The sequence below is a fragment of the Microtus oregoni genome, unplaced genomic scaffold (genome assembly GCF_018167655.1).
Source record: "Microtus oregoni isolate MIOR12 unplaced genomic scaffold, Mior012 000004F_ref0000308, whole genome shotgun sequence".
NCBI classification, from domain to species: Eukaryota; Metazoa; Chordata; class Mammalia; order Rodentia; family Cricetidae; genus Microtus; species Microtus oregoni.
Genome location: NW_024543063.1, coordinates 52,427,960 through 52,500,048, shown reverse-complemented (window position 1 = coordinate 52,500,048; position 72,089 = coordinate 52,427,960).

Below are 72,089 nucleotides of genomic sequence, written 5' to 3'. Positions count from 1 at the left end.
TGCAAAGCTTCATAATTGTTCTTAATTTCATTAAATTTTAGAATGTCTACTTTGTATTTGATCTTTTTTTTTGCTTTTGGTTGTACTTTTTTTGCTGTTTTTCTTTGTTTGCTTGATTTTGATAAAGGAGAAAACACAAACACAAAGAGATGATACTGAGAAATTTCCTGAGCTTGCTAACTTTTTGGCTGCTTATCAGCATCCTTGCCTCCCTGTATTTCTGAAACAAATTCTCTCTCTTCTTCAAGTAATTACAGTTTCTATTTGCATGAGCTTGACTCCATAGCTTGTTCAGTCTCTCACCGTTCTTCCCCATAACTTCCATCTTATGGCTAACATTTTGGACTTTTATATTGAGTATAAATTTCTAGGATGTAACATATATGTCTTAAGGCCCCAAGAGATGCTAAACAGAATATCTTCATCATACTTTGCTATGCCATTCACTAATCAGTCATACCTATAGCGATCACATGGAAAAATGTCACTTTTTCAACCAGCAATCCTCATTAACTTCCACACAAACATCATCTTCCCCTTCATTGTCTCCTTACTCTTGCTATTAGAAACAGAAATCTGATGTGACTCACAATGAGTTTATGCTCTTGCTTACATTTGAATGAGATAACTTCAGTTCTCTTTGCCTTGATTCTGATAAACAACATACAATGTAAATGAATCAATATGTGTAAAACTGATCAATATTTATTAAGTGTTCTTTAATTCTCACCATTCCCATATTCATCACTATCAATCTTTAACATCATCATTTTCTCATTTTTTGTTATTATTAATATATTTGAATACTGTGTACCACCAATTCAGGACCAAGGCAATAAAAATCATATTTTGTAGAGATAGCAAAAATGATGTGTAAGACTTCATCCCAGTAATACTTCCCAAGAATGTTTTATCAATAGAAGGATCTGCGAAGACTGATATTTACTATGTCCAGGGTTGACCAAATGAATCAGAACCCTGGCATGGAACTAAATCCCTTCAATAAAGTTCCAACGTAATTCTTCTCTACATCCAATGGGGAGAATCACTCTCTTACACATAGACAATGGAAGTCTATGTCTTCTAGACTTAAATTAAGAATGTTGTTACTGTTGTTTAAAAGAGAATGATTGGGTTTCAGGACAATACCTTTGCTCTGCAGAACAATTCCCAAGGCTAGAAAGTTAACATTCTGAGATAAAATGTGAGATGAAAGAGTAACTGGAATAGAGTCTGGTTAATGGAGTACTTCCATTCACAGGACTGGAGAAAACATATGAATGTTCCCGTTTTGAAGGACTGACCTATGACACAAAGTGATGCTCAGAGGTGGAAGTGTTGAGGGAAAAATAGATAATAAGCATTATAATGGAATCCATGATTCTGTTAGAGTCAACTGATAAATTATTATTCAATTAATTGAATGAGTTATTAGGAAGTGGTAAAAACTGATTAGATAGGAACTGCGTTACTAGTGGCATATGTCCTTGTTCAAATCCTTCTATTCCTATTCCACTTGACTCTTCATCACGACTTAGTGAGCTTCCATGATGTAGGCAGCTCTACTATATTGCACCAAAATCATGTTCTGTCATATGTGAGGTCCAAAACAGTAGATTCCGTTGATCATGCCCGAATACCTTTAAATCCTATCCAAAACAAATCTTTTCTCCCTTATGTTGCTTATCTTGAATTTTTTGGGGGAGTACAATGACGAAAATACTAACATAATTTTAGAAATTTAATTTAGCTCCTCCCTTAAGCCTTTATTATCATTGTAACTTTGGCAAAGCTACTCAATGCAAGTAAGAGTTCCTTTTCCTTCTTTTAAAGTGAGAAAAATATAGCCATAGGCCCTAAATGTAATAGAGTATAAAATAAGAGTTAACATTTTTAGTTAAGGTGGATCATTTAGTGTATATTCATTATTATAGATAATTATTATTGTTTTAGTTATAGTAATGGTCAGTTTTACCAGTCACTCGAAACTCCTGAGACAACTCTCCAAAGCTGACATAGACTGAGAGATGCAAAATATCATGGCCAAAGTTTCAATGCTTGTCAATGTCAAATACAGCATCTGAGTCCAGGTGGGAATAACTCGAAACTGTACTTTATTTAATGTGATGCAAAGACAGGGTCAAGAGAAGGACAAGCAAGCTGTAAGAAGAGAACAGAGGAGAAGAGTGGAGGATCCTCCTTCTCCTAGGAGCTTTATACTTTTCTTATCATCCCCCTTGCACCCAAGTGCTCTCCTGCTTTTTTTTCCTCAATTATGCCTCTGGTATTGGCAGTGCCATTCAATCTCTCTGTCAATGTCTGTCTATTCTGTAAGAGAGAAAGATAAGCACATTTTCAGAAAGAGCACAAAAGGAGCTTATAGATGTTAGTTGAATAATTATTAGAACTTGCAGACTTTATTTAAAGATTTGGATGTGAGCCCTACACATGGGAATGGAGATAGAAGAGTGGCTTCAAACTCCATCTCCTGCCTTGCTGTTATTTGCATAAGCAACAGGACACTGTGTCGGTTTGGATGAATTAGATTTTTCATAGAGAAGGTTAAGACAAGAGCAAGGGATTAGAGTATACTCTAATGAAGTGCGGAATCTACTGACGCTGCATCAATGTGGCTGAATAATTGGCTGCTTGTGGGGGTTCAGATGATTTGTTCAATTATATATGCTTTGGAAAAAACGACGGAGTGTTATCACTGGTGATTGCTATACAGCATTGAGTGAAAAATCGTTCATTAAGGATGCATATTTTGGTAGCTTCTGGTTCTCTGAAGTTTTCTGATTTGCAGCTCTAATCACTCCTGCTTATTCTCACCCATGAGTAAATTATAGGAGAAGAGCCAGACGTATTCGACTCATCAGGAAAAATGTACATTTTGCTCCCAAATAAAAAGAAAATAAAATATCACTCTCAAGTGATAAAAATCAAAAGCTTTAAAGTAAAAACTATTTGTGCTTGAAACATGTTCTTCACTCCAAATGAAAAAGGGAAATATGGACAAAATTAAATAATAAAATAAAATGACCCTCTTGTCTGCACAGAACCAAGAATAATTAAAATTCAGAGATAACTTGTGTTTCATGCTTTCACAATCTCATGTTAAATTTGTGGGATGACTCCATTAATGTTTTGATGCCATTTTATCGCTAGAATATTAATTCTGAGATTAGGCAGCATAGAATAGGGTTGCCAGAAATGTGTGAGTTCATATACACAATAATGTATCATATGTATCATAATATATCATGTACTTTAGCAAGACCTACTCCTGTGGGGATCAAAAAATAAACAAGGAACAAAAGAATGCTGAGAACTCTGTGTAGATTCTTCAATTTTGCGCTTCCTTTGAAAGTTTGTGACTTGGTATCATTTAAACTTTAGATACATTTGGTATAAAGATTATAGAATGGACATCTTCATTGAGGCTGCACAGCACAATGATCTTTTCTACAAATAAAATTTCACAGGTTAAGTTAAAGGACACTATGTTTTTAAAAGAACTTGAGGAAATAGATTAAGCATTAATTATTTATATTATTATCATTTCGTAGTAGAAATTCTTTCATTTTTCCAGCAGTAAAAATGAGTTAGTACAACCATTGCATCATCAAGTCTTGTCTGCTCACTATTCTAGTGTTATGCCAAGCATGCAACTGCATGCTCCAACATTATTGGTGAGAAAAAGCATTCACCTCTCTCTTTCAACTATTCATCCAAGAAATATTTACCTTGTAGATGTCAACTTTTACCTATGTTAAACAATTGCAAACCAAGTGGCAAAATTCCCTCTTTTGAAATATGAATTTTAATTATGTGACAACATGCTGAAGCACTCTTCTCCAATAATCCAGTGTTGTTCTGTTCCTTCCTAGAATATATTAAGCAAATTCCATCCCAATAGGTTACTTGTTTTATATTATAAGGCTAACCTTGGATTTTGAGCCTAGCCTTCAAATTTCCAGACTTCTTTCTTATTTTGTGGTTATCATTTACCATGTGTCTTCAGTACCCTGTGAACACCAATATCTTTATGAATAAAATGAAGATGACCCTGTGTTTTAGGGACTATCTCAGGTTGCTCTTAAGTGGATCCAGTGAATAGTGTTTTTATTTTTTTGAAATGCTTTCTGACTCGTATGAATGGCACTTATTTGACATGCTTCCATTTTTCCAGGTTCTTTGCTCTTTGCAAATGAGAAGTATTCTTTACTTTGCCCCCATTTACGTGTCCCTTCTGTCTACATTTCTCAACCCAGGGTCACCCCAACTCAGGGATTTGGTTAAACAATAGTACATCTATATTATGTTATATTTATGTTATATTTTAAGGGCTGTGTATCAAAATATAAATTTTTATATAATGGTTCTTTATCTTCAAAGGTTTTCTATTGAAGGGCTGATCATTGGTTTTTCTGCACCAGAGCACAGATTACACTCCAGTGCATTCCCAGCTGCAATTGTGAAGGAAGAAGGGTAACGAAGCATGCCTGGAGGAGCCCGGGCTATGGTGTGAAACCATCATTGTATTTATGTTTTTGTGAGATTCAGACAACCAATATTATCCAGTTATCACAGTCAAATACTAAATCAATCTGTTTTTGCTATTATTCATACATTACAAGGTTAGCATATAGCTAAGTATACAAAATCTCTCAAATCTCTTCCTTGGTTAGTCATCTAAGGTGTCTGCCTAGCAGAATATAATAAATTGTGTCCATTTTATATTTGATAAGCTATCATCAGTTTTTATGAATTACATCATTAAACTATATTAGCAGTTTCAAACTGTCATTCCTTAAAATAATTCAGGGGAAACTTTTCATGGGTTGAAATTTGATCTAATCTAGGACCAATGGATGTAGCAAAATGTAAGTTCTTCTTGTGATGAAAGAGGCAAGGTTTCTCACCAGGTTCAGTTCCCTGGGCTTTGCATCTATCTTCACTGTCGGCTAGAATGACAGGTAGGGAAAATTCATTTGATTTTCAGTAACTCTTCTTGCTCACTCGTCTCCCAACTTAGAGACAAATGCCTGACTGATTGGCACCTTAGTCTCTTTCAAGATATCCGTGAGAAAATGACACCGCTCAATTTCCTGGGATAGGCTGTACCCAGTCAAAATAAGAAGCACAATCTTTTATTTAATACACATAGACCCCATGACAGCATGGTACTTTTCTGCTTATCATCCAAAAACACTCAGCTAGTTTGAAACAGCTTCTCTACTCCTTGTAGCTTCAATCATACAGGAGATAGGCAAAGGACTTACTAAGCAGAGATGCTGCCACAGTATGTTCCTGTGCTGATAAGTGTCAGAATGTGGAACCCAAGGTGTTCTCAGAGCTAGATCATTTATGGCAGAGCAACATATCAATCTGTAGACAAAAGTAGCCTGTGAGGTGAGTGCTAACCATTGGGACTGGGTATTTCTGCAGTAATAAGGCAGTTGGCAAAGCCGTCTTCTCAGCAGGGAAACTAGAAAAGTGGCCACTAATTGCTGTGCTCTAGGAAGCAGTTTTTCCTGTCTTTAATAAATAAATAGTGGATGTTGACACTGCTTCCCACAGATGTGCATCCAAAATGCCCTGGCTTCAAGTATTCCTTGCTGTCCCTCAATGTTCTCTCCAAGCCCTTATCTATATCTAATTGGGGGTTGGCTCATTTTGAAGTTGTTACCACTTTCTGCATGACAGCAGGCGAAAGTGAAATCTATTTTTCTTTCTACTCAAAATTGTCTTGTAGTACAAAAATTTTTTTTATCAGATTTGTTTATATTATTGGTTTTTATTTTCTGTTCGAGGATTATATGCATAAAATTGCTCTGAATTTGTTCTAAGGTAAAACCAAACTATCAGGGGGAATAATAACAGCCTATTTCCCTTTCTTATACATCTATTAAAATAAGTGTTTATTCAAACCAATGAAAATTCTTGGATTATCGTTCTTCTCAAAGACTCTTGTCTTTGAGTTTTTATTGCTGTAAAGTGACCAGAGCAACTCTTATAAAGGAAAACAATTCATTAGAGCTGGCTTACAATTCCAGATGTGTAGTCGGTCCATTGTTGTCATGAAGGAAAGCAAGGCAGCATGCAAGCAGACATGGTACTAGAGAAGGAGCTGGGAGTTCTGCCTCTTGATCCACAGGCAGCAGAAGGAGTCTGTCAAAGCGGGCATGTTTTGAGCATATTTGTTGGGAGGCCCTGCTAGTTTGAGGTTGCAGTCCACCATGACCTGGCAACTCTCTCTGAGCTTGGCACCATGCAGGGGAGGGCACAGGCGCATTATTCATACTCTCTGTCTGACCTTCTTTTGGAGAATGTCTCTAGGCCTGGCTGCGTCACTTATCTCAAGTATGGCCCTTAACACAGTTCCCTGCAAATGCTACCCCTCCTCCATTGCCTGCTTCCCATATGCTAATCAGACATTGTGCTGGGAGCCTTACACTAGGACCCTGCTGTTACATATGATAACTAGACATTGTACTAGGAGCTTTATGATAAGAGTGTCCTATGAGGCCGCGTGTTCGTTTTTCAGTCGCCCAACTCCCGAAATAATAGCACAGAAACTATATTATTTGCAATACTGTTTGGCCAATAGCTTAAGCGTATTTCTAGCTAACTTGGACATCTTAAATTAACCCATTTCTATTATTTTATATTTTGCCATGAGGATTGTGGCCTACCAGCAAGGTTCTGGCTTGTCTGTTCCCAGCGGCGGCTACGTGACGTCTCTCTGACTCTGCCTTCTTTCTTCCAGCATTCAGTATAGTTTTTCCTGCCTTGCTCTATTCTACCCTACAGCAAGCTAAGTCAGATTCTTTATTCATTAACCAATAAAAGTGACACATATACAAAAGAACTTCCCACACCAATAGGAGTGTGCTGCCCAACACAAATTAGGTGATGTCCCAGCTGCTGTCCTTGCCCTCTTGTCTTATATCTCTCCCTCACTCCGGAATGAGGCTGAGCTTTAACACTGCACCTGTCTCAGGAAATGCTATTTCAGCTGTGTTCACAGGCCAGACAAATCCCTGCTTGTTGCCCCTGCTCTTTCTGTTCTTGTGATCTGGTGGTCAATGGGCCATGTGGAAGGTGAGGAACTGCACATTTATGAGACTTCAAAGCCTGACCCCACAGTGAAAAACTTCCTCTTACAAGGCCACACCTACTCTAACAAGGCCACACCTACTAAACTACCACTCCCTATGGGCCAAGCATTCAAACACGTGAGTCTATGGTGGCCATTCTTATTCAAATTACTATACTTCTATTGTTAATATTGCATGAGATGCAAAAAAATAACAAAACAAGCAATAAAACACAATTTTCTCAGTTTTTCCAAAGGCTCCTTTAAATTTTTATTTAATTTTATTTCTGTGTATAGGCATATGCCTGTTTATTTATACATGTGCCCCATACCTGAAATTTCCACAGACACCAGAAAAGGCTGTTTGCTACCTTAGAACCAGAATTACAGCAGTTGTCAGGCACCAGATGTGGGTGCTAAGAACCAAACCACAGTCCCCAGCAAGAGCAGCAAGATTCTTGGATTTTTGTTGCTCTTCTTTTGTCTTTGAGGGAATAACTTATTTTCCATTTTTATTAATCATGGGTTTTTTCCTCACACAACATAATATAAAAATAGTTCCCCTTCTCTTCTCCACCCAGTTCTTCACTGCTTCTACACTTATTAAGATTCACTCCCTTTCTGTCTCTCATTATAGAAGAACAGGTTTCTTAGCGTTAACAACAAAATAAAAAGGAATAGAATATAGTAAAAAAAAATCAGCAAAAATCCATCATAATGAAGTCGCACAAGCCAAACCAGAGGCAAAATAAAAAAGACCCGAGATAAAACACAACTTTTCCATGTTCAATGATTTGTATGGGTATTCACTCCAGCAAGTGTTCTAAACTATTGGGACATCTTTCAGACCCCATAGGTTACTGGTTTCTTTGTTTTAAAGATTGCAATGTGGTGTTGCATATGTAAGAATAGTTCACTAAAGAATATTTTTCTGGGCGCTGTCTGCAATTAAACAACGTGCACAGTGAATTCACAAATTATGAATATACTTATTTTTTTGTAAGCTACACTATGGAGATTTGGGTTTTTCAATCAAAATGTCATCTTTAATGTAATTAAATGAACTTACCATGCAACATAAATGAAAACAGTTGGGTCACAAATAACAGAGAGAAAACTTAGAAGAAATAAATTTAAATCACCTGTTGTAGTAGATATTGTGCATAACTCAAAATTGTAATAATTAAGAGGAATTAGGGTGGTTAGGAATACAGATCATAGCCAACTGAACAAAATAAATCACAAATTCATGATCTAAAACAAAAATTAGCAATTATATTATATGTGCAAATATTGTAAATTAATGACTAAAGTTAACTATTTTAATGTTGTTTTGGAATAATGTAATCAGATGAGGGAAGCAAAATTAGGCATTTACCTTATGTAGAATTAAAAAATATTCTAAATATATGAGTATTAAAACTAACACTATTCAAGCATGTCTGTAATAAAATGGTTTTCCTGTAGTACACAGATTGGATCTTCAGATTATGCAGGCAAAACCTATAACAGTAATGATTATTATTTTTTTATTTTTTCAAATGAATTTTGGGGAAATAAAAGACAAGAGAAAGACAAGGCAAAGATTGTCATGAGCTTCTTTGCTAAATATGTTAGCTATCAAATATTTTTTAAAAGTTGATAACATTATTAAGATTAATTAGGGAAGATTACCCTTCCTCTTTAAGTAAAGAATAAGCAGAAAACCCAGAGAATAAAAACTAAGAAAGGCAAAATCACAGAAGAAATGCTGATTTGTATATATGTATCTATGTATTTATGTGTGTGGAGTATGTATACAAGTGTATGCCTGTTTGTCACTGTAAATTCAGGTGCACAGATGTCACAGATTATATGTAGAGAGAGGCCAGCCATGGATGTTCATTCTCACAGCCTACCTAATCTGAGAAAGCTATTGGTTGTTCCCTTCTACAGTGCCAGTCTTCCATCTCTCTGAGATGCTGGGGTTATACACTAGAATTACTGATGAAAGTTACTGAAATCAGTTTTATGTGGATCCTAGGGATTCAAACTCATGTCTTTGTGCTTGAATGATGCTGAATCATCTTCCCAACCTTTCAATAGATGCTTTAGTCAGTTAAGGAAATGTAAGAAATTTCACCATTTTTCATATGTCCGTCTGCATGGAAAAATACTTTAAAAAATGTGACAATAATTATCATTTTTGATAAGATACTACTCTCCTTAGCAAGAGGATGATCCAGACAAATAAAACTAAAGTAATTCCTAGTGATAGGAAAGTTCTTATAATAGTTCTAACAGTCAATATTGAATAATATAATATTCTATATGGTGCATTTCTTGTAAAAATTGCTCAGCCAAGGAACTATGACTAAATTGGGGTATGTGCATACAGTCTAGTCAAAGATAACACTAACTATAATAACAGCAACAGAAAACAAGAATAGAAGTTGGTACACTATCAGAATCAGAAAGAGTCAAGAATAAGGGGACCTGGGTTTTGGGGGATAGATATGACTTGAGCCTTTACAATTTGATCAGCTCTCTCATGTGATATGATAAATATGGAAAATATTAGGGTGAGATTAATCCACAAGTCGTTATAAAATTTAATGTAAGATGAGGGTAGGAAGCTTCAGAATGTCATATAGCAATGAGTTACTAGATATGAACTATCACATCATTCAACGAAAGACAAAACAATTTTTAGTGATAGCCAAATAAATTTTATGTGTATATATATGATCTTAAGGCATGCATAATCATTAACTGTGTTTGAGATTACTTTGATAGTAAAGGGTATTACAATTAGAGACTATTTTCTTCAATGGGGAAGTGAATTGTCTTTCCAATATGTTTAATTTTTTTTTACAGTTGAGCCAAAATAAACAGCATAGACCAAGATTCATTGTGTTTTTTGAAATGGGTCATGTATTGAAATATTTCCAAGCTAATTTTAGTTTAAAGCAATATTAGGATTCCTACTTGTGAAATGTAATCATTTCTATTTAAAGGAGTACTGGAACTATAGATTATCACTATCTGTCATGGCTTTAATGTCTATTAATTACTAAAAATTCTCCTTGAGTTACAATTATGATGATACAATGTAATTATGCATGATTTTATTGCCTTCTGCTTTATCAGAAATATAATTAACACAGTAAGTTCGTCACATGTGATTACCTAGAGTCTAAAGGCAGCTTCGTGAATACCTTAGCTGACTAATGTCTTCTTTCACTGCTTTCTGATTTCTGGTTAAGTGATGATAAGTAGAGGTCAGGGGATGCTCTAGTCTTCATACTTTTTCTTCATAATTACTCTAAGGAATCACTCAATGACAACCCATCTACATAATCTTCAAATATTGATGAATATAGGAATCTTGACCTATGATCATTATTCGCCTTTTATTTGGTTTATTTTAACCTTGTGGGAAGAGAATTAAAACCTGTATGTTGAGTTCCATCTCCAATAACTCATGTATTGGACATTATCCAACCAGGGGATTAATTTAAAACTAAGTGTAATAGGTCAAATTTATTCCAACCCTGCATACTGACTGCAAAAAAATTCCCAACATATGTCACTGATTATAGCAAAGCAGACAGGACAGTTGCAAACTAGATTCTGCAGAGTTCCACGGGAGTGATCTGACTGGAGTGTTTTGTGCACATTTTAGCAGGTTGGAAGGAAGACAAAAAATCCCCATTAATTATTCAGAAAGGTCATCTTAGACAAGTTTTTTCAGGTTGATATAAAAGATTGCCTTCATTCAACTGTCAGTTTGATATGAATTGAAATTTCTGTAATACGCAGGGAGCTGTATAATATGCTGTAATTTATGCTGTTTTAATCTGTAGATACAGCTATTGATAAGCATGAAAATTATGACAACAGGACCGCAACAGCAAAAATGTTGATGGGATGTCACAGTGATAAGGTGTTCACCTTTGTTTGGTTGCCTGACGTTTTGGTTTGGCTTAAGTTTGGTTTAGTTTGTCTGCTTATTGTTTTGCAAGATTTATTATAAATGAATATTTTCAGATGTCTGAGTCAGGTGGGTCCTCATCTTTTGTGATAGGAAAATGCTAGGTTTATTAGAGAGACATAGAGATCAGAATGAAAGAACATTTATGGAGAAATACAGAGATACAAAATAGGTAAAATTTATTTTTGCTTGTGAATTCTCTAAGTACTTTCCTTGCTTATTTTCTTTTCTTTGACTCGTAGGTGGATATAAAAAACAGTATTGACTAAAAAAGCATCAACAGATTTTACATTATCTATCATTAAGTGATAAAAGTAAGTAGAAAACTACTCTTAATAAATTACAGGCACTATTATTTCATGTTTTTCTCTTTAATCAACTTTTTAGAAATGTGGAAATCCTGGCTGCTGGGATTGTGAATACAAGCTTGGAAATTATACTTTGGTAGAAAAGAAGATTATATGTGGGAGGTAACGTTTAATTTTAAATAGCACAGTGTATGGAAATTTATACATGGACTAACTTAATTAATGCGGTCTTTCCTTGTCTGCTTTTACAAATATCTTCGTGTTTTTCTATAAAAGGCAAATATGTTGGCATCCAAATTTAAGTTGGCATCCATGTTTATTATTCAACTAGAGGCATGTAAATTTTGTCCTCTTGATGACAGCTGTCAAATTCTTCAAATTTGATTTTCATAACCATATAGAAGAGTCACTAAGAACGTGATAGACATTCTGACAAAACTCACACCAATGGGCCTGGAAGGATGGTTCAGTGGAGAAAGGTCTTGCTTGCAAGCATGAAGACATGAGTTAGATTCCTGATACTCACATCAAAACCAGGCATGATGATGCACATCTGTAAACCTCTCTTCTGTGACACAGAGACAGGCAGATGCCTAATGAATGGAGCAGTGGCTGCTTGTTGGTTACCAGCCACTTAGCTCTGAAATAATCACACAGTATCTATATTATTTAAATCACTGTTTGGCCCCTTAGCTCTTACTTCTTATTGGCTAACTCATATATCAATTTAACCCATTTCTGTTAATCTGTGTATCGCCACATGGCTGTGGTTCTCTGCCAAGATTCCAACTGGAATCTGTCTTGAGCGGTTTCGTGGCTTTTAAACTTTTATTCATGAAATGAAAAATAATGTTCATGAATTCATGCTTTAGAGAGACATACAAGAACAAAATATATATCTAATACCTTAGTTTTTCAGGAAATTCCCAAGAGACCATCTCCTGTCTTGTCTGCCTTGGAGTATCATTGAGGCTCTAGGGAATTCTGAGAAGAAAGATAGTGTGGTTTTCCCCTTCCCAGAGAGACTGGATTGCTTTAGAAATACACTGGAGTGGAGCACAAAGAAAATCTATTACAGAATAATAAATATGAAAGACAGGAGTCAATAATGCTTCCGTCTACAAAATAAGATGGAGAAACCAGGAGATAACGTCCTCTGAGAAAATATGTGGAACTACTCACACAGGGAATTTCCGGAGGGGGAATTTCTTTCTCTTTACAAAGTTAACGATTTTTGAAATATGGTACATTTAAGAGAGTATAACAAGATGTACAAAGAAAGAGAAAATTAAACTCAATCATGAGACACAAATGAATCTGACTAAATGAGTCTTCCTGGACTTTCCTATCTGCGAATTACTTCACAAAAGTTTAAAATGACAGCTTTACAATGACGTTCATTTAGCTGAAAGAGAAAACACCTGACTAAGAACCATGGTTGGGGACAATGAGAATACCAGTCATCAACACAGACAGAAACTTTACAGAAATGATTACCTGAAATTCTTGAGGGAAAGAGTAAAATAACTGAATTGAAAAGTTCACCAGTGACTCAGTGACAATCTTAAGCAAGTAGAAAAGAACTATAAAACTTAAAGCCAGAGCATTTGAAACCATAAAGGCAGTGGCCTTAGAAATGAATCATTGCATAAAATGATTGCCATGGAAGTATTAGGACCTACTTTTAAATCAGCAAAGCTGCGGTTGTTGACCTGTGCCTGCTATACTAGTTATTATACAGCAAGGTGAGAGAATGGAAGAAGAGAATCTCTCGAAGCCTGTGGACTAGCTGGTCTGGATGTGCAATACCTAACAATAAAGAGACTCTTTATCAACGGAGGGAGCTGAAAAGTAATACCTTGTGTTGTCTCCTGACCACCATGCACATACAACAGTAAATAAATAACTGCACTCATGTGAACATGGTTCACATACATGCGCACACGTATACAAACATGTACATTCTCAAATTTATTATGGCAGAAGCGAACAAATATAATAGTAATGTTTCTCAGTCTTTTCCTTAACATCAAGAGAAAATAATGTTAAAATGTCAGTCATAGAATTATGTCGTAAGTGGATAAATATATGAATCATTATATATGTGTGTTTATAAAGAAAAAGAGAATGGGGGAAATACATAAAGTTAATTTAGAATATTAATATCACCAAGACTTTAAATGTGAAAAATAAAATAAGCATCATCTCAAAAGCTCAGTGGTCTGTGTATTCATAAAATTCAAAGACAGAATAAAATTGATCAAAATCAAAGTCAAAATGAGAATCTTAAAAGTGAGAGGAAAAATTTTTAAATACACATAATAGTTTCTATAAAAGTATTATTGTAGTTCTTGGAAAAATCTTTCCTAGCAAAATTATAATATGAAAGCATAATAAAGTGACAACCAAGAAAGTTAAAAATTAAAATATTATCTTCAACCATGAATGAATTTTTTTTTTTTTTTACGAGACAGGGTTTCTCTGTGGCTTTGGAGCCTGTCCTGGAACTAGCTTAGAGCAGGCTGGTCTCGAACTCACAGAGATCCGCCTGCCTCTGCCTCACAAGTCCATGAATGACTTTTTAAAAAACTTACAGATATATAAAAATTAGTACATTTTTCACTACTACATTTATGTTACAAAATTTATAGAGAATTCTTTAGATTGGAATGCAAATATTTGAGGCAACAAATACAAAACTTATGAAAATCCAATGTTCATTAGTTGTTGGGAGTTGTGAGACCCCAGATCCTGAATTTCTTGTAATCCCCTGATCTGAGTGCCTACAGCTGCTCTGAGCACGAGACCTTCAGGAGTTCCTGATGGCCGGAGAATGGTTTCTGGTGCGTTTGGCTGGGGCGTGGCTATCTCTATATAATCTGCCCCTGAACACAATAATGGGGGCATTCTTGGGGAATTCAAGGATGACCTTTGTCGCTGTCTCTCTGTCTGTGTGTGTCTGTGTGTTTTAACCTCCCTTGCCCGAAGCTCACGAACTGGGTGCCAGCACACAGAGCACAGACACGGGGGTGCGGTGCGCAGCAATTAGTAAAGTCGAACAGTATCGATGCAGGTTGATTGACTTTTTTTTATCACCTTAGAACACAGATCATTTTTAATTCTAAAGAATTTAAAGTACAAAGGCAATACAATTGTGATAAATGTATAGTAATGAATACAGAATATTAAAATATAATTTGTTACATTGATGAAACTAAGTCAGGGCAGGGATAGCACAAGGTAGAATTGTATGTAATTGGACTTGTCAGTAAGTTAACTTATATTACTCTAACTTCAAGGCATTTTATGAATGACTAAGTATCACATCAAAAATACCACTGGAATATACCCAAAAGAATAACCAAATCACACACAGCAAAGCCCTAAGACTCCTGAGTTAGCAACAAGGCAGGAAAAGGAAAAAAAAATAGCAGCAAAGCACACAGACAAGGAATGGAGTGATGATGCCTTCTAGCTGCAGCTACTTTAACTGTGACTGTACCACACAAGTCATTAAAACGACAGATTTGCTCTCCAGATTAATGAAAAATTTAATCTAAATATTGACTATAGCTAAGAAATTAACGCTATATGGGAGGTCATTCATAAATTATAAAGAAAAGACAGAAACCTCAAAGATACACCCTGCAACAGGAAACAGATGTATGCTCCTATTTCAACAACTGGACTGTGGCAAAAAAAAAAAAAAGTATCACAAGAGCCTCTGTAGAAACAAACAACATTTTTCCTTCTCTATGTACATAATACTATAATACTAAAATACAAATATATTTTATTTTTTTATTTGACAATTTAATTCAAGCAAATAATGTCTTGATTTTCATCACACAACCCTCTAGGCATGACCAAAATGTCACTCTCCATCCTATATGTCTTCTGCTTTGTTATTTTATTTTTTTAACTACTAAGCTGATTACTGCTGCTTGCCAGCATGTTCACAGATTTTGTTGGCTTGAGCATGTACACATATTCTTCAAGTATCCATAGATGCAGTGACTTCATAACAATAATGAGTACAATTGCCACGGCATGTCCACAAGAAAGCATTACACTTCCCAAACTCTTACTTCCAAAGTTCTTTTCTTCCTCTTCTGTGATGTTCCTTGAACCTTCTGGTGGGTAGCAACTTAGATTTCTATTCAGAGGTGAGCACTCGGTACTGTTTTGCTCAGTTATGAGTCTCTGCATTAACCGCTATCCACAGCTGAGAAAAGATCCCTCAGCCATGGTTGAAAACAGCACAAATATTAAAACAGAGAAATCTATTTAGAAGGCAGTTTGAGACCATGTCCATTTAGCAAGAGAACTGTAGTAACCACCCATTTGCCACATCCAGAATTTATAACTTCCCTAAACATGATCTTGTAACTAGTTTTACAATATCGGTATGAATTATCTCCAGTGGAGAAAGACTCATATCCAATCATAAAGTAGTTGTTACCCCTCAAGTCCTTCAGGGCACTATTGAGACAGTGGGCACACCTTGCCAGGCAGATTGGTATTTCAATAATTCAACCAATGACTTTTCTCCTCCAGCAGCCTGAGGTGTGTGTTCTAACACTATAAAAGCTAGTCATCATGGAGGAAATTTACAAGTTGTTTTCAACATGATTTATTTAGCTCCTCCAACAAATAAGTTTTCTGTCTTCAGCAATATAGTCTTAGTGTCCAGTTCTGCTAAACAAAAAACATGGTTATAGCTTCAGTAGTTTGGACATGGTCCTCTGTGAAAATAGTCTATGTCTAGTTGTGAGATTTTAGTAGTAATGATCATCCTCTGGGTGAAGTGCCATCCTTTCATGTAGGGTACCATTTTTCAGACTACTTTTTTTTTTAAATTTATATATTTTTTACTTTTTTTATTTTTTTTTAGTTGTTGCAAAAAAAATTTCCCATTTCCCTCCCCCTCCTCACACAAATCACCCCCTCCCCCCACTTCCCTCCCCCACCCCCTCCCCTTCTTCCGTTCCCCCCCCACTCCATTCCCCCTCCCTCTCGAGAATGAAGAGCACTCCAGATTCCCTGCCCTGCTGGAAGTCCAAGGTCCTCCCACTTCTATCCAAGACCAGGAAGGTGAGCATCCAAACAGGCTAGGCTCCCACAAAGCCAGTTCATGTATTAGGATCAAAACCTAGTGTCATTGTCCTTGGCTTCTCATCAGCCTTCATTGTCTGCCACGTTCAGAAAGTCCGGTTTCATCCCATGCTTATTCAGTCCAAGTCCCGCTGGCCTTGGTGAGCTCCCAATAGATCAGTTCCACTGTCACAGCGGGGGGTGCACCCCTCATGGTCCTGACTTCCTTGCTCATGTTCTCCCTCCTTCTGCTCCTCATTGGGACTTTGGAAGCTCAGTCTGGTGCTCCAGTGTGGGTATCTGTCTCTATTTCCACCCATCGCCAGATGAAGGTTCTGTGGTGATATGGAAGATATTCATCAGTATGGCTATAGGATAGGGTCATTTCAGGTTCCCTATCCCCAGCTGCCCAAGGAACTAACTGGGGACATTGCCCGGGGCACCTGGGAGCCACTCTAGGTTCAAAACTCTGGAAACAACCTAGATGTCCTTCAATGGAAGAATGAATGAAGAAAGTGTGGAATACATACACATTAGAGTACTACTCTGCGGTAAAAAACAATGACTTCTCAAATTTTGCATGCAAATGGATGGAACTAGAAAACACTATCCTGAGTGAGGTAACCCAGACCCAAAAAGATGAACATGGGATGTACTCACCCATAATTGGTTTCTAGCCATAAATAAAGGTCACTAAGTCTGTAATTTGTGATCCTAAAGAAGCTAAATAAGAAGGTGATCCCAAAGAGAAACATATAGTTATCCTCCTGGCTATGGGAAGTAGACAAGATTGCCGGGGATAAAATTGGGATCTTGGGGGTGGGGTGGGATTGGGTGGGGTAAGGGAAGATGGGGAGAGAAAAGTGAGAAGGGGAGGATGGGGGAACTTGGGGAAACGGGATGATTGGGATAAAGGAAGGTTGGATAGGGGAGCACGGAAGCACATATCTTAGTTAAGGAGCCACCTTAGGGTTGGCAAGAGACTTGAACCTAGAGTTTTCAGACTACTTCTAAACAATTGCTTGCAAATATCGAGTTTTTGCAACAATTACTTTCTTAGCTCGGTTTAACCAACTCCAAGCCCCTCTTCGTCACTGTCCCAATAACTCCAGTCCTGAATAGTCCAGTATTTAATTGAATGTTGACAGATATCAAGGAATAGATAGCAACATAAAAATAACATGAGATTCATTTTTCCCATTCGTTTGTGAACAGAATAGGCAAAAGATCAATGGGAAATCAAGGACCGCTGGAAGGGACTTCAGAAACCACACATTAAATTAATGGTACATGTGTGCCAACCTTGATGGCACACTCCTATAATTTTAGAACTCAAGAAGCCAAGGCAGGAAAATCCTGGCACACCATAGAAAATTATGAACTAGAAAGCAGGGTATTATTTCAAAGCAAATGCCTAAATCTATTAGTAAAAACATGCATAAACTGAAAATTTTTGATAACACAGCAGGGTCTATAAAGCAGTGCAATTACATGAAAAAAAAAGTGCAAAGGATTACTGAAAATTAAGGAACAGACAACTGTAAGGACATACTTTAAAATCTCGTACTCTCTCAAATTGGAGAATATAAAAGAAATGGATAATTTTCTAAACAGATACCACTTATCAAATTTAAAACAAAATCAGACACACATTTTAAATAGACATGTAAACCCTAGTTAATAGAAGCAAAAAGCCAATGAAGTGTTTCCTATTGATATTCTCCTATACTCAGAGATTGTTGCTTAGTTCAGTTGTCATCAAAGAGGCTTCACCTAGCAACTGATAAAAACAGATGTGAACATCCACAGCCAAACATTAAGCAGAGCTTAGGGAATCCTGTGGAAGATGAAGAGGAAGGAATATGGGAGCTAGAGTGGTCAAGGATACAACAAGAGAACCCACAGAACCAACTCACCTGGCTCATAACAAAGACTGAACCACCAACCAGAGTGCCTACATAGCACTGACCTAGGCCGTTTGCACAAATGTTACAGTTGAGTAGCTTTGTCTTCTTGTGGAAGAGATAACAGTGGAAGTAGGTTCCGTGCTCCCCTGTCCAACCTTCCTTTATTAGTTAAGGGAGCCACTGTAGGGTTGGCAAGAGACTTGAACCTAGAGTGGCTCCCAGGAGCCCAAGGCAATGTCCCCAGTTAGTTCCTTGGGCAGCTGAGGATAGGGACCCTGAAATGACCCTATCCTAGAGCAATACTGACGAATATTTTGCATACCACCATAGAACCTTCATCTGGTGATGGATGGAGATAGAGACAGAGACCCACACTGGAGCACTGGACTGAGCTCCCAAGGTCCCAATGAGGAGCAGAAGGAGGGAGAACATGAGCAAAGAAGTCGGGACCACGAGGGGTGTACCCACCCACTGAGACAGTGGAGCTGATCTATTGGGAGCTCACCAAGGCCAGCTGGACTGTGACTGAAAAAGATTGGGATAAAACTGGACTCTCTGAACATGGCGAACAATGAGGGCTGATGAGACGCAAAGGACAATGGCACGGGGTTTTGATCCTGCTTAATGTGCTGGCTTGGTGGGAGCCTAGCCAGTTTGGATGTTCACCTTCCTAGATATGGACGGAGGGGGGGGGGGGACCTAGGACTTACCACAGGGCAGAAAACCCTGACTGCTCTTTGGACTGGAGAGGGAGGGGGAAAGGAGTGGGGGGAGGGGGAGAAGGGTGGGAGGAGGGGGAGGGAAATGGGAGGCTGGGAGGAGGTGGAAACTTTTTTTTTCTCCTTTTCTCAATAAAAAAAAAAAAGAAAAAAAAAAGAATCTGCAACCAAAAAAAAAAAAAAAAACAGTGGAAGTAGGTACTTTCTCTGAATCTGTTTCACCTGCTTTTGGGACCCTTTCCTCTTTTTGGGTTGTCTAGTCCACCCTTATTAAGAGAGGAGGTACCTAGTCTCATTGCAACTTGATGGCTGGATGATATACATGTGAGTTACTGAAGAGAAAGGAGGAGTGGATAGGATGGGGAGGTTGGGGGAGGAACTCTGAGCTGGCTGTAAGAAATTAATTAATTAAAAATTAGTAATAAAACAAAGAAAAAAACAGACATTTCTTTCATGTAGATTCTGGAGATGTGCTTAAAGTACAGAGGAGGCAATCATAAAAAAAACAGAATAATGGCAGGAAATACGAGGTTTAAATATAAAGTCAGTCAGGGAGTATTTTGCATTGTGAATAAATATTTGAAAGAAGTACCTCAAGAAGCATTTATACAGTAAAGAGCATTAACGATTATTTTAACTTGTATTTTTAAGAAAATTTGTTTAAACACTAAAGATTAGAATGTTTCAGGATTGGAATATTGAAATAAAAATAATTGTTGGAATACTTGGTGATACTGATAAACACATTTGCTGAGGGGAGAGTTTTAATGAAATAAGGGGATATCACAGGATAAAGAAAATTAAAGTAGAAAGCTAAGCAGGGCTATACAAACATCTATTTTTTAAGGATACTTGGTGTTTTTTTTTTTCACTCACTTCCTGCAATCATTTCTACAATGAATGAAATTTTATCATCAGAAAAGCCAGAGGAATGCAACCTCAGAGGGAAAGTATTTTTTGAAGTGACTCACTTACTTTTCCAGTTTTTCTACATTTAATTTCAATGTAGAGAACACTTTGCTTGTATATTTTGGTATGGTTTTCTTTGAGCCAAAGCATGCCAGAAAAATATGCATAGAAATTCTGGAAATATTTTTATTGTGTTTTTGTGCAAATAAAATAGTTTTGTGGTAGCAGCAGTAGAAGAATTTAAAGTCTCCAAATGGTTTTGATTCTCAGAACACAAAGCTGCTTATAAAGCATTAGCAAATATCAAATATGTACATTGATTAATATGAAATATGTACATTGATTAGTATCAAATATTAACAAATATAAAATATGTACATTGATTAATACCAAATATTAGCAGTTATCAAACATGTAAACTGAATAATATCAAAGTACACATAGGGCTCATTCACTTGTTTCTTTTCTCATTTATTCCTGTATTAAAAACATATAGTAAACAAAGCATCGTAAGAATTCTGGGAGACGTTGGTATAAAGTAGTAAAGATGCCTCTGGTTCATCCACTCGTGAAGCAGAACCTTTCAAGGATGACAAATACACACTGAATGAGTAATTTAAAATTCTACATCAAAGTATTCAAACCAATACTAGACTTGCAATTTCCTCAGACATCTGTTATTGAGTAATTGAAATCTTGTGTCAGGGTATACACATGCTGCCCGTGTTCACTAAGTGTCATAATAATTTTTATTAATCTAGTGATCCTTTAATTTGTAAAACATATATAAACCAACTGTAAAAAGAATTCTCATCAATGGAGGGAAGGAGACATGAGAAAATATTATTTAGAGTTCTGATTAATTCAAGGTTAAAATTCTTTGTGTCAATATCGGGCAAGATATGACTATAGGAATTCAGTAACAAAGAAAGCATATTAACCGGAACAACCAAAGAATGATTCCCTTTCCCCTACTCCCCTGCTCTAAGTCATTAGCACTCTAAAAGGATCTCTGCTTGCTCCTCAATTTGTCAAAAATATGGTTAAAATCTTAAACGTAAATAAATAACAAGAAGTAGATTGTCTTATGTTGATAAAAAAATATAAATTATTGCAGTTGAATGATCAATATGGGAGTTTAAGAACGACTTCACAAACATTTGTTTTTTAATCTCTCTTTATTTTTTTACTACAAACTTTTTGCTTCTGTTTACCCACAAACACATTGTCTATATATTTCTCTGGGCTTTAGAATAAACCTGGGAGACAGATAAAAACACAATTCATGCCTTAATGTCCCTACTGGAGTCCAAACACTAATCATGTGTCACACTGAAGACTTTGTGTGACTCATTTCTAAGTTCCTATAATGATGCAGGACCCTGTTGACAAGACATTTAGCATTCATTCAGTTCAAGGGGACCCTATTACTAGCAGAATTGAAACTGTGCATCACAAGGATCTGGAAACAAGCATGTTCTAATGAAAGTAAAAGTATCCTTAATTGAAAAATCAGGGTAACAATATAATAAGCTGTAAATGTTAAAACTATGGTTCTCACCTTAAATGGGATTAGAAGGGTTTAATTCTGGAGTTAAATATGAGTGAGCATTGTCTGGAAACATATATTTAGGCTCTTACAAATTTCATATTTTAATGACGCAGCAATTTCATGAAGGTTTTATAGTAACAGAACAAAGAAAGTCATGGCTGAAAACACTTTTTGGAATACATTGGTGGGTACATAAGGTAAGAAAATTATAGATGAGAACCTGACAAGATTCTTAGTTTTGGGGTTATTGGAAGCCCAAGGTCTTCTTTTGCATTCCAAAAAGATTTGTCTAATAGTTAGAAAGATATTATGTCAGATCTGTAGCTATACATTAAATGGCTATTCAAAAGTGTGGCTAAGCATAGCCCTAGACAATTTGTAATCAGGTTGAAGACCTATAAAATCCTACCTGTCCTCAATCACTAAAATCTGTGTCTGTTATCAGACATTATAGAATGTGCAATGTAAGATATGGCTTCTGTGGTAAATTGAAAGAAAACAATACCATAGAGTAATAAGGAGTTGCACTATTTTGAGGTATGCTTATTAGAGTATGTGTGGCCTTGTTGGAGCAAAAGTGTCTCAGATCTCTTCCTGTTTCCTGTGTGTAGTCTGAGACTGCTCATTCATTTCCTGACCACCCAGACCCAAAATAATCACATAGAATCTAAATTACAACACTGCTTGGCCAATAGCTTGGGTGATGTGGGAGTGTCATATATCAATCTGTTGATTTCATTGGTTAAGTAATAAACAAACTGCTTGGGCTCATAGCTTAGAACATAGGTGGGTGGAGTAAACAGAACAGAATGCTGGGAGGAAGAGGAAGTGAGCTCAGACTAGACAGCTCTGCTCTCTGCAGCAGAGACACCATGTTCCCCTCTCCCGGGTAGACATGATAGCTCTGCTCTCTGAGACACACGCGATGAAGCTCCGACCCAGGATGGACTAGGCTAGAATCTTCCCGGTAAGACCGGTGCTCACAGATTATTAGAGATGGGTTGATCGGGATATCAGAATTAGCCAGTAAGGGCTAGAGCTAAAGGGCCAAGCAGTGTTTAAAAGAATACAGTTTCTGTGTAATTTTTTCGGGTAAAGCTAGCCGTGCAGGCGGCCAGGTGCCAGGACGCAGCCCCGCCGCTCATACTACTACACTTGTGTTTCTTATTAACTAACTCATATCTTAAATTAACCCACTCCTATTATTTTATATTTTACAATGACACAAGTGGTTTACCAGTAAGGTTCTGGGTATCTTTTGCCTTCGATAGCTATATTGCGTCTCTCTGACTCTGCCTTATTTTCTCCTCTATTTCTGCTTGGAATTCCCACCTCTCTCTAATCTGCCCTGTCATAGGCCTAAGCAGCTTCTTTATTCATTAACCAGTAAAATCAACACATATACAGAAGTACTTCCATACCATCTATAAATCAAAATATAGTACTCTCAGTTCCTTCCCCAGTACCATGTTAGTCCTCATATTGGGATGCTAACCACCATGATAATGTACTAAACTTCTGAAACTGTAAGCCAGCCTCTGTTAAATGTTTTTCTTTATAAGAGTTATTGTGAGCCGGGCGATGGTGGCGCATGCCTTTAATCCCAGCACTCGGGAGGCAGAGGCAGGTGGATCTCTGTGAGTTCGAGACCAGCCTGGTCTACAGAGCTAGTTCCAGGACAGGCTCCAAAGCCACAGGGAAACCCTGTCTCGAAAAAAACCAAAGGGAAAAAAAAAAGAGTTATTGTGATCATGGTTTCTGTTCATAGCAATAAAATCCTAAGACGGAAGTTGATGCCAGGAATTGGCGTATTGTTGAGATAAGTCTGATCATTCTTTTTATAGAAAGAATGTAGACTTTGGGACTTTGTATTAGAAATACAGTTGAATGCTTTAAGTGTCACTTAATGGACCGTCACAGTAGGATCATGGAAGACAGGGACACTGAGAACAATTTGAACTGTAGGGGACTGAATCAACTTCTTTCCAGGAATTTTCACTCACATTAATCAAAATAGGCAACATTTATTCAACTCAGGCAAGGAAAAGAAGGGTGCATAGTATAAGCAGGAAAGAACATTTCCCCATTTTTATCACTGAGACATTTAGTTTCAGGTCTGCCTTGATAGTTTGCAGAATCCAGAATTTCATATGTATTGATCAGATTTTCTCTTTCCCTTTTTCTTTCTCAACATCTCATCCCTGGAATCCCTCTCAGATACTACAGTCTACCTAAGATCCTTTTCCTACCACTGTGATAAAATATGCTGATGAAGCAGTGGATGGTGGCAAGTGTTCATTCTGGTTCATAGTTCAGGGATATAGTCCATCATGACAAAGACATGAAAGTGGCGGGAGCTGGAAGCAGCTGGTCATACGACATCTCCAATTAGAAACATAGAGTAATAAACCCATTCAGCTCCTATCCCCACTAATACTCTACAATCTCAGCTGGAGAATTATGCCACCCACGGTGGGATCTTTCCATTCTCATTAATGAAATCAAGATAATCTCACAGTGGTCTATTACCCTGATGATCCTACACTTTAGCAAGTTTGTAGTTGAGACTGGTCTTCAAACTATGTATGTGTTGCAAAAATAATAAAAACCTAGAGACAGATATAGGGATTAAAGCTGAAGGTCAGAAAAGCAGAATAGTAAGCCACTAGAGAGACCTTTTGCCTTTTCTAATCTACTCAGATCGAAGGGGTAATCCTCAGATGGTCTAGACTGCACTGTGTCTCCACCAAATCTCAGACCCCACACACCACTGAGATTCTGTTTTCTTCCCTTCATATTCCTCTCTCTGCCCAGCCATATCACTACTGTCTCTATCTCCCTACTGTTGGGATAAATGGTACATAACTCCCAAACTCAGGGATTAAAGGTATGCACTACCACTGCCCAGCTTCTAGTGGCTTAGCTTTGCACTATGATCTTCGGGCTAGCATTATTCACTAAAGTACAAATTATTAATCAATCATAGTAATCTAATAGAATACTTTGTAAAAAATTATATTCCCAGTGAAGCTTGAATGGGTCACAGGTGAAACAATGTCAACTTACAACCATAAAGTAGATCCCTGCTTTCAGTAGGAAGGAAAGTACTATTCTTTCCTTAAGTTCAAAGGTATCACATCACTGGAAGAGTCCACACTCAATTTAGGGTCATCTTTATCTTGACTGTCATGCGCTATCATGTTTTAAACTCTACAACTACAAGAGGAAGGTGGATGATTGAGATCTCCTCTTGAAGTCTTTTCAATAGGAATCAAGTTTCTTCCTAATTTGACTCAACAGTCACACAACAGGAGTCATGATACTCCTAGCTGTTCAAGTCATTGTTGGTGGGAATTGGTCAACCTTCCTTCAGGATAGGGGTGCATTTTCTTACTACTGTTATAAAATACATAAATTTATATTGAAATAACTAAGAAACCCACACATAAAAGACTGTCTTATACATGGGATAAAAGCAGAAGACAATTTAAAAAAAATAGGCTGGGAGACATCTGACAAAGCTGTAATTTGTGGAGATTTGACAAAGCTGTTGAAAATATTGGACACTTAGCATGTCTGAAAATTCTTCTCACTTAGACAATTCAGACGGCTTCATTCCTGACTCTGGCCACCACGAACATAAGCCTGCTATTTCTTTTTAGCATCTAATTGATTGTCTGCACTATATTTTCTGAGGACCCCAATGTCAACATTTAGGCAAGTGAAATGCTGCTGCCATTACAAAGAAGGTAATGAATGGACATTTTTTATAATAATCACATTAGACAAAAAAAAAGGCATTCCGGGGAGTTTTTAATGGGTCGGGAGACTCAGGGAAACAGAAGGCTATAAGCCAAAGAACTTCAACCACTGGAGAAGGAAACTAATGGCCCATTAAAGCCAGCCCTGCAGTGCTGCATCGTTGTCACTGGAATTAGAATATATGCTTTGTTTTTAAAATAGAAAGCTGCTTTGATGACATTTTAACACACAGCCTGCCTTTTCATCATTGACTATCAGTGCTTTAAAAGGGATCCAGAAATTAAGCTAAAATAGAAGCAAATTAAACCTTTGGTTTCACAAAAAACCCAGACATATTACAACAAATTATTTTTTCAGAGTTATGAAGTTATTCTATAATCCAATTATTTTATAAAGGAAATTGGGTGATAGATATTTAGAATGAGTTATAAAGAAAAAAAGGCCAATGTAATCCCCCCCAAAAATGTGATTCCTGGAATAATTCTTTATTGATTAACCTCAGATCCTTAACATCTGTTCAATTGCTTCTGTATTACCTTTTTTTCCCCCATTATGAAGAGTTTAATATTTAAATCTATCCACAGTACTTGTGTGTGGTACCATGTATGTGGAAAATTATATAAAACTGATATTATTTTCAATGGCAATTTTGTTTGGATTCAAGTCTGTCTTTGGCTTGCATATATAAACTGATAAACAATAGTCTCCCTCTATCTTTCTAACTGAGATCCTTCATATTAAATATTTGTTGGTAATTATCTTCATGGTAGTACAAACATCTTTCATGAAAATCTCATGAGAGATCTCGCTATCAAATAGCAAATATTAATATTAATAACTATTGATAGCAAGTTCCAAGTGCTCAATATTTAGTGAGGGAAACCAAAATACTTCTTTCAGAAACATGAACGACTGCTGGAGCTGAGCGTAATGAACATGCAGGAAAATCATCACCCCTTTCTGGTGACAGAAGAATGAAGACTGAGGAGATGACTTGGTAAGTCTTGCCATGAAAGCATTAAAGTCTACGTTGGAAACGTAGCACACACATAAAGGCTGCATACTATGTGGCATGTGTGAAACCCCAGTGCTGAGGCAGAAGAGATCAGAGGATTCCTGGGACTTGTTGCCCAGCCATTCTTGCCTGATTGGTGGACTTTAGACTTGGCGAGAGACCCTATTCAAAAAGTAAGGTGGAATGTACATTCCATATTAACTAACGTGCATGGTTTTCTCTTATCATCCTGAGCTTTGGTATAGAAATCCGTATAGAGTGTAAATTGATGAACCTTGAGAGTAAGTATAATTTCTTACAATAGTAATAATAAATGCATTAAAAAATAGTTATACTGCCTAGGCTCCCACAAAGCCAGTACGTGCAGTAGGATCAAAAACCCACTGCAATTGTTCTTGAATTCTCAGTTTGAATGCTCACCTTACGAGACCTGGATAGAGGTGGGCAGTCCTTGGGCTTCCCACAGGTCAGGGAACCCTGATTGCTCTTCGAGCAGATGAGGGGGGGGGGGACTTGATCGGGGGAGGGGGAGGGAAATGGGAAGCGGTTGTGGGGACGAGGCAGAAATCCTTAATAAATAAATAAATTAAAAAAATAGTTATAAATCTAAGTTGTAAATCATTAGTTTTATGTAGCAGGTTTGTATGTCTTTATAGTGTTTGTATTTTACTCTATAAAGAAAATGTTACATAGTCCATGGCCAGTTAAATGAAAGTATTATCCAACAGTGGTATTTAAAATAAAATACTAAATAATAAATATCATTAGGAATTGGGACCAGATACTATGGTGATTCAATCTATTTTAATTTCTTTTAAATTTGTCATTTGATAATTCATACATGTACTTAATATGTTCTGCTCTCACCCACTCACCCTATCTGAACCTTCCCAATATCCTTTAAGCCCTCCTCATATGTTCTTTTCTAGGTTGTGCCCCTTTGGTTAGCTTTGTGAACTTCTGAGATGTTAACCAAAACCGTCTGGTATCAGGGAGAGAAAGAGCCCTATTAGCCTTCCCATGACTGCTGACAGGCCCAGTCATAGTCTAGCTCACTGCAGGCAGATGTAGGTACTGAGAATGAATGACTGTAATGGATCTGAAATGCCAAGAAGACAGAATTTCAGAACCCTTCTTCTTGTCTTCCAGTTCTTACATTCTGTGCACACTCCTACTTCTTTGCACACTCCCACTTCCATGAGATTCCATGAGGTTTTTATATATATATATTACAAAACCACTCAAACATCACTTATTCTAAGCACATTGAATAGCCAATCAAAATTTGTTTGGAATGGAATGCCCCCGGTAGAATGGGTCCCATTTCTAACTATAGAATTAATATTTCCCCATAACTGCCACACTACTACCGTATCAGTGGACAGACACTGTTTTATAGGTTGGAATGTGCACTGTAGAAGTCATAACTGTGTAACACTATTGTTGCTTTTTCTTACTCTCTAGCCTGAATAGTGTCCTGAAACACTATGAACACTATCAAAAAACTTTTTGAGTTGAAAGGACTTCATGCAGTTTTTTATATTTTAAAGTATCAAAGTGTGAAGATTCAGTTTATTACGTGTAAAGTGTATCTTAGACTTTGTGTGTGTGTGTGTGTGTGTTTCTATGTCTGATGCATGTATGCTTCAACCATTAATCTCAGAAAAAGCAAAATTTATACCTAATGAAAACTCACATCTTTGCGAAAGTTCCATGTATGAGTGACAAGCCAAATCTGCTGACTTTTGCAACAACTCACTCTTAAGTAAAGTGTACCCATGAGCTATGTACACAAAACAGTGCTAGCTTCCAGGTTCAGTGCATATGTGTGGCGCAGACATTATCAACATTTTTTTTTCTGTACTGAAACTCAGCATATGAAACCACTTGGACCCAAATACATCCGTAGGGGGAGAAAAAGATTATAACGAGAGATCGTCATTCTGATTGCTGGAACAGTCAAATGCTTTTTCTGTTGTGCACATTAAATTGTAACATAGCTATGTTATAATAGGCTCCAGACTTACACATTTCCTGAAATATTTCACTGAACTGATTTTTTTAATAATATTTTCTTCTTTCTGTTTTTATTTTTTAGAATAATATACATGAGTACACTATGAACATTCACTTCTACCCCATATTTTCCCCACTGTAACATTTCCCAGGTCTCTCTATTTACTTTCAACTTCATGATCTCTGCTTTCTTTATTTTATTATAAGTGTGTGTGTGTGTGTGTGTGTGTGCGTGTGTGTACTGAGTGTCCCTGCTGAGTCCATTTAGTATCTCACAAGGGCTCACCGCAAAGTGCACAAAGTTACAGTCAGTTAATTGTCACTTAAAAAGAATTAGTCTTTTCTAGGTCTGAATCCCATCCTCATAAGTTGTTCAGTCACAAATATAAACTATATATATATATATATATATATATATTAGCAGTACACTAAGTGACAAAGGAAATTCTGTTTGTCTTGTAAATCTCAGACAAATGATATTACTGAACAGATTTTCATAGGGTAACATTGATAGTTTACATTGAAAATTACAAAACAAATTTTAAAAGAAAAATTCTGCAGCGTTAGTTAACACCAGAAACTAGAGGCAGAGAGCTTCAGGTAGACACAAGTGGTTATAAACTCCAAATGAGGCTGCTTTTCTCAGGTAAAACTTGATCTTTCTAAAATATGTTTGCTCACTACATTTGAATTTTATTTCATTTCCAATCAGAAGAAAGTGTCTTTTGCATGTTTTCCCCCAAAATTTATGTCCTAATAGTTTTTCAAAGATAATAATGCAAGGTTTAAATGAACAAGTTTGTGATCATTAGGTCATTTGATAAGTTTGTTATAGAAAAGAAATATGTTCATACAGCTTTCAGTATATTCTATTTCAGTCTATTTTACTATTGATCCATTCAAAGATAACATTATAATAATATAAATAATATAAAATATTTTATTTTATTAATAAAATATAGAGATATAAATTGTTTTGTATTACTAATAAGATGATAATGTAAAATATTTTCATAGTGAAAAATAATAGAATGTTTTAGGTGCAAAATTGGTAACTAAACCCATTTCATTTCTTTTTATTTTAAGAAACTTGAGTAGTGCAGCTAAATATGGTCTCTCAAACACATTACCTTAAAGCTTGTGATTTGACACAATTATTGGTCCTTTAATGCACAAGGGCGGGTAGCGTTTTCTTGATTACCACTGTCCTAAGTGGTTAAGCTATAAAAAGCAGCAGCATTATGACTTCTTTGTTTTGTTAATAAATTTTTTGTAACACATCCCTGATCTTAATGATGGTGTCCCTGAAGGATATAGGAAAAGGATAATAAGGCAGAGATAGAAGGAGACTGTGCTAGCAAGTCTCAGCTAATATTCCCAAGACTGGTTCTGTGGTCACCAGGTTAAGAGGTAGTGATTACTAAGAGACTTACAGTTGCCCTCAGCTGTCTAAGGAGTAGAATTTCCTTGTTAAAGAACTGCAAAACGACATCCAGATTTGATAAAATTGGAAGAGAATTGAACTTGGAGGCCAAAGATGACTCTGATGCTTTTAAGTCTGTCATTTACACATCCTGAAGATTACGAGAATACATAGGTCTGAAGAGTGACACTCAGTTGTACAGGTTAATCTGAGCTCAAGGCAATTGAGTAGAAAATCAGATACACATAAGGCCCTCCACCTCTCTCCTCTCTGCCTAAAAGCAGGGCATAAATTTCCCCTGGATATTAAACCTGCTCCTACCCACCAAGATCAGTCTGCCTGCCTAAAACTTTAATAAATTACTTTATCTTCCATAATTTTATCCTCATTTTTATCTACTCACAATATACCATTCTTGAGAGATGATGTTTTCTGCTTTCTCCACAGCATATTTGCCTTTTCTTAGTATCCAGATTTATAGCCTTCCTGTATATAAAGAGCTTTGCACATGTAAATAAAATATTACAATGTAATAAAATTTATGAACCTTCTGTCATTTGCTGGTTTAATTCTTAGGCCCTCTTCACTAAATCTAAGGGGACAAATTGTTTGCATGTTTATTATTCCCACTCTCAACATTGATGAAACTTTCTTCCAGGACTCTGACAAGTCTGAGAAAGACATGCTAAGTCTTAGCACTATTTTCAGACATCCACATCTATAGCTAATGACTTTGTGTAGCCCTAGAAATTCTTTCAACAAAATTGATATAAATTTTAGAAAGATAATAATAATGGTTTTTTTTTGCTACTGTTGTTAAGACAACAGGCACCTCTGCACAAACAGACAGCAACACCACATAGCTGAAGTCAACACCCATACAACTTATTGAACATATAGAGGAAGAGAGGGTGCCTACATAGAACATATCTTATTTGGCCACCAAGGAGGTACTTCCTTCTGTTGCAGATTGGGACAAATTAGAAGCCTGTTTCTTTCTAATAAAGGACAGAAAATGAGTGGACCTGAATAGGAGATGAGGTGGAGAGGACCTGGGAGAAGTACAGAGTAGGAAACTGCTTTCAAATTACATTGTGTGGAAAAAGAATCTATGGTTCATAAAAGGAGAAAAATAAAAATAAATTTTAAATATCTATATTATATATACATAGTCAATCAATTTATATATTCTTAGCTTTATTTGATTCATATATACATTTCAGTGTTGATTCTGTATTTGTCTTATTTTTCTAAAATTTTAATCATTTCTTAATTATAACTTGTTCCTCCATCGTTATTGATTTTTTTTTTTACCATGCAGCAACCATTTTGCTCTCAACTTCTTTGGGTTCAATATCTTTAAAGGCTACATTTAAGTACAGTAATATTTGCCTTTCTGTGCCTTGCACAAGAAGTGTGATTTTAGCTTATAGAAAATACATAGTGCTAATTAAAATATATTATATAGTTCTTATGCATATCAAATATGTTTATATTCATTCCACAAATAATAGAATTTAAGCAGTTTTTTTTTTATCAATCCCTGGGAATAAACAAGTGGGAATCTATAGAGGTCAGAGGAAGACAAGATTCCCTGATAGCTGAAGTTAAAGGCCTTTGTGAATAGTCCGTTGTGGGTGATAGAAACTGAACCAAGGTCCCCCACAATACCAATATATGTTCATAATTACTAAGCCATTTCTATAGACTCATTTCCATACTACAACCAATAGTGTATTTTTTGACATTGCTAGATCACAGTTTTACATTTTTTATGAACATTCACCATGTTCATTATAATGAGTATACTAATTACAGATGTCTGAGACTCAGCACTGAGTTTTTCAGGTTGCAGAAACATAATAAATGCCTGCTTCACATTAAAATGTACTGTGGAATCTTATCTCTTGTATAAAATTTGGTATTAAAAATGTACATTGATTTATTTTGTGAGTAATGTTTACATAGCTTATTTTCTTTACTTCTTTAATATATGACTGTCTGTACTTTTTATATTACTTTTATCACCTCTTTGAAGACTTTGTTTTATTCTTTGAACCTATTTATTTTTATAACTGTCTATACTCTTCTTCTTTCTCCCAAGCCTATATACATTTATCCAACACTATGACCCATTCAGACATCTCTATTATGTTAATCTGTCTTTATTTCATATCATTATTCATTTTTCTGATGAGGAGCACTTTTTTAAAAACTGAGTGTGCATGGATAGGACTAATTCCCCAGTCCTGCCTGTTTGTTCCATCCCATCCAACAAGATAGAGCAAATGTAATGTGTCCTTGATCCATGCACACTGACCCAGCTCCAAAGACCTTTCTTGATTGATAATAATTCAAACTAATAACATCAATATACTTCTCTTGATGTTGTAGCCCACTGTTAGTTTTGAAAGAAGACATGGATACTTAATCTCCATGTTCCCAAGCAGAGACCTTTGAACTTTTTAGGAATAAATCTGAAAAACAACATATCAAATGTAGCATTTTTCTTTAAAGAGACCTATCCAGGTTTACTGAAAACTTTTGTGAAGACTACTATAGCATTTCTTTAATTTTTATGATAAATGCTAAGGAGTAAAATCTGCTCCAGATTATGATAATAACAACTCAAATTCCGGTTGTGATTTTAGTCATGATTTTGAGTAGATAGGCATGTTTAACTGCTTAGTGCAGTAAGCAATATAGAGAGAGGAAATATCTCAGCAAGATAAGCAATATTTATAAATGAAGACCAATTAATGAATGACCAGCTTTCATCTTTGCTGGCAAAGTGGCAGCCATAAATAACATGTCAGATATGACATCTAAATTTCTTATTCGTGGGTTTCCCACCCTCTCTATGGGTGCTGTTATATGACAAAATCTTATACTTCACTGAAGGAAACCTGTAGTGGTAATGCCCTTTACATCGATCTCATGGATAGTGATCTTATGGATAAGTGTTTTTCTTCTGTCAGAAGTCCATTTCTACATTTGGCTATAACTATCCCTGTAGATTGGAAAGTGCCTTGGCTGCTAATCTCCAGTGCTGAGTCTCACATTGCACAGAACAGTTCTGAAAGCTGGAGGAGAAATCTTGACAGTGAACATTTAATGGTGATGTGTGCCTAATGAGGAAGTAAGAACCCTCCTGCAAATTGGTTTCTAGTGTCTTCAATCAATCCAGGGAGATCACAACACTCATATTTTAAGATACGGGAAGTAAAGTATTCCTTGAGCAGATGGACATTTACTGTAGAGAGAAATAAATCATTGATGGGTTGATGATTCTGTGAAGGTTGTGGTCACCAAATGATTTGAGATTCTCCTGCCAAACATTTATGTGTGTGTCTATGCATATATACATATGTAATATATATGTGTACATATATTGTCCTTTCATATATAGTACCTGTCATTTCATTTATTTTATTTCTCTATTTTTGCCTTTTTCATCTTTTATTTAATTTATGTAGTCAGCAGTGTTAAGATCAAATAAACAAACTCCATTAATTACTAATTGTGAGACTTGACAGAATTAAGCTTCCTGAAATTGAATTTTCTGCCCTTTCTACAGTCTTTCTTTCTTTCTTTTTCTTTCTTTCTTTCTTTCTTTCTTTCTTTCTGTTTTTTCTCTTGTTTGTTATTTCCTTTCTTCAGTATTGAGGGTAGAACCAAAATTGTTAGCAGGCTGTGCATGAACTCTACCCACTAGTCACACCTCAGACTTAATTTCCCTTTATCTAATGACAGGAGTTTTAATTTAGTAACCTTACTATTTGCCACTTTCTAAAATCTCCTCAGGAAAAGAGCTAACGGGTTTAAGTACTGCACTTGGAGCAATTATGTCTCTAAGGATTGTAGTTATTGTTCTTTTCTTTCTTAATGAGATAATAGATATGCATGAATTAAAAAGGATTACTGATACCATGAGGTATGGAGTATTTGTTGGCCTTTAAGTTCTTTCATTTTACAAACTCATAATCTCGCTGCTGTCTTTAACATAGTAGAATAATGCCTGTCTCACAAGCCATTCTGTAAAATTAAACCATTCAACATCAAAGGAAATATAAGCCCTGACAACCAAGCAGTAAACTCCCTTGAAAAACATTTTCACTACTTTCCAAAACCCACACTTAGCTGCTGTTCAGAAATAACTGTTTCTGACATCTTGTTTGAGACTCTGGAAGTGTTCATATACATAAGAGGACCTGGGTCACAAGCCTGGTTAGACAGACTCAGAAAGACACGCTAGAGATCTGTGAGAATATGAAAGAGACGTGGCGCATTCAATACTTTTGAAAACAACCTACAAGATAAAGGTTACCATTCGGGGTATATACATAAGGGTACTATGAAGACTGACAATTCTGTGGAAGAGAACAAATAAAATCTGGATCAAGCCAGTGTAAGTGAGGAGCAAAACATCTCCAAAGATAGGTTAAACTCAAAGTGAACTCTGGGGCTGGTGTCCTTGCTTCTTTCCCTGTTAGTCTGAGGGATGGATAGTTGTTTACACACACACACACACACACACACACACACACACACACACGCAACAATGATTTTGAGACTCTCCATGAATTCATTATGGTGACCATGCTGGTTGCAGATTTTGGATCCTTTGGTTCCACCCTCAGAAGTATGGGGTTTACAGTCATATGGGACTATGTTTGCTTCTCATCCTACCTCATAAATTAGATATTTGATGAAGACTACCACTGAAAGGAAATCATAAATTTGGGCCATTTTAAACAAAATGCAGCTTATTAAATCTTTTATGAGAGTTAACATCTTCATTTTATAATACCCGAAGCTATAAAAATAATTTAAAATTTAGAAAGTATATTTGAAAGGTATACTACCGAAGGGAAGATGTTTGCTTTGACTTAAGGAAAAAGGTTTGAGCTGGGCAGTGGTGGTGCAGGCCCTTAACCTAGCACTTGAGAGACAAAGGCAAGCTGATCTCTGTGAGTTCGAGGCCAGCCTGGTCTACAAGAGCTAGTTCCAGGACAGGCTCCAAACTACAGAGAAATCCTATCTCAAAAAACTAAACAAAAAAGAAAAAGAAAAAAGGCAAAAGAAAAGAGGTTTGTAAAAAAAAAATACAAAGAATAGATGATGTTCATTTTCTTTGATCAGGAGCTTAACTTTAATTGGAAATGTGGGAGTTGGGGAGAAGAGGGAGAAAAGAGGGCAGAAGACGAAGAGGAAGGGAGATGGCATACTTAAGGGATCAGGATGGTCGAGATGGAGGATGGACAGAGAGGGAGAGGAAAGAAAGATACATCTTGATTGATGAGGCTAGCAAGAAACCTGGAAGTAGGGAGATTCCCAGAAATCCACAAGGATAGACCCCAGCTAAGACCCTGTGGCCTTCCCTGTAATCAGGTTGATGACTACCTTAAATATCATCATAGAACCTTTATGCAGCAACTGATGGAAGCAGATGCAGAGATCCACAGCAAAACTAGTGACTGAGTTCTCACAGTTCAGTCGAAGAGAAGGAGGAGCAATAATATGAGCAAAGAGTTCAAGACCAGGATGGGAATACTAACTGAAACAGCTTTACCTGAGCTAATGGGAGCACACTGACTCAGGGCTGACAGTGTGGGAACCAGCATAGAACCAGACTAGGCCCTCTGAATGTGGGTGACAGTTGTATGGCTGGGGCAGACTGTTGGACCACTGGCAATGCAACCAGAGTTCATCCCGACCGCTTGACTGGGCTTTTTGGAACCTATTCTCTATTCTCTTTGGAGGGATATGTTGCTCAGTCCAGATATAGTGGGAGGTCCTTGGTGCTGCCTCAAAGCAATGTGCACACTTTGCTGACTCACCATGGGAAGACATCCTCTCTGAGTAATGGATGGGGGGTGGTAAGTGGGCAATGTGGAGGGAGGGAAGGGAGTGGGAACTGGGATTGGTATGTAAACTGAGAAAATATTGTATTTATATATATATATATAAATTTTAAAAAGAATATATACACACAAACACATGCACACACAGAGACTGTTTATAAAATAGACATTTATACATTTGACCTCACATATAGCCTTATGCAAAAAAAAAATATTTCAGAGATGTATCCCTGCATTTGAGGTTTTGGGTTTTTTGCTTGTTTGTTTCTTCTCTCTCCTGGAATAATTTCATCTGACTTATGTGAACTTTTTTATTATATGTCTTTATTGTTTATCTAACATGGTTTAGTTGCAAAAAGGAAGAGCACTGGGAATGAAATCAATATTACTCATTAACATATCCAAGTGTCACTAATAAATACTAAATATAATCATTTTTGGATATTTGGGCACAACCATCTATGTTTATATCCAAAAATAACTGCACAAAGTTGCTTCTGTGTTAGCATAACTGCCTCTCTGTCTTTTAAGTTATATTTTGCTAAACTCACTTTGTAACACATAAAAGTCCTATCAACATATTATCTATAGAACATAAGCTCCCAACGAGCTTTGTAATACAAGTTCCCACTATAAATGAATCTTTAAAAACTCTTGGGTATTGTGACCTGCTACTTTATGGAAAACTGAATTCCAAGGGATTCGTGCCTCAACATAGCCCATCAAAGTTCCCTCATACCCTTCACTTTTCTCTGAGAATAGTGTACATGTGAAGCTCCTTCATTAATGTGTGGTTAGCCACCAGCCACTTAAGTTGGCACTTATTGAACGGGAGAAACAGTCCTCTTTATTAAAACACCTGAACTTAATGCCATGAGACCAAAATTGTTTCTAACTGACACCAAGATAGTTAATTTAGACACCAAAAATGTCCTCATCCTTAAGATGACACAAGGCAAGGACCTAAATAAACAAAGAAGCACTGTACTAACAATTTGTCAGACAGAAGAACAGGGGATTTGAACCTCTAGCTTAGTAGAAAGAAATCAATGAGTATAATGTTGGTTGTTCACTTTTCTTTTTTTTTAAAAGAAATTATTTATTTAAGGTCCAAATCAGGAGCAGAAGGAGAGAGAGAGCATGAACAAGGAACTCAGGACCACTAGGGGTGCACCCACACACTGAGACAATGGGGATGTTCTATCGGGAACTCACCAAGGTTGTTCACTTTTCTGAGTGAAATAAATTAATACTAATGCAGTTGTCTTTAACGATTGATATACTGTGACCCCTACAAATTCAGAAGTTTTAAACCTTGCTCAGCTTATCTCAAGTTTATAAAATCATATTCTGATATTATTATTGTTTTAGTCATTGTTCTATTTTTTGTGAAGAGACACCATGACCATGACAACTCTTATAAAAAGAAATCATCTAATTGAGGACTTGCATACAGTTTCAGAACTTAGTCCATTATCATTATGGCAGGGAGGCTGGCAGGAAGTATAATATACATGTTGCTGATAAAATACTTGAAAGTTCTGAATCCTGGTCCAAGTCCAAGATCCACAGTCCAAGAGAAAGAACGAGAAACACTGGACCAGGTGTGCAGTTTTGAAAACCTCAAAGCACACCCCAAATGACACAGTTCCTACAAGAATGACACACCTATTAATCCTTCTAATCCTATCAAAGAGTTACACTCTCTCGTGACTAAGCATTCAAATGTATGAGGCTATAGTGGCCATTTGCATTCAAACCTCCACATTTAGTGTTAGTTATTGCCCTTAAGACACTGTGATATAAAGCAGAAACACCTTAGTTGGTACTTGCAGTCCTTAGTACTGTATTCATTGGACTTGAGAGAGGCCCATCCAGTATGATGCTATTTTCAGGGAGAAATATATATGTAGTGTCTTGCTTCTATACTCTTACTTCATATAAATAATTTCTATTGGATATCTTATGCCTTGATTATTTTATTAATTTATTTTACATGTTCTGTGTTACCCCGAACTCTAATCAAAGCAACAAGGTTTTCTATGCAACTAATGGTTTTCCATGTAATCATTGCTATTACAATCATAGGTGCCTAATATCAAGGGCACTGGTGATTATTTTGAAAGCCTCTAATGGATTTGAAACATGTGTGTATGCATGGTTTATTTCTTGTTTATTGTGTGTGTGTGTGTGTGTGTGTGTGCATTTGTGTCTGTGTGTGTGTGTTAAGGTGTTTATTGCTGTGATAAAAGAGTATGAGCTAAAATAATGCAAAAATGAAAAGGCTCATTTCTTCTTATACTTCCAAACCACAGTTTGGATGTTCAGTTTATCACTGAAGAAAGTCAGGAAAGAAATTCTAGCAGGCAAGAAACAGAAAGAAGGAGCTAATAGAGATCCATGGAGGAATGCTGCTTACCAGCTTCATCCTTCTGGCTTTCTCAGTCTGCTTTCTTATAGCACCAAGGACCACCATCACAGGTGTGTTGCCACATCACCACATGCAATGGTCCCTTCCAGACTAATTACTAATAAGAAAATACATTACAGACTTGCCTACAAGCCAATTTCAAGGAGGCATTTTCTCAACTTAGAGTTCTTCTATCCAAATGATTCCACCTTTGGCAAGTTGACATAAATATCTCTACCCCCCTTTTCCTTTTCCCCTCCTCTCTGTGGATGTGTGTTGTACGTGTGTTGTGTAGTGTGTGTGTGTGTGTGTGTGTGTGTGTGTGTAATTAGAGAACTTGAGGTTTTAATTTTATGTCAATAAAAATGAAGCATTCAGGAATTAATCTGAAAAAGGAACAGGTAAAAGATTCATATTCATATATATTTGTAGTGCTTCTCGTGAACCCCACAACCTGGAATCATTCCTGGGAGAAGGAGATGCTCTCTGAGAAATTGAAGAAGTCTTGATTATCTTATTGAAAATCTTTTGTACTTACTAAACCCAATAATTCCCAAACCTTAGGTGTATCACCAATGCTTTCAACAATATATAACTATGGTACCAATAACAAAGATGATATGGTCACCAGTTCCCAGCCATTAAGATTATCTAAGAATCTTATTTTTTTTCTAGTTGAACTATCAATCAAGGAAGAGTTCGCTGGCTTGATAATCTCCATGTATTGATCATTTAATTTTTAAGATTATGATTTATTAACCATTATAATGTCACTGTCCCCAATTTAAATGCAGAGAACAATTAGCCATCTAGGTTTATTGTTCCTTTAAGTGATGCACAGTAAGATATGCATATCTGTGTATATATATATATATATATATATATATATATATATATATATATATATATATGCCTGATGTCTTTCACTCCCCCAACCGCAATAAGCCCTACAATAGTTCCTCTATCTTTTCCATTCCATGGGGTTTCCTGGTCTCCAAGGGTAGGGACATTATATAGACCTCCAATTTAGCTTCTCTCCAAATAATATCTGGATATGGGTCTCTGTACCCTCTCAAATCTTCTGCCAAAGGGAGCCATGCTGATGACAACTTGAATAAATGCTAAAAGTACCTATCTATGAGTATAGCAGAATATGATAGGCAATCATTTCATTCAAGCATTCATTTATTTTTTATTTGTTGTCCCTTGTACTTGGTTCTACCCTAGGACTCTAGGTTATCCATTATCTAGTTCTAGACCATCCATTCAGTGTTGGACATGGGCTCCCTGTTATGGCCTAGGCCTTAAATTATACCAGACATTGGTTATCTCCTCCCACAAGTTCTATACTACCATTGCCCCAGCACATCTTTCATGAGGACAGACTGGAAGCTGGAGTTTTCATGGTTGGATTGGTGTCTGGTTTGTCTTTTGGTAGCTTTCAGAATACCTTCCTATACCAAAGAGTCTAGAACATAGAGGTGAAGGCTCCAGGCAAATACGAGTTTGACTTCTCTACATTCAAGTTCCATGAGCTGTTCAGATGTTGTCCTCAGCAATGGATTCTTGATGACACTTTTTGGAGAGAGACCCTCAGTCTTAACCTGGGTTATTTGAGGATCTCCATGGGACCCTCTCATCCAGCAATTTGACCAAATGCAACCACAGTATACCTCTGGAAGCCTTATCTGGCTACAAAGGATAGCCAGTTCAGACTCCATTTCCTTTCTTATGAGGAATTCTTTCTAACCTCACCCTCATAGATTCCAGAAAGTTAATACTACACTAAGTTTCTTTTCTATTGTTGTGATAAAACACTACGACCAAAGCAACTTATAAAAGAAAGGGTTTAATTTGGCTTACAGTTTCAGGGGTTAAGAGTCCAAGATAATGGAATATGAAATAGTTAAAAGTTCATGTCTTGATTTTCAACCAGGAGGAAGAGAGGTAAGTACTGGGAATTATAATATACTTTTGAAACCTAAAAGCCCATTCCCAATGATATACCTCCTCCAACAAGGTCACATCTTCTAGATCTTTCCCAATCAGTTCCTCCAACAGGGGCCCAGTATGTGAATAAATAAGTCTATGTGGACCATTCTCATTTAAACCACCACAAATATGACTTTAAATGTGGGCAGGTCTGAGTACTTCTCCTCATAAAATTGACATAGAAATTATCATCTATCTATTATTTATCAATCCATCTCTATTTATCTATCATCTATCTATCAATCTATCTATCTATCTATCTATCTATCTATCTATCTATCTATCTCCTCTATCTTCTACCACCAAGCAGCTTTGTGGTTTTGTTAGCTCCCTTTCCGGTATTTATGTTAAGATACATAACAGTTCCCAATGAATAGTTATTGTTAGATAAACAGAAATAAATAATATTATGTTAGTACTCAAATTTAATAAGTAACTATAGAAAGGACTTCCATCATTTTCTTTCATATTTTTAAGTGCTGCTAGAAATGAGGCCTAGGGTCATGCTCAGCGTAAGAATGCAGTCTATTAATGAACTGATTCTAAGCTATCCACTATTTTTTCTTTTGTTCATTTTTTTTCTTGATACTTACATTTTACATGTATGTATATTTTGCCTGAAAGTTCAACTGTGTACTATATGCTTGCAAAACAAAAGTGTCAAATACTGTGGAACTGGAGTTAGAAATAGCTTTGAGCCACTGTAGAAGTTCTTACAATTGAATCTAAGTACCTTGAGGGAGGTTTAAATGTCCTTAATTACGGAGTCATCTTCTGGGTCCCTTACTTCATTGTTTCTTACGAAACAATGAACTTGATCTTCTGATGACTAGTCTTAGCTATAGATCATAAACAAAGGTTGTATTTATTTTAAATATGTTGATGCAACTGAGATTATGATTTTCCTTAATTTTTATCCCAACAGCAGTGTTGTTTTTTCGTTGTTTTTGATGTCAGAATAGGTAAGAGGTTCTTTCAGAACACTAACAAGTACATATTAAGCCATCATATTTGTTTCATGGCATTGCCGATTAATCTTTCTGAAAACAGTGGTATTAATAAAACTGAGACCTCCATAGAGAAAGTGTGAATCTTAGCCCAGGTCAGAAAAAAAACACACAGTAAATTGAAATACTACTTTGAGGCTTCCTCCTTCACTTTCTCTTGAACTTTTTTATTAGAAGGAACCTAGTTCTGTAACACTGTCTTTGTGGGGCAGGGATTAGTTAATACATCACAGATATTCTCTGTTTTATACTTATAACCTGCAGAGGGGAAAGGACAGAGTAAGAAAATTACTTATGTGAAGCATAAATAAAACCATTAGACTTTGACTTAGGAAGAATTAAAATGCAATCATTGCCAACAGATAATTAAAGTACGATTAAGGTAATGAGTTAATTATTGTATTAATTGGCAGGTTAATGGAACTCCAATATGGATTTTAAAGACTGCATTTAAATAACAGGGAAATATATTACCTTAAGAATGTTCTCCAGATACCATATCTATATGGAAACAGCTTGTTTCTGCTAAAAAGAATTTCTGATTAAATATTAACTGCCCTCCAAGCTACAACTTGGAAGTATATAATTGAAAAATGTGTGAGACCTTAAAATCTATGGATTTTTTTTATGTAAGTACATGATGTGGGGTAAAATGTCAGATATGCTTCAAATTGGTATTGTTTATGCAAAGAAATCATGGTGTGTTGTCGCCTTCATTTAAATATTTTCACATATTGCATTTTTGATGTTGAATATGACATAGGTCTTTTTAATATTGGTAACATTTCCTCTCCTCTTTCAAGTTGGTTTAACAAGGATTGAATCACTAATAAAATTCTGAAATAGTTCCGTGTTGAAAGTTATTGCAATTAGTATGAAAAACACAGACCTGTTGATTTCAGACGTTAAATTCCAGTGTGGCCATCAACTGGGAGAATGTACAGAATCCACTTATTACTTTCACTTGTCCCCTCATCTATAAAACAGAGCCTTCATCACAGATACAACTATTCTGGGCGTTAGATACATGGCAAATTGATCAATTACTGGTAGGTGAGAGATAGATATATAGACGGATAGATAGATAATAATTAGGTAGATAGAAAGGTAAAGGTAGGTAGGCAGATAGGTGATTGACAGATAGATAGATAGACAGATAAATAGATAGATAGATAGATAGATAGATAGATAGATAGATGGATAGATAGATAGACAGATGATAATGATAAAAGAATAAAGTTTTTGTATCATAGAATTATCATGATCATACATCTACAATGTTAATTTTAATAAGTGGCTCTTCTTAATGCGAAAGAAAAATGTTCTTCCTAAATAAATTTGTTATTATAGTCCGTCACATAATACTTTCGAAATCTTTTTTTGTTTCTTGCTTCTGTCAGAAAGCTTTAAATGTCCCTTGAAATTATTTTATGGTACAGATGTCTTTACTGTCATAATAAGGTACTGCTGATATGACCTCTAAAGAGTTTCAGGATAAAAGTTTGTTGACATAAAGATCAAATAACTGATTAAAAGACTGAAACTTTCAGACTCATCAATTCTTCAACCCTGTCTCTAGGCAGAATATTGGAGCTTGATTGCAGTCATCTGGCCAAAAATTTCAGCAACTACTACAGTGTGAGGAAGTCCCAGTTGAAAATTTGGAGTGAGATTCAGAAAGCTCCTGGATGGTGAAAAGCCTGAGATACTGAGAAGCCTGGATGGTAGAAGACCTAGACTCTATAGTGAGGATCTATACTCAGATTTTAGCCTCTATACTCAGAAAGCTTCTCACCCCTCACCTGCAATATATGGAAGGTTTTATCATGTTCCCTGTAATATGATACACTATCACATACATATCTAATATTCATATTCAGTTCTCAGAACAGAATTTCCCAAAGTCCTCCAGATTTTCTGAAAGGTAGGGATGTCAATAGCAACTTTGATTATAACATTTGGTCTCTGGGTTTGTATTTTACAACTTGTTTTGAAACTTGAACAAAAGAAAGAAATGAGATGCTCTTATTCACAATATGCCCTTTTTAAATGTGCTGATAAGGTAAATTTTAGTTTGTTCCTCAATAGATTCAATATACTGACTAGTTGTCAGGCACAAAAAAACTATCAAGTGATTTCAGGTTTGAGATATTTGTTCTACCATACATTTTAACCTCCACAAGAGGAGAGAAATTGAATAGTAGAATAAACAATGATGAGGTGTAGTCTATTCAATTGTTTCTATACAATGGAACCCCTTCAAACCCTTAAAATTTCCCATATATTATCACAGTATAGTCCAATCTCGAAGGTCCAGAGACTTGAGGTTTTTTTGTTTTTGTTTTTGTTTTTTGTTTCGTTTTTTTTTGTTTTTTTTTTTTTTTTTGGAGCTGGCCATCATTGCCAGGACATTTATTGAATTCATGGATGCCAGCTGGTATTGGAAAATTGGAAATTTTTCACCACATGTTTTCTTTCATGAATTTTTTGGTTTGTCTGGTTTAAGAGAGACTAACCATATATCCAAGGCAAGCTTAGAACTCCCAGCATTCCTTCTGACTCAGCTTTCAATGAACCATGGTTACTGGTATATTTTGGAAGAAAAATATAATGTAACAGTAGTAGTACCACTCAACATACATATATTGAAATCATTATTTTTATGTGGTTCAAATGATATTGAAAGCTGGGCCCCTTCTGATATACGTGAGGAATTATTCCTTCAGGAGAAAAGCCTGGAGATCTGGCTAATTCTTTTTCTAAGACATAAACAATCTATGGACTACAGGTGAGGTAGTATGTTCTCAACATCTCTACAACTGCCAGCATCTTTTTCTTGCATACCCCAGTCTCTAGAACTCTGAGCACTGCATTAGGTCTTTAAGTCTTTGGGGTGTTGGTGTTATTCCTCATTATAGCAGCCCAGAGCCAGACGCTGTCCTATGCATTTCTCCATTTGGCTGTTCATTGGAGTCATTAGTCATGACATGGCTAATCTTGAGGAGAGCATTTTCTGAGTCCCATGTTATGTTACCAAATTGTGGAGCCTTAAGTTTGATAGTGGTTATCCCTGAATTTGTGACCCTGCTGAGAAATTAAACTTTAGAAGTAGTTTAAACATGAATTCTGAAGCTATTACCAAATTGTATGTCACCATTTTCAATTGATTCGGTGTTGTTAGTGATTTTAGATGACATTCTTAAGCTTGGAGCTCAACAATTAGCCTTTTATTAAACATGTTAAATTGAGATTAAAGATAACAATTGATTCTCAGTTTAAAGAATCTTAAAATATGTCACTGTCCCACTCTTGCTCCTTTTTTCCTTCGGATACCACTGTGTCTTAGACATATTAATAGCTTTTCAAAGCTTGTCTTGATTGGTGATTTTTTCTGCAATTCTACAGAGGTAAAATTAGAGAAAATGAGTATCTACTCTAATATTCACACTGATGGCATTAAATAGCTGCAGAAGCCTCAAGAATTGGGCAGGATAGAGGAAGACACAGAACAAAGCCTTTCCCTGAAATTCTGTATATCACTCTTCCTATAATTTGGCACTGTGTCAAGACTGAACATATCTGTTTGCCTCTCACTTGATGTCACCCTTAAGATTCTGTCAGTTAGTATATGAAGAAGTGATATTGACAACAAAGAAGGATATAACCAGGAAAAGTAGAAATGAATTCAGTATGTGACAAACAGATATTAAAAGTCACATGCATCTTTTCTTGTGTAAAATATTCCTGCAATAGTTATTCCCACTTCACGCACAACTGGAAAACCAAGCATTCTCATAGTGTTGATTTGAGCAAAATGTTGTTGCTATCCCCGCTGGTGTAGTGAATTCCTCCCTAAGCCTTTCTTGTATTTCTCATTTTCATCAGGGGAGAAGGGAAAAGTGAGCTGTTTGTTTGTTATTTGAAAAATGTCTGGTATAAACTTTGGGCATTGTGTGTAAGGTATTATTTCAAGATCACTGCCCCTCTGCATTCTCTGATTTCTGAGTAGCATCACCAATTTCCTCAGCATTTTGGACACTCTGTGACTTCTCACTCTGAATAAGTTCCTGAAAATGGGTACCACAAGGTTTGGCAATTTTTCTGGAAGTCAGACCCCAGGAAATAAATTGCAAAGCAATCTTCCTTACAGAACTCCGCAAACATCAGTCAAGCCTGTTTTCTCTCATTTTTCAGTACAGTCAAGCAACGTGAGGACGAGGGGTGGCCCAGAGAACCCTTCCTGACACAGGCACAGCGAGAGAGACACAAAGATAATGGTTTCTGTCACAGAGCAGAACAGCCTGAGATGGCTTTTCTGCAGGAGTTATAAAAGTGAGGCCAACGCTCTGTGTGAGCTCCGCTGCTGACTCTGTCAGAGAGAAGCTCATGAATACTGTTTCCAGCAGCTGCTGCAGCTGCCCACTCCACAGAGAGGAGATGCCACATGTCTCTTCAGTGTACTGACAGGAAAAAACAAACTACATACATGTCCTTGCACAGGCTGGCCGGCTATCTCCAAGTGACCCTCTCAAGTTTCCATACTCAGCATAAAAGCCAGCCAGTCCCTTTGCTTGGTCTGTTTTTGTTTCTCTGTTTAGGTCATTGACTTTTTTAGTTGCTTTTCATTTTTTTCTCCCTGTCTCTACTGTATGCTTCTTAACTGATTCAAATACATTCTTGAAATGTAGTAGGTTATTTCAAATTTATCATATAAAAATAACAGTACTCTCTAATATAATAATGCCAGACATGAAGATTTATTTCTCTGGCCTACCTGTCCCACAATGCCCACCTCTAACACTGGACTCTTAGGTTTGCAGAACCGGTGACCTCTTGCATCCACCTTTTATGTCTGCCTTTCACTTTTTCATCAGATTTGGAGAATTATTCTGAATTTTAATGTTGAACCCTTGACTTACCTCCTAGAATGCTATTATTTACTTAAGACTGGTGAGCATCTGGCTGTATCAATAGATCACCAACGAAGGATGTATTAGAACTGTAGAGATATGACCTCACTCTTCTGAGTCTAAATTTTCTAAGCCATTTTGCAGTGAGCATTGCAAGCTGGTCTTTTACCAAGCCCATCAGATGACATTGGTGAGAAACAATAACCTTGAATAATTTGAATTTTGTCCTGAATAGTTTTAGGTCAACTTGGCACAATCTTGAGTGATTTGAGAGAAGAGAAGCTCAATTGAGAAAATGCCTCCATAAGATCAGGCGTTAGACAAGCCAATAGGGCATTTTCATAATTTGTAATTCAGCCTTGGACTGGTGGTCTTGGATGCTACAAAAAAGCAGTCTGAGCAAGCCCTGATGTGGAAACCACTTAGCACCAACCCTTCATGACCTCTACATCAACTCCTGCCTGTTCTTCCTACTTTGCTTGAGTTCCTAAACTGAGTATTCTCCATGATTGAATGTTACCTAAAATTTAAATAAGCTCTTTCCTGCCCATTTGCTTTTGATCATGTATTCTTTTATAGCAGTAAAAACTCTAAGACAAACAAAAATGTGCCAGGATCATAGAGTATTGCTGAGACAGATCTGATTGTAAAAGGATTTGGGGATTTGGGGCTACAAAAGGCAGTGGGTCCTTAGAGCTTATTGTGCTAATCTTTGAGATCTTGGCAGGTACGAATACAGAGAAAAATGCAGATGATTGAAGCCAGTCTTTGTGAAGATTCAGAACAAAGTTGAAAGGCTCCCTCTCCCAACAAATTGGTACCAATGTGATTTACTAAATCCACATAAAATCTAAGAGGGCTTGGAAAGAAATTCTAGACATTAAGAAACAAAGTTTAGCCACATTTTTTTTTTTCTGAATGGGCTTATTTGGCTGATGGCACACTGCGGCTTCTTTAAGAGAGGTTTTCCTGATGCAGTGGTAGCAGAAAAAAGTCACAGTTTTGAAATGCCAGCTTTCTGGGCCCTGTTGCCAGAGTGACCTCTGGCTCTTTCAGAAGACCGAGGATTTAAATTGGATTTGTGAGCAACATGCTTGCTGGCAACATGGACCAGCTGTGTGCCTAGAGATTGGGCATTATGCATAACTCTCACAGCAGGTGAGCAGCTGCACCATGCTTGGCTGGGTGAGGGAAAGCTTAAAGTACCATATATACCCTAGTAATGTTGCAGCTTAAGTTTTTAAGAAGTGCTTAGCATTTTCAGAAGTGTTCCTGGCTAGTAAAGAATTACAGATACAGATGGCCTGCCTGCACCAAGCAGGGTAGGCGCTTTGTTTGCGACCTGCCCACCAGCATGGAGGCCTGATCTCTCGGCGCCAGGAGACCCAGCATTGGGGTGAGTTTCTGGCCCCACGGTGCCAGCCTGAGTAGGGGAGTTCAGAGGTTCCTTGGCCCCCTATCCTTCTTGAGCTCTCTGCAGGGCCTCCACTCCCTGCATACCTCCTCTTTCTTCCTAGCCCACCCAGCTTCCATCCAGAACCCTCCCTACTTTGCCCCACCGCCCTCTTTCTGCACATAACATCACCCAGCCCAGCCTGTCTGGGCACTGGGTCCGAATCCTCGGGGCACCCAAGCGGGCGGGAGTCTCTTTGTTTCTATGGCCTGCCTGCACCAAGCAGGGTAGGCGCTTTGTTTGCGACCTGCCCACCAGCATGGAGGCCTGATCTCTCGGCGCCAGGAGACCCAGCGTTGGGGTGAGTTTCTGGCCCCACAGCGCCAGCCTGGGAAGGGGAGCTCAGAGGTTCCTTGGCCCCCTATCCTTCTTGAGCTCTCTGCAGGGCCTCCACTCCCTGCATACCTCCTCTTTCTTCCTAGCCCACCCAGCTTCCATCCAGAACACTCCCCACTTTGCCCCACCGCCCTCTTTCTGCACATAACATCACCCAGCACAGCCAGTCTGGGCACTGGTTCCGAATCCTCGGGGCACCCAAGCGGGCGGGAGTCTCTTTGTTTCTATGGCCTGCCTGCACCAAGCAGGGTAGGCACTTTGTTTGCCACCTGCCCATCAGCACGGAGGCCTGATCTCTTGGAGCCAGGAGACCCAGCGTTGGGGAGACCCAGTGTTGGGGAGAGACAATGTTGGGGAGAGCCAGCATTGGGTAGGCAAGGAGACCTGATCCGGTAAAGAAGATCCATAAGGGAGCATTTGGAAGAAGAGATGGGTAGACGCCAAAGCAAGAATTCACCCAACAAGCTGAAAAGCAACATGAAGCCACCAGAAAACAGCGACCTCACAACGGGAGGACATGAACACCTTAATCAAGAAGAAGTAGAAAAGATTGACTTCATGAAAGTGATTGACGCCCTTAAACAGCATGTAAAAAACGCCCTTATAGAAATGGATGAGAAATATAACAGAAAGTTTGAAGAATTGAATAAATCAGTGAATGATACCCTAGAAAACCAAGGAAAAACAATCAAACAGATAATGGAAACGGTGCAAGACTTGAAAACTGAAATGGAGGCAAAGAAGAAAACACAAACAGAGGGCCGGCTGGACATGGAAAATTTAAGTAAACAAACAGAGTCTACAGAAACAAGCATAACAAACAGAATACAAGAGTTAGAAGAAAGAATCTCAGATTCTGAAGATACCACAGAGAAAATAAACATTCTGATCAAAGAAAACAGCAAGTCCAACAAAATCTCATCACAAAATATTCAGGAATTATGGAACACAATAAAAAGACCAAACCTAAGAATAATAGGAGTAGAAGAAGGAGAAGAAGTGCAGCTCAATGGTCCAGAAAATATATTTAATAAAATTATAGAAGAAAACTTTCCCAACCTAAAGAAAGATATACCTATGAAGGTTCAAGAAGCATACAGAACACCGAATAGGCTGGATCAAAAAAGAACATCCCCTCGCCATATAATTATCAAAACACAAAGCATACAGAATAAGGAAAGAATATTAAGAGCTGCAAAGGAAAAAGGCCAAATTACTTATAAAGGTAAACCTATCAGACTTACACCTGACTTCTCCATGGAAACCATGAAAGCCAGAAGGTCCTGGATAGATGTACTTCAGAAACTAAGAGACCATGGATGCAAGCCCAGATTACTATACCCAGCCAAGCTTTCGTTCACTATAAATGGAGAAAATACAATTTTCCAGGATAAAAACAAATTTAAACAATACGCAGCCACAAATCCAGCCTTACAGAAAGTAATAGAAGGAAAATCACTAAGCAAGGAGTCCAACAATGACCCCAATAACACAGACATCTAGAGACCCTTCACCAACACAAATCAAAGAAGGGAAACACACAAACTCTACGACTAAAAAAATGACTGGAGTTAACAACCACTGGTCATTAATATCACTTAATGTCAATGGACTCAACTCACCTATTAAAAGGCACAGGCTAAGAGATTGGATACGAAAACAGGATCCAACATTCTGCTGTTTGCAAGAAACACACCTCAACCACAAAGACAGGCACCTACTCAGAGTAAAGGGCTGGGAAAAGGCTTATCAAGCAAATGGACCTAAGAAACAAGCAGGTGTTGCCATACTAATCTCTAACAAAGTAGACTTCAAACTAAAATCAATCAGAAGAGATGGAGAGGGGCATTTTATACTCAAAACAGGAACAGTTCATCAGGATGAAGTCTCAATCCTGAACATCTATGCCCCTCATATAAAAGCACCCACGTACATAAAAGAAACATTGCTAAAACTCAAGGCAGCCATCAAACCGCACACACTAATAGTAGGAGACTTCAACACTCCTCTCTCACCAATGGACAGGTCAATCAAACAGAAACCTAACAGAGAAATAATAGAATTAATGGAGGTAATGAATCAAATGGACTTAACAGACATCTATAGATTATTCCACCCAAATAGGAAAGAATATACCTTCTTCTCTGCAGCTCAGGAAACCTTCTCAAAAATCGACCACATAGTCGGTAACAAAGCAAACATCCACAGTTACAAAAAAATATTAGTAACCACCTGTGTCTTATCAGATCACCACGGATTAAAGTTAGAATTCAACAACAATGCTACCCTCAGAAAGCCTACTAATTCATGGAAACTGAACAGTCAATTACTGAAACATACCTGGATTAAGTAACAAATTAAGAAATAAATTAAAGTCTTCCTGGAATTCAATGAAAATAAAGAAACAACATACTTAAACTTATGGGACACTATGAAAGCAGTCCTAAGAGGAAAGTTCATAGCACTAAGTGCCCACTTAAAGAAAACAGAGAAAGCTCACATTGGAGACTTAACAGCCCACCTGAAAGCTCTAGAAAAAAAAGAAGCAGACTCACCTAGGAGGAGTAGAAGACTGGAAATAATCAAACTGAGGGCTGAAATCAACAAAATAGAAACACAGAAAACAATACAAAGAATCAATGAAACAAAAAGCTGGTTCCTGGAGAAAATCAACAAGATTGACAAACCCCTATCCAAACTAATCAAACGGCAGAGAGAGAATTTGCAAATTAATAAGATCAGAAATGAAAAGTGGGACATAACCACAGATACAGAGGAAATTCAGAGAATCATTAGATCTTACTACAAAAGCCTATATGCCACAAAACTGGAAAATGTAAAGGAAATGGACACTTTTTTAGATAAATACCATATACCAAAGTTAAACCAGGACCAGGTGAACAATCTAAATAGACCTGTTAGTCGCGAAGAATTAGAAGAGGTTATCAAAAACCTCCCTACCAAAAAAAGCCCAGGACCAGATGGTTTCAATGCAGAATTCTACCAGAACTTCCAAGAAGACCTAATACCTATACTCCTTAATGTATTTCACAATATAGAAACAGAAGAGGCATTGCCAAATTCCTTTTATGAAGCTACAGTTACTCTGATACCAAAACCGCACAAAGACTCAACCAAGAAAGAAAATTATAAACCAATCTCACTCATGAACATCGATGCAAAAATCCTCAACAAAATACTGGCAAACCAAATCCAAGAACACATTAGGAAAATTATCCATTATGATAAAGTAGGCTTCATCCCAGGGATGCAGGGCTGGTTCAACATACGAAAATCTATCAATGCAATCCAGCATATAAATAAACTGAAAGAAAAAAACCATATGATCATTTCATTAAATGCTGAAAAAGCATTTGACAAAATTCAACACCCCTTTATGATAAAAGTAATGGAGAGATTAGGGATACAAGGGTCATACCTAAATATAATAAAAGCTATATACAGCAAGCTGACAGCTAACATTAAATTAAATGGAGAGAAACTTAAAGCCATCCCACTAAACTCAGGAACACGATAAGGCTGTCCACTCTCGCCATACCTCTTCAATATAGTACTTGAAGTTCTAGCAATAGCAATAAGACAACATAAGGGGATCAAGGGGATTCGAATTGGAAAGGAAGAAGTTAAACTTTCGTTTTTTGCTGATGATATGATAGTGTACATAAGCGACCCCCAAAACTCCACCAAAGAACTTTTACAGCTCATAAACACCTTTAGCAATGTGGCAGGATACAAGATCAACTCCAAAAAATCAGTTGCCCTGTTATACACAAAGGATATGGAAGCAGAGAGGGAAATCAGAGAAGCTTCACCTTTCACGATCGCAACAAACAGCATAAAATATCATGGGGTAACTATAACCAAGGAAGTGAAAGATCTATTTGACAAGAACTTTAAGGTATTGAAGAAAGAAACTGAGGAGTATACCAGAAAATGGAAGGACCACCCTAGCTCTTGGATTGGGAGGATCAACATAGTAAAAATGGCAATTCTACCAAAGGCAATTTATAGATTCAATGCAATCCCCATCAGGGTCCCATCAAAATCCTTCACAGATCTTGAGAGGACAATAATCAACTTTATATGGAAAAACAAAAATCCCAGGATAGCCAAAACAATCCTATACAATAAAGGATTGTCTGGAGGCATTACCATCCCTGACTTCAAACTCTATTACAGAGCTACAGTAATGAAAACAGTGTGGTACTGGCATAAAAACAGAGAAGTCGACCAATGGAATCGTATAGAAGACCCGAATTTTAACCCACAAACCTATGAACACCTCATTTTTGATAAAGGAGCCAAAAGTATACAATGGAAGAAAGAAAGAATCTTTAACAAATGGTGCTGGCATAACTGGATGTCAACCTGTAGAAGAATGAAAATAGACCCATATCTATCACCATGCACAAAACTCAAGTCCAAATGGATTAAAGACCTCACTATCAGTCAGAACACATTGAACCTGATAGAAGAGAAAGTGGGTAGTACCCTACAGGAGATGGGCACAGGAGATCGCTTCCTATGTGTAACCCCAACAGCACAGACTTTAATGGCAACATTGAATAAATGGGACCAACTAAAACTGAGTAGCTTCTGTAAAGCAAAAGACACTTTCACCAAGACAAAAAGGCAACCTACTGACTGGGAGAAGATCTTCACCAACCCCACAACAGACGAAGGTCTGATCTCCAAAATATATAGAGAACTCAGGAAACTAGACTTTAAAATGTTAATTAACCCAATTAAAAAATGGGGCACTGAACTGAACAGAGAATTCTCAGCAGAGGAAGTTCAAATGGCCAAAAGACACTTAAGGTCATGCTCAACCTCCTTAGCAATCAGGGAAATGCAAATCAAAACAACTTTGAGATATCATCTTACACCTGTCAGAATGGCTAAAATAAAAAACTCCAATGATAGCCTTTGCTGGAGAGGCTGTGGAGGAAGGGGAACCCTCATCCATTGCTGGTGGGAATGCAATCTTGTGCAACCACTTTGGAAATCGGTGTTTTGGTTTCTCAGGAAATTCGGGATCAACTTACCCCTGGACCCAGCAATACCACTCCTGGGAATATACCCAAGAGATGCCCTATCATATGACAAGAGCATTTGTTCAACTATGTTCATAGCAGTATTATTTGTAATAGCCAGAACCTGGAAACAACCTAGATGCCCTTCAATGGAAGAATGGATGAAGAAAGTGAGGAATATCTACACATTAGAGTACTATGCTGCGGTAAAAAACAATGACTTCTCAAATTTTGCATGCAAATGGATGGAAATAGAAAACACTATCCTGAGTGAGGTAACCCAGACCCAAAAAGATGAACATGGGATGTACTCACTCATAATTGGTTTCTAGCCATAAACAAGGGTCACGGAGTCTACAATTGGTGATCCCAGAGAAGCTAAGTAAGAAGGTGAACCAAAGGAAAAGCATATAGTTGCCCTCTTGGCTATGGGAAGTAGACAAAATTGCTGGGGAGAAAATTTAGATCTTTGGGGTGGGATGGGATTGGGGTAAGAGGAGATGGGGAGAGAAAATGGAGAAGGGGAGAATGAGGGGAACTTGGGGAAAAAGGAGGATTGGGATAAAGGAAGGTTGGATAGGGGAGCACGGAAGCACAATTCTTAGTTGAGGGAGCCACCTTAGGGTTGGCAAGAGACTTGAACCTAGAGTGGCTCCCAGATGCCCAAGCCGAGGTCCCCAGTTAGTCCCTTGGGCAGCTGAGGATAAGGAACCTGAAATGACCCTAGCCTAGAGCAATAATGGCGAATATCTTGCATATCATCATAGCACCTTCATCTGGTGATGGATGGAGACAGAGACAGAGACCCACACTGGAGCACTGGACTTAGTTCCCAAGGTCCCAATGAGGAGCAGGAGGGAGAACATGAGCAAAGAAGTTGGGACCATGAGGGGAGCACCCACCCACTGAGACAGTGGAGCTGATCTATTGGGAGCTCACCAAGGCCAGCTGGACTGTGACTGAAAAAGCATGGGATAAAACTGGACTCTCTGAACATGGCAAATAATGAGGGCTGATGAGAACCCAAGAACAATGGCACGGGGTTTTGAACCTACGAAATGTGCTGGCTTTGTGGGAGCCTAGCCAGTTTGGATGTTCACCTTCCTAGAAATGGACGAGGGGGAGGACCTAGGACTTACCACAGGGCAGGGAACCCTGACTGCTTTTTGTGCTGGAGAGGAGTGGGGGGAGGGGGAGAAGGGTGGGAGGAGGGGGGAGGGAAATGGAAGGCTGGGAGGAGGAGGAAATTTGTTTTTTTTTTCTTTTCTCAATAAAAAAAAAGTTAATAAAAAAATAAAAAAAAGAATTACAGATACACAATAGAACAGTTTCAGACAGAAAAGACCTCTAAATAGTTCAGTGTTGGAAAAATGTGCATAGGCTTGGCAGAGAGAGGAAAAAGAATATAGACAGTAATAAAAAGAAGTAAATGGTATTTTTTTAGAAAAGGTAAAGTCTTTAAAGAAACAGTAAGAAAGTCATAAATTAAAGGAGTAAAAAATTAATAATCTACGTAAAATGGAATATACAAAAAGAGTCTGGATTATCTTTATTACTGTGTTTCCTTTGAATTTTTGACTGTGAAGGAGCTAAGTACAGAGAGACATTTCATTGTATGGGCTGCTAAGCTAAACCAGCATAAAGATATGTTGTTTGGAAAAGAGGTTCTTCTTTTGTTTCCACAGAGGATGTGCACCTGTGGATTGCTTCCAGACTAATATGATTTGATGCACCAAGATCTGCTGAAAGGTCACTGTGAATACACCCCTCAAAATACCACACCCCATAAACAGAAGGAAGAAGTTTGTACAGAACTATGCCCATATTCCCAAATATTGTCTATATTTATTTTATATTTAAAAGGGGATATGCCATAGAGATTTGCATTGGTATGGATTTTGGTTTATTGATATGTATATTTATGCTCTTGATTAAGGTTTTGTATTTGTGTAGCTCATTTAAAAATATAATGTATAATAGTCAAGCTTGTAGTCATATTAGGTTTTCTAGATGTATATAGAGAGAAATTTAAGGTAGATAGATAATCCTAAAATCTTTCAGAAACCTTTATAATATGGCATTTAAAATGTTTTAATAACTTAGGACTTTTTATGACAATGAGACACATCTGATCCTGTTAGCACCAATTACTTCAAGACAAAAATGGGCATCAAAGAGGCTCCTTATGGAGTTGGTTAGCCATTTGTGCAAGAGACTCTTGCCTGGACTGCTTCAAGAACTGGACATGCAGGACTCACAGAAAATAGTTATAGTTTTCCCTAGTTATGATAAAAATAAAGTAAATATAAATATTGTAACTGTAATTATTGCTTGATAACTGTTCTGTTATATGTAATTGTACTATGTTAAAGTTATAGCTTTCCTTTTTGTTTAAACAGAAAAGGGGAAATGGTGTGGGTGGTCCTTCTGTCTATGTGTTGCTTTTATTGCTTAATGAATAAAGAACTGCTATGTGCCTATGGCAAGGGGCAGAATAGAACTAGGTGGAAAAACTAGTCTGTATGCTAGGAGAAAAGAACAGATTCAGAGAAAAGCCATGGAGCTGCCAGAGCAGATGCTGGGAACATTACCCAGTAACCCACAGCCATGTGGTGATATACAGATTAATATAAATTGGTTAAATTAATATAAGAGTTAGCCAATAAGATGCTAGAGCTAATGGGCCAAGCAGTGATTTAAATAATACAGTTTCTGTGTGAATGTTTTGGGTATAAGCTAGTTGGGTGGCCGGGAACCAACAAGCCCCCTCCTTTCAACACAGGGTCATTTCTATTTTGATCTCAGAATATGTGATGTCTGCTCAGCTGAGACTTGAACAATCAGTTATTATTAACAAGATATCAGCATAACGGGCAAAACTGAAGGTAAGCATTTGCTTTACTGGTCAATTGATACTGATTAGCTAGAGCTGAAGAATCATCCATGATTAAGAAGATACAAACACAGTTGAGATGAAAATCTGGGAAGTATTTCCCCAGGGTAAACAGACAGATTATCTGGTCCTGATGTCAGAATGCTGTATCCCTTGCCACCACCAATACATGCTGATGTGTAAAGGTCACCCAGGTGATATTGATTTTAAAGACATGAAGAGGTCATAGAGAACAGCTGAGACCTGGCACTGTGGCAGGGCTCTAATCCCTCAAGGGAGCTCAGGAGAGGCTGTTGGTGGAAGTGTAATCCATTGTAGCTGAACACCCCAGCACTTTGGACATGTATTGGAAGACACCCCAAAACAACATTGGTCATGGAATGGCAACAGCCAGAGTCAACAAGATAAGTTGTGTGAACTAGAGAATGTAGAGTCAGTGAAGTAAATCAAGCCCTTTGATGGAGTACAGAAGATCAGGAGTGAACTTCTAATCCTTCTCATCCATCTCAAATAGTGTCACTCCCTAATGGCTGAACATTCACATATATGGATACGTTAATGTAGTCTTTGAAGAAAGTGTGTTATTTAAGGTGGGCTTTGCTGCTTCATAGCCCATGCCAGGCCCAGGGTTTCTCTCGTCTGCTTCTTGCATATCAGAATGTAGAATTTTCAGCTACTTTTCTAGTACCCTGCCTGTTTGCCTGCTGCCGTGCTCCCCACCATGATAATAATATGATACTCTAAGCAAGCTTTCTCTAATCATTAGTTACCTTGCTTATGGTGTCTCTTAGCGCAATAGAACAGTGACTAAAACAAATATAAATTATACAGAAGTGCTTTTAATTATATTCTAAGAGCAATTTTATCTCACATGGAAAACTTTGTTGCATATTGTTAGTTTTGACAGTCACTAGAACTAGTCAAAAATAAGTTAGTTTGTGGCTTTCTATACTTTACTTCAAAACAAAAGTATATTAAGATATTCCCATCAATATTGATGTCAAACTTAATTATAAAACAATAGTGTCTCTAAGAAATACAGAAAGTAATCATCTTGTTAAAATCACTTTTAATTGATAAAATACTAAGCTTGTGTGCAGGTGTTATGATTTCATAATTTGAAAACAGGAATTAGAAAGTGTCTGATGCTAGGAATGGACCTATATCTCCAAAGTGCTTGCTTAATAATCTAGTGAGACACTAGCTTCAAAGGCTATTGTTCCCACATAAATGTCTGTTGCTGATAAACAATGATAAATAAGGCTAAAATTTTCCATAAAACTTATTTGTATTTGAGGTTAGATCATGTTGATATAATCAGATTAATTTAAAACATTGCATAGCTAACAGGACCAAGGTTGCAAGAGATGAGTGGGTAGATTAAGTTTGGATAGGACACAGTGTCATGAGACATGAATGTATGTGAGAGAGAGAGGGGAAGATGAAAGGAGGGAGGAACAAAGGCATGAGCATTCTAAGACTCAAACTTTCTGGATGAGCACTTATCAACTCAAAGTTGCATATTAATTTAGTATCTTTGTATAAATATAGACATGTCCTATTAATAAGAAGTGAGTGGCCTTGTTCTCTCATCTCCAAAAGACAGTGACAAGGTGATTGTGTGACGAATTGACAAAAACACATATTTTTGATGCTATGATGGTTTGTGAGGAAAAAAGTGTTTAAGCCTAGAAAATCCTTCAGTGCACAAAATGGTTGCTGAACAAAAATGTGGGAATAATTTTGCATCATGAAAAGCCATGTGAAGTCAGATGTAGAAGCATACATCAAAAAGCCAGTGATCCTGTGGCAAAATGGAAGGCAGAGAGAGAGAACACAGTGATCAAGAGACCTAAGTAAGACATGATTGTTGACAGTGGTCAACACCAAGACTGTCCTCTGATCTTCAAAATATGCTATGACTCAAGTATATCTGGACACATGAACACAGAAAGACAGAGACAGAGACAGAGAGACAGAGAGGCAAGGACAGAGGGAGGGAGGGACGGAGGGAGAGAGAGAGAGAGAGAGAGAGAGAGAGGAAGGGAGGAGGGGGGGGTTATGTGATCAAATTGTCTGACAGAAAGATCCTTTTCCTCTTTGGCCATAACCCAGTCATCTGAAAATTATGATAATACCTTTTATATGTGTATGAGAAAAACACCAATAGACTCCTCATATAGAAAGAGTGAAACTGGACTTTCCTACCTTTTGAGATTAGCCCAGAGCCTTTCTGATGCAAAAATATTGTTTCCTGTGAATTAGGAAGAATGGATTTTGTGCCTATATTATACAATAATTCTAAGAAAAAATAATATCTGTGTATTTCCATATACCGTTATTCAGAATTGCCCACAATACTTAATTCTGCCTTCCAACTGAAAACATTTTCAGAAGCAAAATTATATTGAACAAAAGTTTGATGGATAAAAATGGGGTACAGGGAGTAAATATATTCTTCGTATGGTTTGTGGTGTTTGACTAGGAGAACTCAGTTTTATACTTTTATATAAAGTTTTCTTGAAATGAGAATGAAAGTTGTACACTGCTTTAAGTCAATGGCCACCCCTGTGGGAACTTAGAATAGGGCTTGCCAGCCTTGACACCTTTGATTTTTCCTCTCCATCTTCCTTCCAGGAACAATAATTATCTATTTAATACAGTGTTTATATAAAAGTGGATGCTATAATTTATATTAACCTTCAAAGAGAAATATTATGTAAAGTTTTAGGGATAAGTCCCGCCCCTTAGGGGGTGTGTTCGCCTCGGGCTAATGTCTGCCTATAAATTTGGCAAGTGTGCTCTGAGCTGTCTCTTCTGCTTTTCTGGTCTCCACGGGAACGGTGGTTCTGTAAGTCTATTTCTACATTAAAACTATATATATATTTTTACACTCTGTCTGCATTCGTTTACGCCGCTACATTTTGGAGTCCAACGTCGGGCTATTTTGCCCCCGACTCAAGCGGGTAGCCCACTAGCTAACACAGCACCCTCCCGGGTGCTGTTTTTCAGTTCGTGACTCCAGCCCCAGTGCCGAGTCCGAGACACACTCGGCGACACAGGCCCATTCTGCCTGCCTTGGCTAAGTTTTGCAGCGGAACCCCATTGCCTGAATTAGCAGAAGCTCAAGTACTTGCGGTTTTGCAACAAAAGCTGCCACAGCGTCAGATTTGGTCTGTTACAAAGTTACTTGGCCGGTTGTGGTGGCCCACACCGGTAGGATTTGTTGAAGGAGGCAGAGGCAGGAGGATCACAAGTTTGAGGCCGGCCAGGCAGTGGTAGAGCACGCTTTTAATCCCAGCACTTGGGAAGCAGAGGCAGGCGGATCTCTGTGAGTTTGAGGCCTGCCAGGCCATGGTAGTGCACGGCTTTAATCCCAACACTTGGGAGGCAGAGACAGGTGGATCTCTGTGAGTTCAAGGCCAGCCTGGTCTACAAGAGCTAGTTCTAGGACAGGCTCCAAAAACACAGAAACCACCACTGGCAGGAACCGATTATTGCAGGTAAAAAATTTTTCTTTAATAAATAAAATGTCTGAACACATTACTGTTCAAGAATTTAACAGTTTTTTTAATTGTACCATGTGGGAGATTTTACAAGAGGTGTCTATCACCCCACATCTATGGATCCTTCTGGGATTCGTAGTTTTCATTGGCACCAAATGGTTTGATAATAGAAATATGATAAAGTCTTTACGAGACGAATCCAGGATTCTTAAGGTAGAGATTGAATGCTTAAAAACAATTGAGAATGACAACAATCTTCTCAAGAATCAGTTTGAAGTTCTCCAGGCTGATAACAATCTTCTCAAGAATCAGTTTGAAGTTCTCCAGGCTGATAACAATCTTTTCAAGAATCAGTTTGAAGTTCTCCAGGCTGATAACAATCTTTTCAAGAATCAGTTTGAAGTTCTCCAGACTGATAACAATCTTTTCAAGAATCAGTTTGAAGTTCTCCAGACTGATAACAATCTTTTCGAAAATCAGTTTGAAGTTCTCCAGGCTGATAACAATCTTCTCAAAAATCAGTTTGAAGTTCTCCAGGCTGATGTTAAGGAGAAATTCATTACTATGGAAGAGGGAACAGCTGATTTGGACAATAAGATTCAGTCCCTTTCTGTAGGAAATGAAACATTAACTGAGAGAATCAAAACTGCTGAATGTGACAATCAGATTTTGTCTAAAGCTTATGACAGATTGACGGAAAGATTGTCAACACAAGAAGGCACAGTTTATGCCATAAAAATTATGTCCAAAGATGAGATATTATCTCTAACGGACAAACTTCATACTTTAGAATCCTCAATGAAGGCTTTGGAACATAATTCTGGACAGGAGATTCAGACATTACAGAAGGCAATGGTGAATAGAATTGAAAAGATTGAGGAATTTCTAAATTCTGATGAAGAAGAGCAAAGGGTAGAAAGGCAAATTTTAACTGCATCTGTGGGTAAATCTCTCCGGGACAATTTCCACAAAGCTCTACCTCCAGCTCTACCTGCCTTTCCAGTAATAACAACAGAGAAGGTGATTGGTTCCAGAAACCCTAGGGTCATCAAGGAGGATACACGGGAGCCTGTCCGTATGAATGATCTCAAGGAAATTAAACAGGCTGTCATGACTTTTGGGATGCAAGCCTCTTTTGTTAAAGAGATACTAAGAACTTGGACCACGACAAGCAGAGCAACCCCCTCGGACTGGCTCCAGCTGAGCTCTGTGGTACTTGAGAGTGGACCGCAATTGAAATGGAAATGCTTATTCAGGCAAGAGGCTAGACTCTTAGAACAGCAGGAAAAAGCGAAGGGAATTGACATTTCCCTAGATAAAATTCTAGGTGAAGGGCTCTTTTCTGACCCTCAGGAACAAGCTAATTTGGATGAAAACACACTCTCCATGTGTACTACAGCAGCCTTAAGGGCTTGGGACAGGGTACAAGACCCAGGACAGAGAATGGAATCATTTGTCAGAGTTAAACAGGGTCAGAGAGAACCCTTTAGTGACTTTTTACAAAGATTAACTAAGGCTGTACAAATAGGGATATCTGACCCGGAAGCAAGACGTATAATGATTGAGTCTTTGGCTTATGAAAATGCAAATGTGGAATGCAAAAGATTTGGGGCCCTTTAAAGCTCAGCTCAGAGCCCTTGGAAGAATGGGTCTTGCATACACTCAATGTTGATACATTTGATTATGGCACTGAAGCATGGGTAGAAGAAGCAATTTACAATGGTAAAAGGAGACACCAGAATATCAAATGTTTTAATTGTGGCAAAATGGGTCATATGAAAAGGAATGTAGACAACGGATTTTCAGAAATAATAATAATAATAATAATGCATCTTTCAGAAATAATAATAATAATAATGCATCTTCTAGAAATAACAGAAATAGGAGGACTCAGCCTTCAGGTTTATGTAGAAGATGTGGAAAAGGCAGACATTGGATGAATGAATGCAGGTCTACAAGAGATAGACAAGGCAACCTGATACAGTCGGGAAACGTGAGAGGGGGGCCTCACAGGGCCCCATGCCAAACATGGTTCAGTCATATCCTGTTTCTGCTGAGAACGTGCCTCATCAGGACAATTAGGAAGCCCCATGCCTACTGTTACAAGCAATAATGATCAGAAAGATAAGTTATGTGTGTTTTGGCAAACTTCTATAAATGATCAAAGACCTAAACTGAGAGTGTGTGTAAATGGCATTTTTATTACTGGCCTGCTGGACACAGGTGCTGATGTAAGTATCATTACCCCAGAATCTTGGCATCTGTATTGGCCTCTTCAGAATGTAAATGTTCAGCTCCTGGGAATTGGAACCCTATCTCGAGTAAGGCAGAGCACGAGATGGGTTGAATGTATAGGGCCAGAGGGACAAATAGGAAAATTAAAGCCATATGTAGCCAATATCGCAATGAATTTATGGGGTCGTGACCTATTACAACAATGGAATACCAAAATTAACATTCCTGCTAAATCTAGAGCCTATATTTCTGAGAATAATATTAAAAGATATTACAAACGGAGAAAACCAGCCATTAGGGCTGTGCAAGAACAAACAATTGATGTCCCTTCAGAGATACCAACAGCCTTGCCTCTAAAATGGTTGACTGAGAAACCAATATGGACAAAACAATCGCCTTTAGCTGAGGAAAAGTTACAGGCTTTAGAACAGCTCGTACAAGAACAATTAGATGCTGGACATATAGAAGAATCTACCAGCCCTTGGAATTCTCCTGTATTTGTGGTTAAGAAAAAATCAGGTAAATGGAGAATGGTGACAGATCTCAGGGCCATCAACAAGGTTATCCAACCTATGGGCCCTCTGCAATCTGGAATTCCTTTGCCCTCTTTATTACCAAAAGGATGGCCTCTCATAGTTATTGATTCAAAGGATTGTTTTTTCACTATACCTTTGCAAAAAGAAGATAGAGAAAAATTTGCCTTCACAGTGCCTACTGATAACAATTGTCAACCTTCGAGGAGGTACCACTGGACTGTTCTCCCCCAGGCTATGTTAAATAGCCCCTCCCTGTGCCAATATTTTGTGAACCAACCATAGCAAATAATACGCAAGAAATTTCCCAAATCTATAGTATACCATTACATGGACAACATCTTGTTATCCGATTCAAACATGGATACCTTGAACAGACTGTTTGAAGAAATAAAGATACTTTTACCTAAATAGGGATTGCAAATCACTCCTGAAAAGATTCAGAAGCAAGATTCTGTTAATTAATTAGGTTATAAAATAGGTTTGCAAAAAATTAAGACACAAAAAGCACAAATTAGGAGAGATCGCCTACGGACTCTTAATGACTTTCAAAGACGGTTAGGAGACATTTCCAGTCTACGACCAGCTATTGGAATAACACCTGATCTAACAATTCATTTGAACAAAACCTTGGATGGTGATAAAGATTTAAACAGTCCCAGAGAATTAACAGCTGAAGCAGAAAAGGAACTGACAATGATTGAGGAAAAATTACAACAGTCACATGTAGACAGGGTGAATCCAGAGCTCGATTGTATTCTCGTCATACTACCATCAAAAATTTCTCCTACAGGAATTTTAATGCAGAGAGATGATATTATTTTGGAATGGATCTTTTTACCACATAAACCAAGTAAGAAACTGAAAAGTTATGTGGAATAAGTCTCTGAGTTAATTATAAAAGGCAAGCTGAGACTTCGTCAACTAGCAGGCATAGACCCAGCAGAAATGATAGTGCCTTTCACTGCTGATGAACTAAAGAAATTATGGGAAGATAATGAACCATGGCAAAGAGCTTGTGCTACTTTTTGGGGAGACATTAATAACAACTATCCAAAAAGCAAGCGGCTTAACTTCATAAAGAGAACTTCTTGGATTCTTCCTCGAATCGTCCGTGATGCTCCAATAACTGGAGCCCGTACATTCTATACTGATGCCAATAAATCAGGGAAGGCAGGTTACAAATCAGAAAACTTGGGTAAGGTGGAACAAAGTCCTTATAATTCTGTCCAGAAGGCGGAATTATATGCCATTCTTATGTTGCTAAGGGATTTTAAAGAACCTATTAATATAGTCACTGATTCACAATACACAGAAAGAGTTATTTTACATATTGAAACTGCTGAATTTATACCTGATGATACAGAACTAACCTCATTGTTTCTCCAGGTTCAAGATTTAATCAGGAACAGGCTTTGCCCTATGTACATAACACACATCCGATCCCATACGGGTCTGCCAGGTCCTCTAGCACAAGGCAATGCAGAAATTGATCAATTATTGATTGGTAGTGTGCTACAAGCCTCTGAATTTCATAAAAAACATCATGTTAATAGCAAAGGGTTGAAGAAAGAGTTTCCAATTACATGGCAACAAGCTGAGGAGATTGTAAAGAAATGCCCTACTTGCTCTTTCTATAACCAAATGCCACTGCCTGCAGGGACTAATCCAAAGGGCACCCAAAGGAATGAAATCTGGCAGATGGATGTGTTCCACTTTGCAGAATTTGGCAAATTAAAATATGTTCATCACACCATTGACACTTATTCAGGCTTTCAGTGGGCAACTGCTTTAAGTTCAGAAAAAGCTGATTCAGTAATCACTCATTTATTAGAGGTCATGGCTATCATGGATATACCTACACAAATAAAGATGGATAATGGTGCTGCTTATGTTTCTAGGAAAATGAAACGGTTCTTTGATTATTACAATATCAAGCATGTTACAGGTATACCATACAACCCTACAGGTCAAGCAGTCACAGAAAGATCAAATCGAACTATAAAGGAAATGTTGAACAAACAGAAAGGGGTGGAAAACACCCCCAGAAATAGGTTACATAATGCTTTGTTAACCTTGAATTTTCTCAACGCTAATGAGAAGGGAACAAAGGCTGCAGAAAGACATTGGATAATGGAAAAGTCTACTGAACTAAATCAACCAGTTTATTTCAAGGATGTGCTGACCTCACAATGGAAGCCAGGAGATGTGCTTCGTTGGGGAAGGGGTTTTGCTCTTATCTCCACAGGTGAGGAAAAATTGTGGATACCATCAAATTTAATAAAGGTTTGGGTTGAAGAAGAGAAGCCACTTGGAAAAGATAAATAACAATTCTTGCGCAAGGATGGTGAGCATACTGATGGTAAGAAATAGAAATTGGTTAGGGCAGGGTTCTTTTCTTATCTCCACAGGAAAATACTCATCTTCAAAGAAATTGAGGAACCCTGAATATTTACTTACTGATGGATGGACACATTTTGTAAGTATTAATTTTATATATATATATATATATATATATATATATATATATATGTCTTATTGAACATTTCTTTATAAATATATAGAGCTGGTTTTGAAGTTGGACTCTGGCTCAGTCCCTCTCCAATTCCAAGCCTGTTAGTAAGATAAAAATCCAGAGTTTCTGGAGTTTCTGTCTCATGTCAAGAGCCATGATATGGGACAGAAAGAAATATGAGTTTAGAAAACATCTTTGCTTTTCTTCATATCTATCATACTTTTCGTTGAATATATCTATCATGCCTTTCATTGAATATATATATATATATATATATATATATATATATATATGTCTACATGATTAATGTTTAAGTTTTTCATAATGAACAATGAGTTTTTCCTGAAGTGACATTTGAAGTTTCCAGGAAGAAGATGGGGCCCCACAACAACAACTCTACCTGGTTGATATGACGTCATGATACTGATAGCCCTACTACAAGACCTGTTTTGGATACCAGCTACACAAGACGATCCCAACTTGGTTAGCTGAAATGGTGCACATCTTGTACAACATTCTGGCCAGACCTCCACAAAATACTCAGAGACTATTTGCAATTTTAAAAGACATTGATCTTGAAATTTAACCATCATTTTACTTTTACAGGATCCCCAGAGAGAACGTCGCCCCCATGACAGCTGGAAGTAATTCTAGAGGACGACGTCCCCTCTCCCAGTAAAATTTACCCCTGGATTTAGGGACATCATTTAGGGGTTGGGAGGTTGGGGGAGGAATTTTATAAGCTCAGGGATCATAAAAAAAAAGAGGGAATGATGGGATAATAGATTTATAATTGTGAGTCACTGCTTTTAGACAAATATATTGGTATAGATTCTTGTATATTGATACAAAGTTAAATTATATTGACTATTGTATGCATGCATATTTCTATGTCTGTTTAAAACATTTTTATGTATTGACATATATTGTATTGATATATATATATATATTGTATATATTTACCATATTGCAATGTACATTTCTACCTCTGATTAAGATACTTATATAATGTTTGTGTATTGATATATATTTGCCATATTGCAATGTATATTTGTACAGTGTTTATATTTGGAGGTCATTATCCTCATTTGTTACACAGTTGTTTATTGTCTTAGTCTTTAAGTTAGATAGATATTTAGAATTATATAGATAAATAGTCATCTAAGTTTGTCATTTATAATCAGACTAATCAGGTTCTTTAGATATATAGAGATTATACTCAGTATATATAGATAATCTTCAACCTCTTCAAAGACCTGTTGAAAATGGCCTTTAATCTAACTCAGAGTTTCGTGATAGTGAGACACAATTGCTCCTGGCAACACCACTCTATTCCCGAGAGAATGTTGAGCACCAAAGACACTCCACCTGGAGCCTTTCTATTTGGCAGACCTGGCCTTTGGGCAAAGAAATGCCCATACCTCAACGACTGACAAAGATACAGAGCGTGCATCAATGGATAAAACAGGACTGTCATATCCTGCCAAGACAGGGTAAGATAGTTTTGAAAAGTTCCTTGCCTTTAATAATGGTATGTCAGTTATGTTAGGCCTTAGCCAAAATTGGTTGACTCAACATTGCAAACGAGACTTTGGGTGATTGCCCAGGTAGTCAGTTGTCTCTGTCAATTGTTGCACATTTTGGATATATCTCGTTTGTTGACTAGTGTTTATTCCCTTCTCAGATCTTTGACTGAGTTGAAGATTATATAATTGTAGTTACTCTTTACATTATTTGGACTCCTTGAGATAGAATGTTTAGCAAAGCTTTTGTTCTCAATATTGTTTGTTATATTTATTATTTGTTGTTATTGTATGTGGTTGTATTTGGTTTAGTTCTGTCTTATTTAGACAAAAAGGGGAGATGTAGGGATAAGTCCCGCCCCTTAGGGGGCGTGTTCGCCTTGGGCTAATGTCTGCCTATAAATTTGGCAAGCATGCTCCGAGCTGTCTCTTCTGCTTTCCTGGTCTTCGCGGGAACGGTGGTTCTGTAAGTCTATTTCTACATTAAAACTATATATATATTTTTACACTCTGTCTGCATTCGTTTACGCCGCTACATAAAGTCTTGCATCACATGCCACCTGTACTAACTCTAAGTTTATAAACTTGAAAAATATAACTTACCCACTTTACACGAGTATCTTAAGTGTGAAATATCTTTAGTAATACAGACTCACTCATAAGTTTACTTGGGGGAGTGAGGTAAATAGTGACTGACTTTGTCATTGTATGGATTAGGAAGCTCAGTGTTTAGAGGATAAAGGACTAGCTCAATAGTACAACACTCTTAGCTGCAGAACTGCAGATTTGGGCACATACGTAATAACTTGAAGACCAATCTTCTAAACCACTACTCCACAGGGAAGTTGCAAGGGTACCAAAAGACATCTTTCAATGTGGGGAATGGGTTCAATAGTGCTGCTCCTTCTAGATTTTTTTCCACTGGGTGTCACAAGGGGTGTGCTTGAGAGAATGTCCTGTATTTGGCCTGTACCCCAATGACAGGCATCCTCTCGTAATTATTAAACTCCAGTGTTTCCATGCTAATTGATTTTACTTTGTGCTCTTTTTCTCTACTGATATTTTGTTCTCAGAGGTAGAAGTAGTTTACTCTTTAATGACAAAAAAAATTGTCTGTTTGAAATCTATCTTACATTATATTTTAGCTTCAAATAAACTCCATTTTGCACAGGTTAACACTGGCACATGTACATTCAAACCCACAAAAATCCAGTGACTTGCCTGGCCCCTATAATTAATATCTTCTTTGTAACCCCCACATGTGTTTCTTGAATAAAAATCCATTTATGCTGTGATAAATGTGTTTATAACCCACAGGCAAGACTGTCACATTAACCAACTCCACAATAGAACCTGTGCTGTCCCCTCTCCTTTCTATGTAGTTCCAGGGACATCTAAACTTCTGGATTTGACTGGCTCCCATTTTGCCTTTGCTCTCCCAGTGCTGACAAGATGCCACTTCAATGAGATTGCTCTGCTATATACTAGTAACTTCTATATCTTATATTGTTCCTATTACTTAATACAGTTCTGGGACATTCACTACTGAAACAGTTAGTATGTTTAAAGTACCTTGAATTTCCTCCTCATTTTCCTGAACATTGTTCTGTCTTACAAATACTTTATGAATGCAATCAATAACAAATAGATAATCTTAAAATAATTAGTGACACTCTAAAACAACCTAAATTGAACACTACATCGAGCATCTACTCTCTTTAGAAATTCCTTCTTTTCTACTTAGTTTTACGTTTGCCAAATCTGCAACTCTCAGATCATCCAATGAATATTTTCTTAATTTATTAATGCTTGATCACAAATTATACTCAGGACCCATAGAATACAATTATGAATGTGAACATACTGATAATTTTAGTTATTATAGATTACTTTCCTTTGATATTTTGAAATCAGGCTTTCCCATGGCTAATATTCCTTTTCAACATTCCTCCTAGATACGTGTTTCTTTTTTCACTTCTAACTACTCATGTTTTGAGCTTAATTTATCACTTACCAGTCCATTCCAATATCATTTATTTATTTTACATAATATAACTAAATATTGAATGGGACCAAGGGCGAGAAGTACAAACAGAGACAGAGACAGAGAGGTAGAGAAACACACACACATACACTGAGAAGGGGCTAGTGAATGTATGTAGTCCTCTGTTCTACAAGCAAAAGCCCAGAGGGACCATCAATGGCAGAATACATTTGAAATTCTTTCATGATTATGATAAATAATTTCAAGCTCTCAACCTACCTAACTTTATGCTGTTATTCTTTAAACCTTAAACATTCCAAACTTTTCAAGCCTCTCAATCTTACGTTTCCTCATAAATACATAATAATATTTTTTATTTTATGTTCCTGTTACAATCTTTCCACTGTTTCTAATGTCATTTCTTTTCATTTTGAAAAACAAAATGAAGTGAGGTGTGGCAGCACGTTTCTTTAATCCAAAACTAAGAGGCAGAGACTGGTGGATCTCTGGCAGAGCAGTCTGGTTTATAGAGTTAGTTTCATGACAGCTGGGGCTACACAAAGAAGCTTTGTTCTAAAAACAGAAACACATTTTTTCAATGGAATTTCAATAATAGTACAAAGAATTTAATTGCATTGGCATTAACCCCCTGTCTTCCTGCTCCGAAACACTCCCATGTATACTTGCCCCCAAGATAATCTTGAGACTGAATGTGTAACATCTTGATATTTTACCTTTACATACTTCCCTATTTGCTGTAAAAATAAAAGTAATAGGCTACATTTCCAGTAACAACAAATCATTGTGGGTGGCAGCTCTGTTCTGTTGCAGGTGCTCCTTTAGAGGAACCTAATTTATCCTTACAAAGCATTTCACACGTGTTTACTTTTCCCTATTTTAGGCCTTACCTAAGCAAATAAAGGCACCTTGAGACAAAGGTATGCCCAGTTTCAGCAAAGAAGTATCCCAATCACTAGTCTTTTGGCTGATTCTTCTGGTGCGCAGTCTACACAGTTCTTCAGAGAATTCATAAAATTATCAATATCCAGATGTCAAAACAAACCGCTGTATTATTCCACATCACATATACAGGGGATTTTCTGTTTTTCTTTTTGATTCACTTCCTCTCATGGATCAGATACAAAGTAAATACAGACTCAGGCTTCTATTTTGGAGAATCAAGTCTAATATTATACCAGAAAAGTCAATTCTGATGCAACATTATTATTTAATATTCTGTTTATATTAATATTTTTATTGTTCATTTTTCTCAATCATGGATCACATATTCTACTTAATGGACTATCCCTGTTTTCTTTTCTCTTCTGACAGCATTGATTTATTGAAAATATGGGTCAGTTTTATTGAGGACTATCGCAGGACTTACATTTGATGGGTATCTTCTCTTTGCGATGGATTTCAGGATAAACAGTTTATAAATTACTTGCTGTTTCAGTCTCTATGTATTCATGTTGGCCCTGCTTAGTTGATTCAATGGTCCATGTTCTTCTGGTGTCCTCCATCCAGTCTGACTCCTACAGTTTTTCTTCCCCCTATTCCACAGGGTTTCCAGTGCTCTAGAGGAAAGATAGAGATCTCCACCATACCTTTGAATAATGTTTGGCTGTGGGTCTCTGTACCCACTTCTATCTACCACTGGTAGAAGCCTTTTTGATGATGACTGCATGGGTCTACATTGGGTTCTCTGCATATATGTAATTGTTGACAGAGTTTTTCTGTCCAGCCTGGTCCCAGAGCCGTTCCATCCCAAAGAAACACACAGAGGTCTACATTAATTATAAACTGGTTGGTCTATTAATTAGCTCAGGTTTCTTATTAACTCTTATATTAGCCCATAGTTCTTGTCTGTGGTAGGCATGTGCCTTGGTACCTTTATCAATGAGGCATTCTCATCTTAGTTCCTCTGCAGCTGGGTCATGACTGCTATAGACTCAGTTTTTCCTCTCTCAAAATTCTCCTGTTCTCATTGTCCCACCTCTACTTCCTGCTTGGTTATCCTGCCTATACTTCTTCCTGCCTGGCTACTGGTCAATACGCAGTTTAATAAAATACAAGTAACAAATTTAGCTTGGTGTTTTTGTGGGTCTCCTAACAGTTGGAGTAGATGTATCCCTGATTTTTTTAAGAGTTATTTATTAATTTTGTATACAGTATTTTACCTGCATGTATGCTGCATGTCAGAAGAGGGCTCCAGATCTCATTACAGATGTTAGTGAGCCACCATTTGGTTGCTGGGAATTGAACTCAGAATACCTGGAAGAACATTATTTAATTATTTTTATTACATAGCTATGTGAGTTTATATGCACCACCTGCATACAGGTGCTCACAAAGACCTTTCAGAAGGCATCTGAAATCTTTTTGTTTGTTTGTTTGGTTTAGTTTGGTTGTTTGTTCCTTTTGTCTTTTGAGACAGGGTTTCTCTGTAGCTTTGGAGCCTATCCCAGTCTTGTAGACCAGGATGACTTTAAACTCACAGTGATCTGCCTTCCTCTGCCTCCTAAGTGCTGGGATTAAAGTCAGGTGACATCACCGAACAGTGTATCCCTGATTCTTTTGTCTGTTCTTGGGACTCTTTTCTTCTTATTGAGTTGCCTTGTCCACTCTTGATATGAGAGCTTTTGCTTGTCTTATTGTATCTTGTTTTGTCATATTTGGTTGTTGTATTTTGGAAGTCTGCCTTCTTCTAAAGGGGAACAGAAGTGAACTGGATCTAGGGAAGTGGGGATTAGAGAAACTGGGAGGAGGGGAGAGAGAGGATACTGTGCTCAGTATGCTGTATAAAATAAGATTTTATTTAAATAAACAGAAAAAAAACAACGCCTAAAATGTGTGAAGTAATATTACATTATATCATCTCCATTGATGCCAAGTTTGGTGGAATTTTTTTGTTTTGTTTTGTTTTGTCTTTTAGTACACTCAGCCCTTAAGAGGCAGAGGCAGGATGATTAAGAGTTTGAGGCCAGCCTGGGCTAGCTACATAACAAGATTCTGTCTCAAAAATAGTAATAATGGCTCTCACTGAATTGTGTCAGGAACAATTCTTTTCATTTTTGAAGATTAAAGTCTATCTGACTCTTGTATTTGGAACAATTTCCTTATGTTTATCTTGCAGTTGTCCGTGACCTTGGTGTACTGTGATCTTTTAGAGGACATTTTCTAGTTCACAAAAACATCTCTCTGCATTCACCTGAAAAGTTCATACTGGGAGCCTGAGTAAGCCCAAGAAAATTTATAATTATATTTTGTCACTTTTCCAGTATGACAGATGACATTCAAATGATGATAGTTTCAACTTAGTTAATTAAAAATAAATAACCTATGCTAGGAAAATGTCTCAGTTGACAATGCCAGCTGATTATGGGTTCACAACTTCCCAAATAAAAGTTAGACATCATATCATATACCATTAACACTGGTGCTAGTAACTGGGGAGAGAAAGGTAGATTCCAATAGTTCACTGGCCAGACACTCTAGCTGAAAAGGCAAACTTCTCTTTTAGTGAAGAGATCTTATCTCAGAAATAACTTAGACAACAGTAGGGAAAGATATCCTGATATCAAACTCTCGCTTCTACAAGTACAAACATGGGAAAACACATGTAAATATTCAAGAAAATACCATACATACCAAATAAATATATGAATAATCTGAATAATTTTAGATGTTTTGACAACTTCTCTCTCTGGTATCCTTTTCGCATGATGCTAACATATTTTGTCTTTCACTTACTTATCCACAAGAACAGACAAATCAGCCACAACTCACAAGAGTTCTCCAGCTTCAGCAACTAAATATAATAGTTTGATCTTTGTCCCTCCACAAACATGTGATAGAGAACATTTATATCTGCTCATTAATAATTCACATGTTGATTATATATATACATAATATACAATTTACATCATTATAAATTTCTGTTCATTTTTCAAGAATTAAGCATTATTTTAACTCATGAAAAATGGTCTCTTATTTCAGTAATTGAGTATTACATTTTTGACATTTTCATCTTTAGAAATCCAAGCAATTCACAATCAATCATTTTTTAAATTTGGAAGCTGTTCATAGTTTCC